We start from the raw sequence: 72,089 nt of genomic DNA on the forward strand, positions 1-72,089 counted from the left end.
CAGCGGCGGTTGGCTTTGATCCACTGACTCACCTCGTCCGTGGTCAGCTTCTTGAAAGTGTCACATTGATACAGCCGATGTTCCCCTTCACAGTACTGGCATTCAATCTTCCACTCCCCCTTGGTCGGGGGGTTGCTGTGATTCTCGTGCTGCGGCACTGACTCGGCCTGGTGCATAACAGTCACTGACCGGCGGTTATCATCAGATCTCCGAGGTCCATCCCTTGGGCTTGGTCCACTCCACACGAACGTGTCCAGTCGTAGGCTGCTGACCTCCCTGGCGAGGAAATCAGCTAGGTCTAGGAGGGATGCTTCTGGGCCGTTGGGGTCGCGGTGGTCTCTCTGCCGCCGAAAACGCTCTTGGCGGGCTGGAGGGAGCTTCTCTAGTATTCGTTCCACATTAGAGTTAGCATATAGTTCATGTATCCCCTTTTCCTTTTGGGACCCCAGCATCCCTACCAGGGATTGTACCTTGATAGAGAGGTCATCCAATGCTCTATTGTCTTTGGCTGGGGGGAGACGATCAATATTCCTTATTTCTTGTATCACGTAGTCCCATATGCGTCCATAACGCTGGTCGAGGGCCACTAGAGCCGCGGAGTATGGGGTGCTTGAGTTGGAATATGCCAGCGCTATATAATGCGCTCTGGGCACCTTGAGGTGCTTGAGGAGGATGGCATATTTGTACGACTCATCGGGGACGTCGGACATCATAGTCTCCAAGCACATCCGTAATTCCGTGTACTGTGCTCTGTCCTCGCGCGTAAAGTCTGGGAACGTCGGTGTGCCAAGGTACGATGCCATGGATGGCTGGCACATTGGTGAGCGTAGGGGAAGGGGCCTCCTGGGCACGTCTCCCCGTACGTGTTGTCGTGGGTTGGTACTTGGTGGGTACCAGGGGCCGGGTACCCAGGTGCTGTTCCTCGGTGCTGACTGTACGTCAAACTCACCCGTGAGTTGGGTCGGGGGTTTGTAGTGCAGTGACTCTGGGCTGACGTCGGGGCTGTACTGGGCCTCCTGGTCCAGAGTACGTTGCTGCTGGTCGGGGCTGTACTGGGCCTCCTGGTCCAGAGTACGTTGCTGCTGGTCGGCTTGACATTCCTCCTCTTCCTCTTCCTCTGCTAGGTCCTGGAGTCTTCTAGTCAGTCTCTTGGCTACGTAGGCCGGTTCTTCCCGGTGGCTGGGTCTCGTGTGGACCGGTCGGGGAGGGGGGTCGGAGACGTAGACAGGATCCTCTTGTTGGCCGGGTCCCGGGTCGCTTCGTCGGGTAGGGGAAGGTGCCCTAGACCCTTGTCGTGATGATCTCCGGGAGCTCCGTGCGGAGCGAGGGGGTGTCGCCATGGCAATCAATTGTTCTATCATCTGTGCCTGCAGCCGGTCGCGCTCTGCTTCGCGCTGGGCATGGGCGGCGTCGCGCTCTGCATTGGCGGCGTCGCGCTGTGCTTCGCGCTGGGTATTGGCGGTGTCGCGCTGTGCATTGGCGGCGTCGCGCTGTGCATTGGCGCTGGCATGGGCGGCGTCGCGCTGTGCATTGGCGGCGGCGCGCTGTGCATCGGCGCGGCCTCTTTCAATGTTCTCTTCCGTCTGAAGGCATCTGGTCTCCAGTCTTATGCGGTCGTCTTCACTCCTTTGTTGCGCCTAGAAGCGCTCTCGCTCGGTTGCAGCGTGTTCGCGTTCACTAAGGGCTTGCGCTTGGAGTTGCGCGTGAAGGCGCTCTCGTTGGTCTGCAGCTTGTTCGCGCTCGCTCGTCTGTTGAGCCTGGAGGCGCTCTCTTTCCATGGTAGAGTGTTCGCGCTCACTTAGTTGTTGCGCCTGGAGGCGCTCTTGTTCCATGGAAGACTGTTCGCGCTCACTAAGCGTCTGTGCTTGAAGTCGATCGCGTTCACCCTGAAGTCGATCGCGTTCGGTGGAGGCTGCCAGGGTGGCGATGAATGCCTGCGCCAGCATCTGGTCCGCCTCGCTGGGGGATGACACTGACGGAGGTGATCGGCTTCTGACAGTGCTCGTTGGAGATCTGTTCTCTGGGCGCGCCTCAAGATCCATCTCCTGGGCGCGCTTCTCTTCTGGTGGTGTGTCGGGTTCTGTCCCTGGAGCGCTTTCTTTATCCTGGAGCTCTCCGGGGACTATTCCGTTGACGTTGTCTGGGGGTATAGTCATGTCATGTCCCCCCTGGTCCCCCCCGTGAGCTTGGTCAGTTTCGTTAGAACCCACTGGGTTCTCTACTGGCAGGGTCGCCTGGTCGGTAGGTTTTGACATGCTTTGACTATCCGCTTTATCCGCATTTAACGTCTGTTTAAAGCTAGGTATTAGACTGACAGCGTATTCCTCTAGATAGGGAGGTGGCTGACGTCTGCGCTGCGGGCGTTCTAGCTTGGGAGAGCCGCTTGGGGAGTGTTCACCGCTGGCCATGGTTAATATCAATATTATATTAGATATTACACTGATACCCTCCGGCTCGAAGGACCAATTGTAACTGAGGGGTACAATTCCCTGACTGTATTGAGAGTATGGTATTATTAAACCACTACTTAGTTATGTACTTTAATTACTGGCCATACAGTACATGAATATATCTGGTGAACACCCACACAAGAATACAGCAATGACACATAAAGTTCTAGTTAGAGGGATTTATTATTATTAGAGCAGCAACGGTAGGTTACAGATTGAGAATTATAATTGCGCTTGTAAGGCGAAGAACACTTAAAGTAGGTCAAGAGCGTAAGTCCATGAGAATAGTAAGATGGGTATAACTGACGCCACCGGTAGCATAGCAATTACATAAGGCACACTAGTAGTCAGCTGGAGACACTGGGGGGTTCCCTCCGGTTGTAAGCCGGCAGGGTAGAGGAATGTTCGGGTGCAAAGTCTGGGTCAACGAGGAATAAAGAAGCTCCAGCTACGGGAGTCGGTACACGTACTCCCCTTGATCGGCAGACAAAGCAACAGCTATAATCCAGTATGCCCGACAGCATGGATGAAAGCTAGCCAGCCTCTGGTCCTAGAGGCGGGCTCGAGGGTGCTCCTCACAGGGGTAGATCCCACACGACAGTGGGGTAGACGGTTCTCTGCTCCAGCAGCCACAGTACCAAAGCAATATAATCCAGCCAGAAAAGGCTCGGCATTCGCCGGTGTAGGTTCTCCGGTGTACTATCCTTCACATTTAACTAGGTCGAACTTGATGTTACTTCACTAAACTCTGACACTTTTACTATCTGATTCGCACATGTTCTAAGTGCTCTATTTAGACGCAAAGTTGCTCACTTCACTTGGTCGTTGACTCGTGGTGAAGGCTTCAACGTTTAGGATACTCTACTGCTGTATCCACCTGCGACGTATTTATACGTAAGGTGAATTATCTAGTGCCAACCTCAGTTCTGTCTCGTATTACTGCGCAAACCTGGACATGTTGAGACATGCCTTGGCGTTGCCTTTGAACTTGCCATTGGGGGTATGGTCGTTGGCGCCTAGGGGTCGCTGTCCAATAGGAGAGCGAATATTATGGTCTGGTTTGTACCCAGGTAAAGGGATATTCCGTGTATATATACAAAGAATATACAAGGGATATCAAACGATATACAAATATTATACATGGGATCTCAAGCAATAAATATATATATTCGGTTTAATCTGACCCTTTGTAACAGGGCTAGATCCACAAAGATCCACAAAGAATGGATTGCACGGAGCAAGTTGCACCCTTACTTACAATTCATTATGAAATGGGGGACTGCATCCCCTTAACTATTTTGTGTATTGAGCCCTACTGTATTGTACCCATTCTGCAATCTGTTAATAACATTTTCATTCAATCAATCACCGTGCAGATTGATTGATTGAATAAATGTTTTTTGTAGTGGGTGGCTACGTGGCGCAGTGGGCAAGGCACTCGCAACCAACGCAGGAGATGCTGGGTTCGAGCCCAGCTCTCTGCGTTGCCTCTGGCTTGGTCTGCAAGAAAAAATACTAATTTAATCAGATTAATCACTTTATTCAAATTGAGGATTTAGTTTGAAAAATAATACCGTGCTGCGTCACGGATCTGGTTGACTCCGAGTTCGATTCCCGGACTCGCCGTCATTTGCCGAATGTCTTCCCCTGCTCTCTCTCCCGTTTCACCCTACATCTGTCGGTCATGCTTGACCAGAAAAAGGGATAAACGGTAAAAAAAAAAAATGAAGTTTAAAAAAAAAAGAAAAGAAATTAGAATAATTTTTTTTATTTAAGTTTTTTTATTAAAAACAAAGGTTCGAACGTCGAAGAACCCTGACGAAGTTTGAATCCCAAAAACAGGCTTCGGGGAAAGCCTTACCAAACATATTTATATTATTCAAATGTCACTCAAACGTGTTCCGTTGTGATGTCACAGTATGATGTCATAATAGAACATTCTAGAACATTTGTGATGTCACAGTATGATGTGCTAATAGACATTCTAGAACATTTGTGATGTCACAGTATGCTGTCATAATAGCACATTCTAGAACATTTGTGATGTCACAGTATGATGTCATAATAGACATTCTAGAACATTTGTGATGTCACAGTATGATGTCATAATAGAACATTTGTGATGTCACAGTATGATGTCATCATAGCCATTCTAGAACATTTGTGATGTCCCAGTATGATGTCATAATAGTACATTCTAGAACATTTGTGATGTCCCTCCCAGTATGATGTCATAATAGATCACTCTTTTAAAGCAGGCCTGAAAACCTACCTGTTCAAAGGGGCCTTTGACTGTTAGTTTTTTTTTTTTTTTTTTTGTGCTGTTGATTTTTAAATTTTCTGTTTATACTATGTTTTTAATTAACTGTTCTATTTTTATCTTATTTTTATTCTGTATTTAATTTTATTTGTTTTACTAATAACTATTTTATTTTTTTTAACTATGCTTTGTAGTGTAGCACTTTGGGATCCCAGCAAACAAAAAGTGCATTACAAATTCAATCTATTATTATTATTATTATTATTATTATTATTATTATTATTATTATTATTATTATTATTATTATTATTATTATTATTATTATTATTATTATTATTATTATTATTATTATTATTATTATTATTATTATTATTATTATTATTATTATTATTATTATTATTATTATTCTAGAACATTTGTGGGCACAGTATGATGTCATAATAGAATATTCTAGAACATTTGTGATGTCACAGTATGATGTCATAATAGACCATTATAGAACATTTGTGTTCTATATATATTCAATAATTCTCTCAGAAGATCTCAGATCTCAGTAGACAAGTGAATATATCACTTGTTGTTTCCGGCTACTTGTCTGTAAGCTTGAATATATACTGTATTTTGCGCATTTTTAAACAGGACTGAAGATATCAACTGTTAAACAACATAGATTGAAACCTGCATTTCTCAAACAAGATGCTTTGCCTACTGTCTAGCCGTGGAAAGATGCCACTGGGTGTATGTCAAGTCAACAACATCTGGGACCTTCTCAAGAATGCCATCCAGGAGATCCAGAGGAAGAGCAACAGCGGGCTGAGCTTCGAGGAGCTGTACAGGAACGCCTACACCATGGTGCTACACAAGCACGGCGAGAAGCTCTACACGGGCCTGCAGGAGGTGGTCACTGAGCACCTCATCAACAAAGTACGAGAAGATGTCCTCAACTCTCTAAACAATAACTTTCTCCAAACACTGAATCAAGCCTGGAACGACCATCAGACTGCCATGGTGATGATCAGAGATATCCTCATGCACATGGACCGTATCTATGTGCAGCAGAACAACGTGGATAACGTCTACAACCTGGGCCTCATCATCTTCCGGGACCAGGTGGTGCGATACGGCTGCATCCGGGACCACCTCCGACAGACCCTGCTGGACATGATCGCCTGCGAGAGGAAGGGAGAGGTGGTGGATAGGGGAGCGATCAGGAACGCCTGCCAGATGCTCATGATCCTGGGCCTGGAGGGCAGGTCGGTCTACGAGGAGGACTTAGAGGGCCCCTTCCTCGAGATGTCGGCCGAATTCTTCCAGATGGAGAGCCAAAAGTTCCTAGCGGAGAACAGCGCCAGCGTCTACATCAAGAAGGTGGAGGCCCGGATCAACGAGGAGATCGAGTGGGTGATGCACTGCCTGGACAAGTCCACGGAGGAGCCCATCGTGAAGGTGGTGGAGAGGGAGCTCATCTCCAAACACATGAAGACCATCGTGGAGATGGAGAACATGCTCAAGAACGGAAAGACTGAAGACCTGGGCTGCATGTACAAGCTGTTCAGCCGCTTGCCCAATGGCCTGAAGACCATGTGTGAGTGCATGAGTTCGTACCTGCGGGAGAAGGGCAAGGCCCTGGTGTCGGAGGAGGGCAAGGGCAAGAACCCTGTCGACTACATCCAGGGCCTGCTGGACCTGAAGACGTGCTTCGACCGTTTCCTCCTGGAGTCCTTCAACAACGACAGGCTCTTCAAGCAGACCATCGCCGGGGACTTTGAGTACTTCCTGAACCTCAACTCCCACTCGCCAGAGTACCTCTCTCTCTTCATCGACGACAAGCTGAAGAAGGGGGTGAAGGGGGTGAAAGGGCTGACGGAGCAGGAGGTGGAGTCGATCGATCCTGGACGCGTCTATGCCTTCTACAACGCTGTTCGGTTTCCGGGTTCCTCTGATTGGCCACTAAGCCCACGTGACCCTACGCTAGCACGCCCCCCTTATCACCGCCAGTTCGCGCGACAAGTTCGCGTGACAAGCCCCTTCAATGACATTCGCAAGGGTGGTGGCAGCGTAACAGCGTTCACCCTGATGTAAAGTAGCGATTTTTTTATTGGTTTGTCATAACAAACCAATTACATAAACCAACATATGTGTAAAGAAACAACATAGCTGCGTATTGCTGGCTCTCATATTTGCGAATGCAACAGCGTTCACCCTGATGTAAACAAAACAAGTCCGATTTTTTATTGGTTTGTCATGACAAACCAATTACATAATCCAACATATGTGTAAAGAAACAACATAGCTGCGTATTGCTGGCTCTCATATTTGCGAATGCAACAGCGTTTACCCTGATGTAAACAAAACAAGTCCGATTTTTTATTGGTTTGTCATGACAAACCAATTACATAATCCAACATATGTGTAAAGAAACAACATAGATGCGTATTACTGGCTCTCATATTTGCTAATGCAACAGCGTTCACCCTGATGTAAACAAAACAAGTCCGCTTTTAAGAAACAACATAGCTGCGTATTGCTGGCTCTCATATTTGCGAATGCAACAGCGTTCACCCTGATGTAAACAAAACAAGTCATTGATAAGCTACGGTCATATTAGACACATAGCCATAATTTAAGATATAGTTTATGCATTCGCAAATATAGGAGCTCTGACCCGGAAACCGAACAGCGTTGTAGAAGGCATAGACGCATCCTGGACAATGCTATGGTGCTGTTCCGCTGCATGCAGGAGAAGGATGTGTTCGAGCGGTACTACAAGCAGCACCTGGCCCGCAGGCTGCTCACCAACAAGAGCGTCTCCGACGAAATCCGAGAAGAACATGCTCTTCAAGCTCAAGACTGAGTGTGGCTGTCAGTTCACTTCCAAACTGGAGGGGATGTTTAGAGACATCAGTATCTCCAACACCACTCATGAAATGAACTCCAACTGTCCTTAAAGGAAAACTCCAACATTTTGGGAAATTAGCTTATTTAACATCTTCCCTGGAGTTAGACAAGAAGATACATACCTTTTTTGTCTCTGTGCATGCATTTAGCTTAGGGAACAGTCGCTCCGTTAGCATAGCTTAGCTTCATCACTGGAAGTGAGGTGGGGCCGGAGCCTTACAGTGTATAGTTTGATTGATTGATTGAAAAGTTTATTAACAGATTGCAGAATACACTCCAAATACAACTCCAAAACGTTCATGTAAACATGTTGTGACCTGTGTATTCACCACGTAGAGAAATAAAAAATAATTGAATTAGACAATTACGTTTTATAAGCAAATATACTCTGAACTATTTTTTTGCCCAACCACTCCTCTCTGAGCGCAGCCAGTGATTTCAACGTGTCGTCGTGATTGTTGACATTCTCATTCATTCAAAGGATCCGAACCGATTGAAGTTTATGGATACCATGACTTGAAATCCTCTTACCTTGACGATTAAAAGCCTCCCCAATTTAGAAAACAGTAATCCAATGGCTGGTATTGTTATACCGGACGCTCTGAGCTAACTGGAGCTAACACAGATCAGGATGGTAAAGCATATATAATGACTTCCTTTCTGGGGTTGTCAAAATAAAAGTGCGACGTTTATAGCAGCGGAAAACATTTATTTTTAACTTTAGGTTAGTTGTAACGTTAGTTTAGGTTCGTGTTAACGTTAGATAATGTACAAAATAAACGTTTTCCGCTGCTATAAACGTCGCACTTTTATTTTCAAGTCATGTTGATCACTTCCGCCATCAACATGGACGGTCGCATTTTACCCAGCTCCCGTAACCAACGCAACAGATCAACAACAAAAAAGTATTTTGCGCATTTTCTACTTTCCCTCCTGTGGATTATGGACTTGTACCTGAATTCACAACTCAAGCAACAGCTCCAGACAGAAGAGGAGGGTAGCAAAAACGCAAATCAGCAGTCCCATTGCGACTTCTACTTGTTAACGGGCATGGAGAGGAAACATCCAGCCTACGGAGCCACGACTATCCACACAGTACTTACTGCGAATCCGGAACGAAAGAAATTACCCCCGACAGGCAAGTGTAATAAGAGATCAATGTTTTTATTATATCTGCTCATGTCGGGTGACATACATCAGAACCCTGGTCCCGTAATGACACGGAACCAGAGACTACAGTTAGATCTGCTGACCCAAGAAGCGGCAGCCAGCGTTGCCAGCACAACAGATCAACTGCTACCCACACAGACGGCGGCTAACGACATGATCAACGGCAACATTCCTCCTCTACCACCTCTGCAAAATAAACCACGAGAGGCCACAGCGAGAGGGAAGGAACCGGGGTTCACAACCGAGGCGCCCAGCACGTCGCAGGGACAAAACAGCAAGGCATCGCTCCTCACACCGGCTTCAGCCAGCAGTTGCACCAGTCGACCAGCAAGCGGCGACATACCCTCACCGAAGCCCCAGCAGACTTGGAGAGCGGCGCGGATCACCAAGGACCCGACGATTAGCTCGGCTGGCCCCGCCATGCCAGCTAGTCTACCCGGGCCGGGGCCAGGACAAAAGGCACCCCCCCTCCCCCACAACGGAGTACTAACAGACACATCTGTAAACAACCAGCCCCCCCCCCACATCGCAGGCTTTCACACAGAGGAATACAGACTCCAGCAAAGGACAAAGAATCACCCCCTCCCCCCCTCCCTACTCACGGCACAAACAGCAACAACGCCCCCCCTCCCCCCACCACAGGACAGGACACAAATGAACAGAGTTACCTCAAGTGTGACGACATCAATCTGATTACCAGCAAAAATGGACTTCACATATTCCATCTTAATACAAATAGCCTGAGACCTAAACTGGCTGAAATCAAACAGTTGTTTTTAAACGGTAAGGCTAACATATTGTGTTTCACAGAAACAAAATTAGACTCATCTGTACAGGATCCAGAGATTGAAATTGAAAACTACTCAATAGTCAGGAGGGATAGGAACCAGTATGGAGGTGGCGTCTGTGTGTATATACACAAGGATACCAAATACATCAACCGTACTGACCTTAACCATGATGAAATTGAAACTGGATTGAAATCTTATTAGACAGGGCGAAACCAGTACTAGTAGGCACAATCTATAGACCACCAGAACAGAGTGGCTTTTATGACACACTTGATGGGTGTTTAGCTGGGGTGGAGGGGGTAGAAAAAATTCTTATTGGGGACTGGAACACGGATATGCTGCGTAAAGCAGCACCCGTCTTCAAGGCCTTCAGTAGATTTTCTGATCTGCACGGTTTCACATACCCACAAGGGTATGTGATTCGACACAAACCACCATTGACCTCATTTTGACCTCTGACAAGTCAATGATCTCCAATAAAGGGGTGATAGCATGCGGGTTAAGTGATCATTATATGTTCAAGTTCAAGTTCTTTAATAGTTGTCATACAGAAGTACAGAATACTTTCATACAAAATGCTTCTTACTGTTACGCTCCAGAGACTGTGCTAGACAAGATAGTATCAAATAACATAATAACATAATATAGCATGAATTTAGAAGAAGAAAATGAGGTCACAGTGTTCGGTATAGACATATGTACAATGTTCTGAGTTACCATATAATATACAATACACAATACTATGCAGTGTACTAATGTACAGTACTATCTAGTGCAAAGCAGAAATGGGATGAGGTACAATTGTAGGTACAATTTACAGTAAGGTGTACGAGTTGTAGTGCAATCCTTCATCCATAAATATAAAGTGTGGGGAGTGGGTGCTACAGTGTGTTTGTTTAAAGTGGGTGTGTGCTATAAGTGTGTGGAGTGGGTGCTACAGTGTGTTTGTTTAAAGTGAGTGTGTGCGTGTGGATGTGTGTGCTATGTGCGTTTGGTGGTTGTTGTTGTGTAGTGTTCATTCATTGTTCGTTTAGCAGCCTGATGGCCTGGGGATAGAAGCTTCTTCTGAGTCTTTCTGTGCTCGCCTTGAGACTCCTGTATCGCTTGCCTGACGGCAGCAGTTCAAAGAGGCAGTTGTTCGGTATGACTGTGTATGAACGAATAATGGACTCTGTGAAGCGCTCTGGGTGCCATGAAGAGCGCTATATAAATCCAAGTCATTATTATTATTATTATTATTTAATGATTCTCTTAGCCTTGCCCTTGCAACGCTTGTAGTAAATGTTCTGGGGGTGGGGAGCCCCCCTCCAATTGTGCGTTCGGCTGAACGTGTCACTCTTTGTAGTCTGCTTTGGTCTTGTGCAGTGCTATTCCCAAACCAGGAGGTGATGTTGCCGGTCAAGATGCTCTCTATTGTACATGAGTAGAAGTTCTTAAGGATCTTCTGGCTGACTTGGAACTTCCTTAGGCGCCTGAGGAAGTAGAGGCGTTGTCGTGCCTTCTTCACAACACTGTTAATGTGTGTGGTCCATGTCAAGTCCTCGGATATGTAGGCTCCGAGGTACTTAAAGCTGTTGACTCTCTCAACCGGTGCCCCGTCGATGCTGAGGGGGCTGTAGTCCTTGACCCCCGACCTCCTGAAGTCCACAATCATCTCCTTTGTTTTGCTGACGTTCAGGGAGAGGCTGTTTTCCTGGCACCATCCCGCCAGGACCTTGACCTCTTCCAGGTAGGCCCTCTCGTCGTTGGCAGAGATCAGGCCCACCACCACTGTGTCGTCAGCAAATTTGACGATTGTATTGCTACTCCGCTGAGCCACACAGTCGTGTGTGTACAGGGAGTAGAGGAGGGGACTCAGAACACAGCCCTGGGGGGCCCCTATGTTGAGGGTGATGGATGAGGAGGTGCAGTTGCCTGCTCTCACCACCTGGGGTCTGCCAGTCAGGAAGTCCAAGACCCACTGGCAGAGGTCATAGCCCAAGCCCAGGTCCCTGAGCTTGGCTATGAGTATGGAGGGGACTATGGTATTGAATGCCGAGCTGTAGTCGATGAATAGCATTCTCACATAGTTCCCCTGCCTCTTGTCCAGGTGTGATGCTGCTGTGTGCAGCACATGGGATATGGCGTCCTCCGTGGACCTGTTGGGGCGGTATGCAAATTGCAGGGGGTCCATGTTGATGGGGAGGGAGGAGCAGATGTAGCCCTTTACTAGCTTCTCGAAGCACTTCATGGCTATGGAGGTGAGAGCTACAGGGCGGTAGTCGTTGAGGCAAGCAGGCTTGGATTTTTTGGGTACAGGGATAATAGTGGACTTCTTCAGGCAGGTGGGGATGACAGCCTGTTCTAAGGACAGGTTAAATATGTCAGTGAATACTGGGGCCAGTTGGTCGGCACAGACTTTTAGGACGCGGCCGGGGATGCCGTCTGGACCTGCTGCCTTCCTGATATTCACTTTTTTAAAGGTCCGCCTCACCTCATGCTCTGTTACCCTGAACACTGCGCCTCCATCAGCAGCCGACCCCCCCCCCCCCCATTGCCGAGGCTTGTGAGCTGGTGTTGTTATTACCATTACCATGATTACCATGATTTTCTGTACCCGCAAAAAGCTAAAACAGAAGGCCGGCTGTCACAAAACAGTCACATCTAGAGACCTCAAAACTTACTCTAGAGAGGCCTTTAACCTAGAACTGGGGAGCTTGGACTGGTCAGATGAACTCAGTGGTACACAGGTTGAAGAAACATGGCTTGGATTCAAAACCAAATTCACAGCAATACTCAACAACATGGCACCCATAAGAACCACCAGGGTTAAAAATCGCGCTGAGCCATGGATGCACACTGAAATACTGGCCGCTATGAAAACCAGAGACAAAAAATGCTCTGAACTTCATAAAAGTCAGACAAAGCTTTCCAAAAGCTCAAACAGTGAACTCCAAGCCCACGTGGTTGAACTAAAAATTCAAAGAAACGGACTAAGAAATGACGTAAACACCATGATCAGAACCGCAAAAAGAAATTTCATCAACGACAAAACTGAGGAAAACAAAAACAAACCCCGCGAACTTTGGAAATTACTCAATAATCAACTAGGCTGCAGTAAAAAACTTAAAACCAGATTCTCAAACATAAACATAAAGACGGACAACACGCTCATCACAGACAAGTTGGATGTAGCCAATTACTTAAACATCTTCTTCACAAACATAGCCACAACACTGGTAAAAAAACTACCCTCCCACTCAGGGCATTATGGGGTAGAACACATAGTAGCATACTACAAAAACCTAGGGGTCCACAAAGACGACTTCAAACTTGAAATGGTAACAACCGATGAGGTACTAAAAAAATGTAGCGCCCTCCAACCTAACAAGGCCACTGGCCATGACAACATCCCCTCCAAATTCCTCAGAGACGCAGCAGCCGCCATCACCCCAGTCATCACACACATAATAAACCTCTCTATAAAACAGGGGCACGTCCCCAAGGACTTCAAAATTGCAAGAGTGACCCCTCTGCACAAAAAGGGCAGCAAATTAGACCCAGGCAACTACCGCCCTGTTTCTATTCTTACCTCCATCTCGAAAGTCATGGAGAAAATAGTCTACGAACAGGTCGAAAAGTACCTGGCGGAAAAAAATCTAATCTACGAATTCCAATCGGGCTTCAGAACGTCCCACTCCACTGACACATGCCTCCTCTATTTGAACGACCACATCAAACAAGAGGTGGACGCGGGCAAATACTGCGGCATGGTCATGCTGGACCTACAAAAGGCCTTCGACACTGTCAATCACTCCATTCTAATGGACAAGCTAAAAGCAATTGGTTTTGATAGCTTATCAGTGAGCTGGATGCAATCCTACCTGGAGGGGAGAGAACAGATGGTAGAGGTAAATGGTACTCTATCCCCCCCCCTCACAGTGAGCTGTGGTGTTCCACAAGGAAGCATACTAGGACCGCTACTCTTCCTAATTTATGCAAATGACATGTCGTCAGCCTGTGACTGCAACTTGTTCCTGTTTGCGGACGACTCAGCCCTGCTGGTCTCTGACAAGAACAAGTTGCAGGTTGAAAAAACCCTCAGCTCGGAACTAGGCAAAATCTGCATATGGCTCGCTGATAACAAACTATCATTACACATGGGCAAAACAGAGTCCATTCTCTTCGGTTCAAATAACAAACTCAACAAGACCGACGGCTTCTCAGTTACAGTGGGTGACAATATTGTCACAAGGAAAGACGAAATTACCTACCTGGGTTCCATCCTAGAGGCAAATCTTTCCTGTGACAAAATGGCATCCAATGTAATAAAAAAAGTCAACCAACGAACTAGATTCCTGTACCGGATCTCCTCTCTGGTAAACAAGAATACCCTGAAGACTCTGGCAGGAGCACTCATTCAAGGGTACTATGACTATGCGTGCACCTCATGGTACCAAAGCACCTCAAAGGCGCTTAAAACAAAATGACAAACATCACAAAACAAACTGGTCAGACTACTACTTGACCTGAACCCCAGAACCCACCTCACCCCTGCCCACTTTGACAACCTAGGATGGCTTAGAGTAGACGACAGAGTACAGCAACTTGCAATGGGCCTGGTCTACAAGATACACTATACGACCGGGGTGCCCATGTACATGTCAAAATACTTCCCAAAGGTCAGTGAATACCACAACCACTACACCAGAGGAAGCTCAACAAATCATGTTAAACCCAGATTCGGCTCAAACAAGGGACTAAACACGTTTCGCAATTATGCCACAACAATGTGGAACGCCCTACCCAAAGCTGTAAAGGAATGTGAATCCCTGCCCACATTCAAAACCGCTCTTAAAGAGCACCTACGGGAGGCTGCAATTCGAAACTGGCCACCGTAAATGCCCAAAACCCCCACCACCTCCTAATAGACAGTCTCCTCCCCACCGCATGTATATATTCCCTCCCCGCCGTATGTATATTTCTCTCCCACCCACCCACCCCCCCCTAATGTACAGTCCCCTCCCCATCATATGTATATACTCTGTCAGGATCTAGGGGTAACAGTACTGTATATTGGAATACCGTTTATGTCACAAATGTATCAGTACTAAATACCTATATGTCCCTATGCCATAAATGTCATGTATGTTTGTGTATGTCATAAATGTCTATATGAATTGAAAATGGGGGACCCTGATGGAAACAAGACAAACGTCTTTCTCAGGTCTGCATCCCCTTAACAATTGTATGTATTGAGCCGTACTGTATTGTACCCATTCTGCAATATTTTTTTTTTTTCTTTTTTTTTTTTTATCTTTCTTCCCCTCCTTTTTTCCCGATTTTTTCTCCCATCCCACCCTTCCTGGTTGTTGCGTACTTTCCCCTACTGTTGGTCCGGGAGACCGGAGACTGTCACATGCTTTCCTCCGACGCATGTGCAGCCTGGGGCAGGCCAACCTGGCCGCGCAGGTTCTCACCGGGGAGAGTGTAGCGTGTGGGAGGCCACACTATCTCTCCTCAGTTCCAACCCTCGCTGAGCAGGTGCCCCGACCGAACTGTAGGGGTCGCTGTCCACAACGCCCAGGACCCACCCTTCAGCTTTCCCACCCCCTGATACAGCCAATTGTATCAGTGTGAGAGGACAGCCAAGCTGATAGCAACGCCGGGAGCTGGATTCGAACAGGCGAATCCTAGTGTCTCCCGGTGTTGGTGACGAACGTAATCTCCGTACGCCACCTGCCCCGCTTCAGCAATCTGATAAATAAAGTTTTCATTCATTCATTCATTCATGGTATCCATAAACGTCAATCGGTTCGGATCCTTTGAATGAATGAGAATGTCAACAATCACAACGACACGTTGAAATCACTGGCTGCGCTCAGAGAGGAGTGGTTGGGTAAAAAAATAGTTCAGAGTATATTTGCTTATAAAACGTAATTGTCTAATTCAATTATTTTTTATTTCTCCACGTGGTGAATACACAGGTCACAACATGTTTACATGAACGTTTTGGAGTTGTATTTGGAGTGTATTCTGCAATCTGTTAATAAACTTTTCAATCAATCAATCAAACTATACACTGTAAGGCTCCGGCCCCGCCTCACTTCCAGTGATGAAGCTAAGCTATGCTAACGGAGCGACTGTTCCCTAAGCTAAATGCACGCACAGAGACAAAAAAGGTATGTATCTTCTTGTCTAACTCCAGGGAAGATGTTAAATAAGCTAATTTCCCAAAATGTTGGAGTTTTCCTTTAAAGCTTGAAATTCTCCCCCCTGTTGCAGAGTTTAAAACCTTGATCTCCAACCTTTGTCAATCAAGTTGTACATGTTTTAATTTATTTGTTATCCTTGCTTTTTGCCTCATCTTGTTGTCTTATTGTTGTGATTTTATATGCTGTGTGATTCTATATGTTTTACATGACTGTAAAAGAGGGAAACCTCATTTGCCTTTCAAGTTTAAATAAAGGTTTGAAATGAAAGAATTAAAAAGTACAAAACAAAAAATAAATTAGCTTACGTGTTTGTTGTTGAACGTTGCTTTCTACGGTGGCTCGATGCTAGAAGAGCTCACCGTGAGGCGAGATGATGAGAGCAAAGAGGAGGGGGATACGGTACGTCATATAGCCCCCACCTGGATACTGGCAGAGAACAAACAACATGGACATGCAACTCAAGGACAAGGAGGAGAACATACATAAACATGGCTCTTTTGTCCTCCTTGAAAATTATTCTGAATCTTTGGAACCTATTCTACACGTTCAAATGACTGGCTGGTTCTTAGGGTTCCTCCAGTTTGCTCTGAACCAGGAAAAACTGCTTTTTCCTTTGATGCTTCCAACCCCTGAAGCTGAAGGTTCTTCCTTCTCTTGCTGCATTTAAAAGTATCTCCGACCACTGTGTGTCGACTTGTAACAACATTTTTATTGTTTATTCTTATTTATTGTGCCTATACTGTATGTATAATAGCTGATAAACTGTTTGTTTTGTAAGCTCGTCGTCGCTGTAAATGAGGGTAACCTCCGCGCCCGAGTTGAAATAAAGGTTTGTAATGAAATAAATAATGAAATATACATGGCTCTTTTGTCCTCCTTATGATGAATTGAAAATGGGGGACCCTGATGTAAACAAGACAAAAGTCTTTCTCTGGTCTGCATCCCCTTAAAGGAAAACTCCAACATTTTGGGAAATTAGCTTATTTAACATCTTCCCTGGAGTTAGACAAGAAGATACATACCTTTTTTGTCTCTGTGTGTGCATTTAGCTTAGGGAACAGTCGCTCCGTTAGCGTAGCTTAGCTTCATCACTGGAAGTGGGGGGGTTTTAGAGCCTGACGTTCCTTATAGTGCCCTAGTCACCAAATACACTCCAAATACAACTCCAAAACGTTCCTGTAAACATGTTGTGACCTGTGTATTTACCACGTGGAGAAATAAAAAATAATTGAATTCGACAATTACGTTTTCTAAGCAGATATACTCTGAACTTTTTTTTGCCGAACGACTCCTCTCTGCGCGCAGTCAGTGATTTCTACGTGGAAGCCGTGTTTGTTTACATTCTCATTCATTCAAAGGATCCAAACCGATTGAAGTTTATGGATACCATGACTTAAAATCCTCTTACCTTGACGATTAAAAGCCTCCCCAACTTAGAAAACAGTAATCCAATGGCTGGTATTGATAATATACTACTAACTACTGTACGCTCAGAGCTAACCGGAGCTAATACTAAAGCTAATATAATGACTTCCTTTCTGGGCGTTTTCAAAATAAAAGAGCGATGTCTATAGCAGCGGAATACGTTTATTTTGTACATTATCTAACGTTAACACGAACCTAAACTAACTTTAGGTTAGTTGTAACGGGAAGATGTTAACAATTGTATGTATTGAGCTGTACTGTACTGTACCCATTCTGCAATCTGTTAATACATTTTTCAATCAATCAATCAATCTCCTTGAAAATGATTGGGTAAACTATAGCAAATCCTCTAATTTGCTAAACTTGACCTCTAAATGGGTCTCACCTCTTGACCCACGGCGGGGTGTGTGAATGGGACGTGGAGGCGGTAGGAGTGGCTTCCGTTGGAGTGAGGAAGCCTGGACACCTCCGGGTCCCCGTGGCGGCTCCGGTTCTGGGTCCCGGTTAGGGCGTCGCCCTCGCCCCCCACTGTGACCTTCCGGAGGGCCACGTCGGGAGGGAAGGGCCCCAAGGTGATGGAGACGACCCCCTGGGATGGGTCTGTGGGAGGAGAGAGAGAGAGAGAGAGAGAGAGAGAGAGAGAGATGGGGAAGTACTGAAACCTGCCCAATTTCCTGCCATTGACTAAAAACACACCTTTTCAATCAATATCTGAAATGGACATTTCTTTTTGTAATGTAAAATTATATATTTATATATATAATTTTAAATTAATAACTAAATAATAATAATAATAAAAAGAACAAGTAACCTTAGTACCGTCTTTTGCTAGTATGCACTCTGATACTAAATAATCTACCGTGCCTATATATTACTACCTACTATGCCAATACTGTATGTCTTTACTACTATGCACTCAAGACTGTAACACTCAAGTTCAACAATGTTTAATGAACAATATCACTGACCCTTAGCTGCCAGTTGTACCCTCCCTGCCGACTTGTTGTACAGAACTTGTAACTAAGTGACTTTGGATAAAAGTGTTCAGCTAAATGACAAAATGTAAAGTATCTTCATCAGACGATGCACTGGCTGTGACCGCTCCTATTGATCAATACCTCGTGTGGGTTTTTAAATACCAATCAATGAAAGGCTTTATTGACAGATTTACCCATAAATAAGGAATGGACAATAGAGCAAGCAGTGCATTAGGCCTAGCAGGTCAGAGTAAGTCTCATTGGAGGCTTTGAAACAGTACTGAACAGGACTGAACACAGACTAAACAACATAGACTGAAGCCTGCATTTCTCAACCAAGGTGCCTTGCCGACCGTTTTGCTGTGGAAAGGTGAGTGTCCACAACGGCTAGCTAGCTGTTCTACTTGAATACTGAATGTTAATATTGAATCAGACAATATTGAATACTGAATGTTAATATTGAATCAGACACTATTGAATACTGAATGTTAATTCAGACCATATTGAATACTGAATGTTAATATTGAATCAGACAATATTGAATACTGAATGTTAATATCAGACAATATTGAATACTGAATGTTAATTCAGGTTGACAGTTCACATCATTTGACAGTTGACAGGGGGCTGGAATGGCCACCCCCCACCAATATACAGTTTCTTCCCCTTCGGATGTATATATTTTTTATGTCATAAATGTCATGATGAATTGAAAATGGGGGACCCCGATGTAAACAAGACGAAATAATTTTTCTGGTCTGCATCCTCTTAGCAGTTTGGTTGGTATTGAGCCGTACTGTATTGTACCCATTCTGCAATCTGTTAATACAGTTTTCAATCAATTCATCAATCAAACCCATTCTGCAATCTGTTAATTAAAGTTTTCAATCAATCAATGTTATCGTGAGGATGTGGTGTGATTGGACAATGATTGATTTAGAAATTGAACAATTAGGTATTAGCCTCTTATGTATCTACGTTTTAAATGTGCATTTGGAATTTAAGCAAATGGTGTTTAAATCACAATTCAAATTTAAATGTGTAATATCCTAAAACAAGATTGTGGAGTGTATTATCACTCTTTAGAGAGCCAAAAACAAGGTTGTGGAGTGACAGCCCTAACATAGACCGAATAGTGCTTAGTTAGTCTTATTATCATTATTAGAGTAGGACACTATGTTTACCTTATAGACAAATACACGGGAGCAGGGCAGAGCTCAAAGGCACTAAAAACCAAATTACAAACATCTCAAAACAAACTAGTCAGACTACTGCTTGACCTGACTCCTAGAACCCACCTCACCCCTGCACACTTTGCCAACCTAGGATGGCTTAGAGTAGACGACAGAGTACAGCAACTTGCAATGGGCCTGGTCTACAAGATACACTACACGACCAAGGTACCCATGTACATGTCAAAATACTTCCCAAAGGTCAGTGAATACCACGATCACAACACCAGAGGGAGCTCCACAAATCATGTAAAACCCAGATTCGGCTCAAACAAGGGACTAAACACGTTTCGCAATTATGCCACAACAATGTGGAACGCCCTACCCAAAGCTGTAAAGGAATGTGAATCACTACCCACCTTCAAAAACACTCTCAAAGAACACCTACGGGAGACTGCAATTCAAAACTGGCCCCTACAAATGTCCTAACCCAGTTGTACAATAAAGACCAAGCATGGCTTTGTCAGTATTCCAACGTACCCAACCCCCCCCCCCCCCCCACCTCCAATGTACAGCCCCACCCAACCCCACCCCACCTACCCAACCTCCTCCAATGTACAGTTTCTATGTCAAATGTATGTCAGTATTCCAATGTACAGTGCCCCCCCCCCTACCCAACCCCTCCCCCCTCCAATGTACAGCCCCACCCCACCTACCCAACCTCCTCCAATGCACAGTTTCTATGTCAACTGTATATACACTATTTTTTTTGATTTTTTTAGTATCACAAACAGTACTGTATTTGAAAATCTGGTATGTCATAAATGTATAGATGTAGCAGTACTGTCTATCTGTATGTCGTGTGTGTCATATGATGAATTGAAAATGGGGGACCCTGATGGAAACAAGACGAACGTCTTTCTCAGGTCTGCATCCTCTTAACAATTGTATGTATTGAGCTGTACTGTACTGTACCCATTCTGCAATCTGTTAATAAACTTTTCAATCAATCAATCAATCAGCTATTTATTACCGTGGTAATAAATAGGCCTGGAGCAGGATATAGAATGTGACTTGCGCCCCTTTGGTCCCTCACAGTCTGCCGTACGCGGTCTTATCATTGGAGGCCGGAAATAGGGAGGTCCTTTCCCCCGCAGACTCCAACATGGTGAGCAGTATTTCCTCACGATTACCATCCGAAATAATCTTCAAACATCACGTTTTACTGCTGTAACATCACCCATTTGGGCCCAATAATGTAACATTTCATATGTTTTGAAATGGATAGTAAATGTATTGCAGACATTGCGAACGATACTGTGTATATAATTATGGTGTTAAAATCTGAACCCCCGCTTGGGCTAGCATTCATGGCTATTACGTTTAGCATCAATGATGTAGCCACGACTGGCTGGTGGGATGGGACCGGCGAAACGCTGCCTGGCTTCAAATGACTTAAAATAGCCTAACTTAAAACGTTTTCTTCTCATGTAAATTCAAAATATAATCACTAGCCGGCCTTCGCCGATTTCACTGCGGTGTGTACTGATGTACCAATTGGTGATGGTGTACGTAAGGCCTGTGTGTTGGTGTCTCCATTATTAGCATGGCATGCTAACGCTAGGTCAGGCCTGGCTGCCTAGTTACTCTCGTCAGGGAGGTGTATATCCAAACCTAACCGGACTTCTTGTGCTGCTGTTATATTATGCTGTTTGTTTGGTCTCTTTTCTTGTTGACCGGCTGTGTGTCGTTTTTCTCCAGGCACGAGGACCGAAGAAGCACCTGAAGCGCGTCGCAGCGCCCAAGCATTGGATGCTTGACAAGCTCACCGGAGTTTTTGTAAGTTAAAGATTCGTTCAGTTTCTTCACCGTAGTCCTCTGTGCACACATGCTAACATTGTTTGTTGCCCATACATATTGCGTCCTTATATTCATAGCAACCCGTGTTGCCACTTGTGCTCTTTTGGAATGCGCCATCTTTTAATGTTTTGCTTTATTAAGTGCTACTACTTGTAATCTCTTGAAATTATCTATTCCGCACACAAAGATTGTTATTTCTGCTTTTATATAACGATCACACCTTAACTATACCGCCTCTGGTTAAGGGTCTGACCCCTGCTCATCTTTGCAGTGTACTCCAGTAGCCTCATGAGCTTCAACATGCAACTGTCCCTTAGCTCGCATCACTTCTCACAGCCCCCCTCGTCCCTCTCTTCCTAGGCTCCCCGGCCCTCCACCGGTCCCCACAAGCTGAGGGAGTGCCTGCCCCTCATCATCTTCCTGAGGAACCGCCTCAAGTACGCCCTGACTGGGGATGAGGTGAAGAAGATCTGCATGCAGAGGTTCATCAAGATTGACGGCAAGGTTCGCACTGACATCACCTACCCCGCCGGGTTCATGGGTGAGTTGGAGCGAAGGGTGGATGGGATATAATGTAATTTTGCCACCCCACCATACGCCACAGGTGAATGGTCTCCTCTGTCCCCCTCTGATATTTCTGGATATGTCGACATGCCAGGAGAACGACAACTGTTGTCGTGTGTGACTTGATTGTTGTAACCTGCCTTTTGCTTTGCATGCGAGTATACAATTAAGCAAAAATCAATACATTTAAACGTAGCTATAAACAAGCACTTATGGACACATAAGAGAGGAGCTTGAGCAGTAATGTGACTGCCTATTATTTTCTCATTTGGATATATAAAAAACTACTTTTATTTTATATTATTAAATTATAATGTCAAATATTGTAAGGAAGGGGCAGGGCTTGATAAGTTGTTTTTCTTCCCCCTGTTCCTTCTCGAACACTTAATTCTATGGAAATAGTCTTTGACTATTTACCTTTGTTTTTTTAAACTTATGTTTCTATGTTTGAGACAAATAAAAATCAAATTCAACTCAAATGAATGCAACGCCAAAGTTGGTTGCAGCTGTAGGAATTTGTGGAGGATATATGTCAACCAAATCACTGCACAGCCTTCCTTTATGCCTCTTGAAGCGTAGGAAAGCCATCATTTGGCTTTTTAAATAAAACCCCTTGCTGGATAATGTGTGGACAAGGCTATCTTTGACAACTGTTGCACAAAACTTTAACAAACTTCCCACCTTAGGCGCTACTCCCCAATCGCCAGTGTCCTCTGTGGTTGCATTCCACCTTGTTATCAGTTGAGTTTTTATTTACCTGAACGTAGTCCCTCTTTTGGGAACCAACAGTTGTGATTGGAGGATCAAGAAAAAGGGTAGTGTGTGCCTGTGCATTTTTATTAAGATAGTATGAAATAGTGATAAAATACTTGTGCTACATCACTCTTTAGCATGCGAGATGTTTCTTTTAGTTTATCCTGTGAGTCCTGTGTTTCCATGGAATATGTAGTCTCTCATGCATTAACTCCAGGCTTGTAGTTTGTCCTGTGGGTCCAGTGTGTTAAGTATGAGCAGCATACTTGTTTATCTTGTCGAATGTAATGTTTTGTGTGTACCCCAGGAAGACTAGTTGTTGTCATGCAACAGCTAATGGGGATCCTAATAAACTCAAACCTCCCATCACTTGGAGGAGCAATGATGACAGTGTTTGGTTTTGATCTCAGCTATGAAATTATACAACCAATTCCTCTAAGAAGTTCTGAGCTCCGGTGATAAGAGTTGTATTTTCTCATGAACTAGTGGTGCCTGTCTGTAGTCTGTTCTGCAAAAACTCATTTCTAAAGAAAAGCTGACATAATTACAGTAGTGCCGACATAATCTGCAAGTGGACAACCCAGGTATATAATAATGTAAATAATGTGTCCATCTGCATTGACCTCCGTGTTGCTTGTTCAACACGTTCTTGGAAGCAACAGTTGTGGTTGGAGGATCAAGAAAATAGGGTGGTGTTTGAGATGGGTCAATTCTGGAATCATGGTACCATTCCCCTTCCCTGACCCCTCCACGAGTTTGCTGATCTCAAGTCTATTTAGGATTCGTTTGTTGGGAGACTTGAGCCTCTAGTCTAGTACAAACTTGAGTCTCATCAGATGTGCTTGCTGGGCCTCATAGTAGGTAGCCAGCAAGGCTGTGACGCGTATTCATAACGGGCAAGATTTGAAATTAAATGAGCCAATGGTGCTTAAAGAAGTAGATGTCCCAACTAGGACATTCAATGCAATTAAGGTCGTATCCAAAGGGAGGCTTTTTAGTATGCGTCGTAAATCATTTGGACTAGGGATGGGATTAATGGGTGTTTTCATTTTGACATTAGTCCATCTTGCAGAACAGCTGCTCAATTTAGCTGGATTAGATTTGTGTTTGGGAACTAGAAATTAGTGTCCGGTCAGTGTTTGGGATCTTTGATGCAGTCTTGTCAACTCTTGACATCATTCAAATACACCTGTGGCACTATTTGTCAGTTATTGATGTTTGAAACATTAAATCTCCCAAGACTATAATTGTATTGGAAATTGATTTTGGTGAATCATCCTCTGGCCCACTCGGATCCACTTGTGCAGTTTTAACACCCAGTGAGTTTCTAAAGTTAATCTTAATGTAATTATTTAAAAAATGTCACACGGCAAGTTAGTTAATGTTTTATTATTTAATACATTAAATTAATTACTTTCAATCAGAATGCTGCTTTAGGCGGAAAGCGTTCCATACACTGACTGCAGATTATAATTTTCAATCTGACTTGTAGGAGTTTGTAATGTAATGAAGTGATCATGTTGAGCAAGTTAGAGAGTAAAGCTATTGGGTGTCACACTTGATGGAACACTCATGGTCAACTCGCACCAACAATGTGGTTGCCAAAATGAGCAGAGGTATTTCAATTATCAGAAGGTGTAGGTATTTTCTAGCCGATCTGATATTGAAGTGATAGTCATTAGTTATTTCTCACCTTGATTACTGTCCAGCTGTCTGGTCTAATGCCTCAAGACAAGAAAGAGCTCAATAAGATCCAGCTCACTCAGAACAGAGCGGCCCGTCTGGCCCTCAACTGCTCAATGAGAAACAGTGTGGAGGGGATGCATACCAAGCTGTCGTGGTTGAAGGTGGAAGACAGGCTGCAGTCTATCTGTTTGTATTCACAGCTAACATGTACACATGATCGACACAAGTATGGTACTAGGCATGCCTGTAGGGAAACGTTCACACTGCTACTACCAAAAACCAATGCAGCAAAGAATTGTTATATAGAGCCATGTCATATTGGAATAAACTGCCAGTACATCTTACTTGGATAACCAGTATGATGCGTTTTAAAAATAATTTGAAAAGAGCATTGAGAGAAAAGAAATTAGTTTACATTAAAGAAAAACACAGATACTGTAGTTTACACTGTAAAGATATGACTGTGAGTTTAATCCCTTTTATTGTATTTTCTGTGATCTGATACGGTTTGTGTACTGTAATGTTATTTGGAATTTTTATATGTAGGATTATTGGAATATATTTTTTAATGTATGCTATAGGCTTGGGCGGTATCCTTTTTTTCACACCGGCAAACCTTTATGTTATAACACCCCGGTGCACGGTATTTGACGGTATGACGTTCATTTTCATCAGCGGGGGGGGGGGGGGGGGTTTACGTGTAACCAAGTAAACAAATCATCGTCAGCTCTCAGAATGGTAGTCCCGCACCGGTAGAAGCCCGCACCGTTTTAGCGTTAGCATCTTAGCCTATAGCCATGGCAGACTATTTGATTCCTTAAGGGCTAGAAATTGCCTGGGTTTTGGTCATATGCTCCCGAAATGCTCCCGTTGTTTGGCTACTTCTATGTGCAGTGAAAACTACTCGAATACCTAGTCATTGATATGATTGATTTAGTTCAGGGTAATCTAAGATTAGCCGCAGAGCTAACGCTACTTAGCGTGAGCTAACGCTAATTAATCAAGCTCACAGAGAGATAAACAGCTGACAGCGGATAGTACAGGACGATACAAATACAATAAAAAGGCGGGTGGGGGCTGTTGTGTAAACCTTGTACTCTTTAGTTCACATATAATAAGGGACAGAGTATTTGCTTGCTCCACCAGCGCACCACTCCACAACAACACACATCAACTCTCGTCACAACGCTTTACGGTATTTTCACAGCACTTTACATTACCGTAAAACGTGAAGACCGTTGTGACCCACTCGCTCCACTAGACTGGTCTCGCCCTCTGCTGGCGCGTGTGTGCACTACACTCAGTGTGTGCACTACACTCAAAACTCAGTTTCACTGTAATAGAAGCTGAAGCACATCTGTGATTTTGACGGTGACAACGGTATTGATTTTCAATACCGTCGGTATTTCGAAATACCCCGGTATATTGTAATACCGTCATACCGCCCAAGCCTAGTATGCTACTATAATGTATAATGTTATGCATGTACTGTTTTTGTTGTGTGTGGAGTGGACCCCAGGAAGACTAGTTGTTGCTGCGGTGATGACTAATGGGGATCCGTAATAAAGATAAAGATGTTACAACTGATTTGCAGACTGCATTGCTGTGTGTTTGCTGTTGTGGCCACACCTCCCCACGACAGCAGACTGCTAATGCTCGGTCTGCATCTGAAAGGGTGCTGTCTAGTTCACATTGCTTGGAAGGACCTTGGCTGCAACCTAAATGTAGGTCAAGTCGCAAAGCCGTAACTCGTCATTTAAAAGTTGTTTAAACTTTATACACCTTTCCCTTGCAATGTCCTTCTGGGTAATTGGATCTAGACAATCCTGTCCTAGAGTAGTCCGTGGCGGTAGGGTCATACATATTTGTTCAAACTTTATTTGGTGTCGTAGTGTAGTCGACACACTTTGACATGGAAGCTTGCACATGCTCAGTCACTCACAACACCTCAGAAATCTCACCTAGTCGGGTCCATCTCCACCCATAGGCCAGCCAGAAGTGTATGAAAAGTGTGGTTTTTAATTAACAGAATCAGGTGAGGCCTCGCTGTGTGATCATCACCCTGGCCTAATTATACACTCACTACATTACTGAACTGACCGTTGTGTTGATCACCATCTCGGGGAACACTCCTTTCGCTCCCCACACAACTCTGATTGACCTTGGACCAAATGTAAATTAAATTAGTGATTTATCCCTTTTGCAGTAGTTGTTCCATATTGGTTATGTGACAAGTGTACTGGGTATGATTTTGCAGGATTTCTACTAAGAATTGGGAAGGTATTTGCCCAGCTAGAGTCGTGATGCAGTTGTGTTGCAGTAGAATGAATGAGACTTGTTTTGTGGGCTGTTAATGGTGAAATCAGGGTAGGAAACCAACTCTAGCCCCTCTCAGCTGGTGGGATTCCTCTTGGCCACTTCTCACTCCTCTCCCAGACATGCATGGAAAAGTGTTGCTAAATTCTTGCCACAACTAACTTTCCAGTCACCACAGCCAACATGTACCAGCAAACTTTCTGCCTGTAGCTTTACCAGCAGGTAATTTCGCCAAGAGGTGCCAACAGCTCCCTGTCGGTATGCGTCATTTTTATTTTATTTATTTTTTTTACTTTGAAATTCTCCTGACCTCTTGGTGAGAACCAGATGTGTGGCCAGTGAGATTAGCCAGCGGGTGACTGTGGTCATTCTTCCCTGTGAGGTCAGGTGTGATACTCATGCGTGTGTTTTATGAAAGAGCCCGCAGGGAAGCAGATGATGGGTTGAGTGGACGGGGCAGTGTTGTGGTTAGAGAAGCAGGCTTGTGACTGGAAGGTTGCCATTTTTATTCCCGGACTGACCGGAAAATGGTTGACTATTTCGGTGCTACCATTGTAAGAGGTTAATTTATTTCGATTATCTAATCATGGATTTGCGGTTGAAGACTGATCACACACAGGCGGCTGGGTGGCGTAGCGGAGATTGCGCTCATCACCAATGCAAGAGACTCGGTCTAGACTCGGAGTCGGCATTGCCTGCGGCTTGGGCCAGTCGTCATACTATCAATTGGCAGAGGTAGTGGGTGGAAAGTCGATGGGTGGGGATTGGATGTTGTGTACAGCGACTCCTACAGATCGGTTGGGTGACTCCTGTTCAGCAGAGACGGGAAGTATCGGGGGCAGCGTGAGCCTCTCACGTGTTACTCCTCGCCACAGAGTCCGCGCTGTCTGGTGAAAAGATGCGGCAGGCTGCCTCCGTGTACCGTAGGGGACACGTCATGCAAGGCTTCTATCCTCACTAAAGCTGACGAGTTGGAGTCTAGCAACGTTCAAGACTGGGGAGGGTAGAATTGGCTATACGAAATTGGGATATAAAAAAAAAAAAAAAAAAAAAAGGAGAGAAAGTGGATTAAAAAAAAAGTAGACTGGTGTGTGATCAATCTGAAGTAAATGTTGGGTTCCATAGGAACCCATACAAGAGTCTGATGTAAAATACCACTTTGTGCCAGGAGAAGATGAAAAATATCGTCACTGGGGTATTTCACACAAGTACATACGGTAATCCGCAAGTGGACGACCCAGGAATATAATGCAAGGGGGACCTCCTGTGTAACAAGTCGCCATCTGAGCCGAGAAGAGGATTTTATAGGTGGGGTCCACATTTGTAGATGGGTACCTTGATGATGATGCGAGCGACGGAACTCCTCTTGCTCGGCACCCTTGAGCAAGGCAGCTGCTCAGCCGACGGCGTAGTAAAACGGGCAGAGCGCTTTGTGTTGAGAATTTGTCTCTTGTGTCTCCTGTCCAGACGTGATCAGCATTGAGAAGACCGGAGAGCACTTCCGTCTGATCTACGATGTGAAGGGACGCTTCACCGTCCACCGCATCACCGCCGAGGAGGGCAAGGTGAGCAAGCCGGTTCCTAGTTAGTTTTATTATAGTTAACTAAACATAGTTGTAGTTATTCAATTCAGTCTAACTGAAATGAAAATGATAACTAGACTTTAAAGGGAACTATTTTACTATTTCTTTCACTATTTGGGCACTTTTACACTTCCTGTGAGTCTATGGAACACCTCTGTAATTTTATTTTGAATTCATTGTTTTGTATTTCTAATAAACTACTCAAACAGCATTTTTCTACCTCAAGATCTTAAGCCGTTTTGAGCCTGGGAGGCCACGGTGGTGCTGCAAGGGGCCAACCGTGCACATTATCATGCAGCTGAGACATCTCTGACATCACAGATCAGCACATTTTCAGATGACTCAGTTCAGTGAGGGTGAATATTGTGAGGAGAATTGGAAAAATGCGCCAATATGAGAATTAGAGACATAGATCATATTAATATAAGTCCACATAGCTATGAAACAATGCTAAACACTGAAAAAGGCCATTTATAAGATGGTTCCCCTTTAAGGTGCTATAGATGACATTCAGCCACTAGATGTCACACTAGAGCACCAGCATGTAATTTATCCAACCAGGTGCATTCCATGTGGGAAAATGGGAAGTAGGGATGCGTGTAGCTTAATCCCAGCGGAAGAGTGCAAGAGCGCTTCCACATTTTGCCCTGATTGGCCGCGGTAACTCCCTCCAAATGCGCATTTTCTTTCCCCCCGCTCAGACGCCGAAATGGAATGCATGTAGTACATTGCAACACAACGCAGCATTTCCGCGTACATTGCAACGTAACACAACGCAGCTGTCGACTGTACTTTACATATTATCCAAAACGAGGACCACATAATGTTATTTCCCTGTACATTGTAACGTTAACACAACGCAGCTGTCAACTGTACTTTACATATTATGGAATACATGTATATTATCGCGACGCGATTCACTCGCAACGCCATAATGTTATTTCCCTGTACATTGTAACGATAACGCAACGCAGCTGTCAACTTTACTTTGCAACATTGTTTTTTCGGTCATTCATAAAATTGATTGAATGAAATTGATTGAATGAAAATTGCAGAATGGGTACAATACAGTACGGCTCAATACACACACTTGTTAAGGGGATGCAGACCAGAGAGACTTTCGTCTTGTTTACATCAGGGTCCCCCATTTTCAATTCATCAGGACATATATGACGTACAGATAAACTGACAGCTCTAATTACAACCTTTATTTAATGGTTAATATTTTGATAAAGGTAATTTACTATTTGTATGGCATTTACACTTAAAGTAGAAAAACAAAAGTAATCTGTAAAATAATAGTGAATTTCCTGTGAAAACATTTATTTTTTACAGTACGTTACACACAAATGCTACATTATGACAAATTTTACAAAAAGTATATTTAGATTCAAAGACTTTTAATAGCTTTCTTTGAATACACTGTTTCTCTCCTGTGACGTACAAATGTTCAACAAAACCGCCAACATTGACTCCGCTAGACCTCTTTGTTATATCTGCAGCGCTAACAGAAATAAAAAGCTGTTAAAGTGCCGCTTTTGGCGAAGAATGCGGAAGCGCTCTTGCACTCTTCCGCTGGGATTAAGCTACACGCAGTAGGGATGGCAAGCAAAGCTGATTATCAACTTCATAAACTAACGAATGGGAATTTTTTTTCAAATGCTTTTATTTAATGTGTCCAAATTACCATGATATTTGCAAAATAATAAACTTTTTGGTGTTAAACAATTTTAAAGCGCTCCATGTCGGGTGGTTTTTTACCTCAATGTCGTGCCTTAAAACCGTTTAACGCTTGTCTCGTATCATTGATTATCCCTTATGTTTTAGTCATTTGGTAGATGCTCTTCCTAACTGATTAATAAAGCTGTCAGCTTTACAACTGCCACAACTGCCACAACTGACTTATCAACAGTGATGCCACAGATTACTTGTAAAAGTTATCTGATTACTGATCACTCCTTTAAAAAGTAATCGAAGTTACTTTACTGATTACTTGATTATCAGAGTAACTTAGTTACTTTGAAAGTAACTAGGTTACGAAGTCGTCGTCGTTCCCCCAACAGTTTTTTTTAAACGCTTTATTGAAAGTGCATAAATTGTTTTTAACTTGTTTCTCTGCACATAACGTAAATTGTTAAACTAGTGCTTCAGCTTCTGTACCAAGTATGGTAAAGCAACAGTCTATGATGCTCACAGCATTAGAGCAGCCAGCCAAAGGTTTTACAAAACCAGTGTATCACATCTAACAAATGTAGGCTGAACTATTCAATTATATCAACTGTAACTATTAAATAGTTTTTATAAATGTCTCTATAAACATACAATCAGTCTCTTAACATGTAAATTAACTGTAAATCAGGCAAATAAGAGCTTTTGCTCTGCCACCATCAAATATACATTAATCAAAATGGAAAGAAACAATCTCTCTTTTGCTGTTTGGCTGGCCTCCGAGTCCTCCTGTACCTAGTCGAAGCGTCGGCTAGTGTTGTGATTCCAGATGCTTTCAATGCAATTGGATGTGCTGTTTTTAGCGGTAGACAGTATTTTGTTTCACCCGGCTTAGCTGACACAAACGTGAAGTAGTGACTGAGGCTACGTTTAGACGAGAGTTTTGGGGTGGAATTCTCTGTGCAGACGAGGCTGTAACGACGGAGCCCTGCTGTCACACGATTGGCGCATATGTCACATGACGTGCTGTGAAGACCCGCCCTACTCTGCCTCTGATTCGCAGACTGTGGATGGGGAATGTGATTGGACCAAAGCAGAGTCACTCTCAGACAGAGGGTCCAGTCACGCCGCGGGACACATTGTGTATTTAACCCTTTCACTGCCACACGACGTCACTCCCAAATAAGAAAAAACGGCTCAAAATGTATTTTTGACTGTCGAAAACGAAATAAAATACTGCATTCCGCCTGCATTATGAATTTATGATGAGATAGTAACGAAATAGTAATGCACAGCCACTTGGACAAGTAACTGCAATCAGATTACTGGCTTTTAAAGATTAACGCATTAGATTACTATTTTCGGGGAAAAGTAATCAGATTACAATAACGTGTTACTTAGTAACGCGTTACTGGCATCACTGCTTATCAACTTGATAAACTAACAACTGGGAAGGGAAACTAACCAATAGGACGTTTTTATTTTATATTGATTGTGACAATTACCATGTTATAAGCATAATAATGACCTTGTAGGTGTGCGTTACAGTTTGAAGGCGCTGTGCGTCAGGTTGTTCTTCGCCTCTTGTTGATCATCCCTTTTCTGTTGTCATTTGGCAGATGCTCTTCCAAACTGATTAATAAAAGACATTAACCTCGTAAGCCAGAGCGCACATCACGCCATAAATCCATCTCTACAGAATATGAATTAATGTTGCGTTTCCCCCCCCCCCCCGGAGTAAAGACCCTAACCCTGTCAAAACGGCAGTCAAAGTGTATAGCACTACTACGTTAACAATCTAAGTGTTATTAGTGAAATATTAGTTATAGAAATCTAGTCAGAAAAGGCAAGGATTGACGCGAGGATTTGGCGCAACCTAACTGAGTAGTCTTTTGAGAGCCCAGCACTTTTGGTGGGCTTTCGAATTACAAAAAACTGCACTTACCAGCTCACTCTAGCCCCTGTCAATCATCTGACTTCTAGATTGACTTAATTTCTTTTTCAGAATCATATCCCACAAACCTGAATGTTATTGCCATAAAACGGAACAGTTAAGGTAGAAAAACTTTCTGTGAACGTCTAGCAAAAAACTGCATTTCAGGCGGCTGGGTGGCGCAGCAAACTAAGCGTTCGTCACCAACGCGAGACACACTGGTATCGAATCCGGCTGTCAGCGTTGCCTCCGGCTTAGCCGGCCGTCATACTTGCCAATTGGCAGAGTCAGCGGGAGGGAAGCTGGTGGGTGGGTCCGGGTCGTTGTAAACAGCGACTCCTACACTTCGGTGGCGGCGCCTGCACAGCGAGGGATCTGGAGGGAGGTAGTGTGACCTTCCACGCGTTACACTCCGCGCTGCCAGGTGAAAAGAAGTAGTGGGCTGGGTACACATGTGTCGGAGGAAGCATGTGATAGTCTCCGCCTTCCGAGACCGACGGTAGGGGGTAGAGTGCGCAACGACCAGGAAGGGGATTGGGAATTGGCATAACAACTAACATTGGGAGGGGAGAAAAACGGAAAAAGGAGGGGGGGGGGGGGGGGGGGGGGGGAATTAAAAAAATAAATAAACGGCATTTCAATCTGATAAATGGCGGAAAAATTTACATTATAAAAAAAGTAACTGTACTTGCAGTAGATTTCATTCACGGTTTGTGAATCTCGCCTGGTGATACTAAATGCAGATTGAACTCTGCCATTGGAAAGGAGAAATTTGGCCCGATCCATAGATGTGCGACTTGGCCATAATAAGGTAATTTATAGGCCTGATATTCTATAATCATTTCAAATAGCATGTGTCCGGATGGCAGAATTCAGTACCGTCTCTACAAAATCAACTGTTTAATCATCATATATTCCCTGAGATACATAGATGTCCCTAGATAACAAGAACATGCAAAGGAATAACGGCTTAAGAGTTTAAAACATGACCGGAGAAGATGGTGGAGCAATGATGATATTTCTGGTTTTGATCAGCAATGAAACAATACAACATCCTCTAAGAAGTTCTGAGCTCCTAGTAGAACCTTCTTGCCACTTTTCCAGGGCCCAGTAATGTTTCTTGCCACAGTCGTATTGTTAAAAATCTTCATGCTATACAAAAATTTACAAGCTTTTAGTAGACTTTTCTGAATAAACTTAAATCTATCTTGGTGTGCTACTGCACTAGTGTCGTTATTAAGGGAGTGAGTTTAAAGTCTTTTTTCCATCACTTGTTCAGCCTATCCTCAACCATGCTAACAGAATCCCATGAGAATCTGAATACTATTATAGCCTGGCTCAATGATTGATTGATTGAAAAGTCTATTAACAGATTGCAGAATGGGTACAGTACAGCTCAATACATACAATTGTTAAGGGGATGCAGACCAGAGATACTTTCGTCTTGTTTACATCAGGGTCCCCCATTTTCAATTCATCATAACATATATGACATACAGAGACTACTGCTACATTTATGACATATCAGATTTGCAAATACAGTACTGTTTGTGATACAAAAAGAGTCCAGAAAAAAGAGTATATACATTTGATGTAGAAACTGTACATTGGAGGGGGGTGGGTGGGGGCTGTACATTGGAGGGGGGGGGGGTACACTGTACATTGGAATACTGACAAAGCCATACTTGGTCATTTACTGTACAACTGGGTTAGGACATTTGTAGGGGCCAGTTTCGAATTGCAGTCTCCCGTAGGTGTTCTTTGAGTGTTTTTGAAAGTGGGTAGTGATTCACATTCCTTTACAGCTTTGGGTAGGGCGTTTCACATTGATGTGGCATAATTGCGAAACGTGTTTAGTCCCTTGTTTGAGCCGAATCTGGGTTTAACATGATTTGTGGAGCTCCCTCTGGTGTTGTGATCGTGGTATTCACTGACCTTTGGGAAGTATTTTGACATGTACATGGGTACCTTGGTCGCGTAGTGTATTTTGTAGACCAGGCCCATTGCAAGTTGCTGTACTCTGTCGTAGAGCTGCCGCGGTATTGATATTTTCCTTACCGCACGAATTTGCGAAATATTTCCTACCGCCGCGGTTATTACCGCACAGTGCGCACAAAAAAAAAAAAAAGTTTGAATGCATTTTTTTTTTTTTTTAGTAGTCTACTCTTATAGCCTGCCTCTAGTCTAATGGCGCTTTTCCACTGCATAGTACCTACTCGACTCGACCCGCTTTAGGCACCTGGTACTTCGTTCCTTTTCCACTGCAGCCAGGTACTACTCCGTTTGTCTCCGTGTGGGGATGCAGGCGGGGCCGCTCGCTTGTGTACACTGAAAGCTCTGTGGGCATAGATGTCCGAGGGCTTGCAGCAAGCCAGAGTTTAACACAGTTTCAATCAATCAATCAATAACATTAACCAGACTCTCGTTGCGTCTATTCTGCCAAAGCTAACGTTACCTCTCATTGTGTATTCTACCAAGCAAACCCGGGTTTAACGTTACCTCTCGTGTATATCGGCTGACGGTAGTATTAGGCTAATAACAACAACAAACTTAACACATCAGCGATCTTGTTGTGACACTAAACTCTCCGCTCGGTGGTAAATTGGGTTGATGTCGGTTTTGTTTCATCAATAAATAAGGCAGAATACACAGTGAATCCATTCTTTTTTGTTTATTGCACTTGGTTCTGTCGCAAACAAATCCTGAACGAAATGCATCCTTAGCGAGGCAGTAAAGATGGCGGCGCCGGCGTTCTGTTTTTGTTCAGAGGCTACAAAGTGTGACGCGTCTCTCTTCTGACCAGTCGGTGGTCTGCAATGTTTCACATGACTTTTCTGGTACCACTTCTACCCAATAGGGTCGCTTGGAACCGAGTAGGGTATATCTGCAGAGCCGCAAGCCAACTTTATTATTATGATAAAAAACATCGGTGACGCGGTATTCAGCCTAACTCTGCGGTGAGCGTGATGCAACAGCGATACCGCGGTAATGCGGTTATCGCGGCAGCTCTACTCTGTCGTCTACTCTAAGCCATCCTAGGTTGTCAAAGTGGGCAGGGGTGAGGTGGGTTCTAGGAGTCGGGTCAAGCAGTAGTCTGACTAGCTTGTTTTGAGATGTTTCTAATTCGTTTTTTGGTGCCTTTGAGGTGCTTTGGTACCATGAGGTGCAAGCATAGTCGTAGTACCCTTGAATGAGTGCTCCTGCCAGAGTCTTCAGGGTATTCTTCTTTACCAGAGAGGAGATCCGGTACAACAATCGAGTTCGTTGGTTGACTTTTTTTATTACATTGGATGCCATTTTGTCACAGGAAAGATTAGCCAGGTAGGTAATTTCATCTTTCCTTGTGACAATATTGTCACCCACTGTAACCGAGAAGCCGTCGGTCTTGCTGAGTTTGTTATTTGAACCGAAGAGAATGGACTCTGTTTTGCCCATGTGTAATGATAGTTTGTTGTCGGCGAGCCATATGCAGATTTTGCCTAGTTCCGAGCTTGAGGGCTTTTTAAACCTGTAACTTGTTCTTGTCAGAGACCAGCAGGGCTGAGTCGTCCGCAAACAGGAACAGGTTGCAGTCACAAGCTGATGACATGTCATTTGCATAAATTAGGAATAGTAGCGGTCCTAGTATTCTTCCTTGTGGAACACCACAGCTCACTGGGTCCCATCGGTACGGGCAGCAAAACGTGTCAAACATTTTACTCTTAGAACATTGTAGTGTTTTGGAGATCTCAGTCTTGTGATTGGCTTAGGAAGCCGTTTTAATTAACCGTTAATCTAGATGTTGTAGAGGTATTTTCTTCCAGCATGTTTCTAAGCTCCTTGTGCTTCAGTAGCGTATTGTGGAATAACTGTGGATTCATCGCATTATTGTGGTCACTAGTTGGATTGAAACCAATTCTGCCCGTTTGGATACAGGAGTGTTTCATTTGAAGGCAGATGAATATTTTTCAATAGCCTGTTTTTCTGCATTTGGATGCTTGTCTGATCTCTAATGGAGAAATGGATTAGGTCTTTCATTTTTGTCCAATGACCCCAAACAATATATTTATTACATTATCCAGTTTTATTACATTTCCCTGTGTTAACACCGTCTTAACGTCCCTCTGCAGTACAAGCTGTGCAAGGTGAAGAGGATCATCATTGGCAACAAGGGAGTCCCCCACCTGATCACCCACGATGCCCGCACCATCCGCTACCCCGACCCCCTCATCAAGGTCAACGACACGGTCCGCATCGACCTGGACACCGGCAAGATCACAGAGTTCATCAAGTTCGACACCGGTAAGAACAACCACTAACAGCGTTTTTAATTTCTAGATGTGAAACGGCATCTCTATATCTCAACGGCCACGCCGCTAACTCGTTCAATAAGTCACTCCCTTGCGGTTAAAGGAAATGACATTGAGTCAATGGACTTTTTCCCTCGTTCCTCATCTGTGGTTGTTTTTCTCTCTCTAGGTACATTTAGCTGATTTATCTACTTCAGAAACGACTGGGAAGAAAAACATTTTTGAATGCGTTTATTTAATGTGACAATTACCATGATGTAAGCCAAATAATCAACTTTTAGGTGTGCGGTTTTAAAGCGCTGTGTCGGGTGACTCTTCACCTCCATGTCGTGCCTTAAAACCGATTTTAACGCGCATCATTATCACTTGTTTTTTTTCTACTTCTCCCATCCCATTTTCTTCTCGTGCCAATTCTCCCTCCCCTGTCCTGATCGTTGCTCGCATGTGTCCCACACTGGCCGGTCGTAGGGATGATAGAGGCCCATCACATGTCCCCTCCGATACATGTGGAGGGCGCAGCCAGTCACTTCTTTTCACCTGCCAGCGCGGACTCATTGGCGAGGTGTAATGTGTGGGAGGCTCACACTGCCCCGCCATCTCCTGTCTTTGCTGTGCAGGCGCCCTGACCGACCTGTAGGAGTCACTGTTTACGACCAGATTACCACCCCATCAACTTCCCTCACGCTGACTCTGCCAATTGAGTCAGTATGACGGCCGGCCCAAGCCGGAGGCAACACTGACAGCCGGATTCGAGACCGGTGTCTCTTGCGTTGGTGACGAGCGCAATGTCCGCTGCGCCACCCAGCCACTCTGATTATCCCTTATGTTTTAGTCATTTGGCAGATGCTTCTCTAAACCTTTTAATAAAATGACATTAAAACATGACTGGAGAAGATGGAGCAATGATGATATTTCTGGTTTTGATCAGCAATGAAACAATATAACCACATCCTCTAAGAAGTTCTGAGCTCCTAGTAGAACATTCTTGCCACTTTTCCAGGGCCCAGACAGTAATGTTTCTTGCCACGTCGTATTACAGTACAATGCATTTGAAACGTATCTGGGACCTGGGTACAATTGTGAGTGTGGAGCGGCTAAGCCTTGCCCTTGGTGAAACAGCAGTGGAGAAAAACTGGCGCTACAGCAAAACGCAGTAGACTCTCACTGAAACTTTTTTGATGGAATAGAATTCTCTCTTACCCCTAATTAATAGAACTACCCACTTACCGATTAGGATGCAGTCGAAGTGAAACGCCCTTTATGTAGAGGTATAAAACTAATGTTTACATGGCCAACTTACTGTTGTGAACATTGCATGTTCAAATCCTTCCTCACTGTAGCTAGTGAGCGTGTTCATCCTCGAGTCAGACGAGACTTGTATGTATAAATGAGAGGTAAACAACATACACCTGTAGTGCATTCACGTTGTAACCAATAGATGCCACTGGTGGGACATGAAGCGGGTTTATATACCGGTGTATATATATTTGTTAAAGCCAGCACACATCCTATTGAAGACTGATGCTACAAAAAATATAACTCAAGTGCTATAAAATGCATTTTGAGTTGTGTCTTCAGTGTCAAAACCGCTAACTCGTTCAATCAGTAACTCGCTTGCGTTTAATGCAAATTGGATTGATTTCCTTATCTGTGGTTGTTTCTCTCCCCCTCCAGCTAACCTGTGCATGGTGATCGGCGGCGCCAACTTGGGGCGTATTGGTATCATCACCAACAGGGAGCGTCATCCCGGCTCTTTCGACGTCGTGCACGTCAAGGACAGCACAGGCAACATCTTCGCCACCAGGCTCTCTAACATCTTCGTCATTGGCAAGGTGAGGATACACATGCATGCTTTTGTTAAACACAAAAAATTCAGTTAACCTTTTCTGTAAATTCATCTAAATGAACGCGATAAAGTCCCACCCCTAATAAAATACATTAACAGTTTGAGTGCCAGCCATTTAACATAGGAAACCCTGTTGAATGCCAAGTCAAGAGTTTTAATTGTCACGGCATACAAGTATACAATGAAATGCGGGTGGTCTTGCCCGCGACGATGTGCAATACAGTGGTACAACATATAATAAGAATCCAATAAAAAAACAACATTGTGCAATAAACAGGTAACATGGTGTGACATCTCGGTATCTGTACATGGTATTCACAGAGCATATAGGACATGCTAGTTAGCTTTAGTAGTGCAATACACTGTTCCTGTTATACTAATTTAAAGTGGCCTTTCCTCTTGGCCATAAGTGTGCGTGCCAGCACCCACTTCAATGATAGCGTTGTGAACGCATAATCTCTCCTAAATTATGGCTGTGTCTAATCTGCCTGTCGTTTATCAATGACTTGTTTGCAGTCAACATTGTCAAAAACGGATTGTTTTTTATGAGTTCATTTTCGTTTTATAGCATTTTGAAAAGCCCTCGTTTTCAAGGAAAATATATAGATTCCGTGATAAACGGCATTTACTGGAATATTCTAGCACAGTGGTTCTCAAACTGTGGTACGCGTACCACTAGTGGTACTGCATTTTGCAGTCAGGCCACTGAACTTAGAAGCAGGCCAGCCAGTGTTTCTAATTGCAGATAGTTAGATAACCTAAGTGGGGAACAACCAGGAGATCACTGACAGAGTAATGCAGTCAACAGTCATAAATCTTTTATTCAACTTACAACTTATAGCCCTGATCATTAACAATTTTTATTTTTAGATTTTTTTGTAATGTCAGAAAAAAATTAAATACTCTCACTTTTCTCAAGAGTTGTTACATCTGACACTACAAAAAATCCATCAAAATCTGTTGTTGCTTATCATTGACACATGCCTACCCTGTAATAATCCCCCCCCAGAAAAATTTACTTTGCATTTGATTTTTCTTTTTTTTTTTACAATAATTTGTGATGCCCATCACAAACACTGGCATTTAAAGGTTACATTTTCAAAAATTCCTGCACAAGAATGCAGGAAATTAAGTCTTTGTAACAAAATAATTCCTGGTGGGGGACCCCCACTTAGAAAGTGGCCTGACTGGGGCTATATTTCACACTATATTTCCCAGCCTGAATTATTTCCCCAGTCCGGCCCTGCTTATGTGAGTTGTCAATGGACAACAACATGGTGTGTGTGAGAATGAAGGAAAATTGCTTGCTGTGTGTGAGAATTAAGTACATTTGCTGAAATACAGTTCTTATGAGTGTTAGTTATTATGTTCTCAATGCCCCTCGCTTTTATGAGTGTTAGTTATTATGTTCTCAATGCCCCTCGCATTGTATGAGTTGTGTGGAAGAGTTTGCTAGTTCTAGTGCTACCCCTTTGTACATTGTGGCTGTGTCTGACAAAAGTTAACAATAAATAATGGTATTAGGAATACATTTGCCTCCTGCGTGAACTGTGCATAGCTGAATAGACTGTATTTTAACGTCGGTCATATGGTGGTACTTGGAGAGCCAGCTACGTTCTCAGGTGGTACTTGGTGTAAAAAGTTTGAGAACTACTGTTCTAGCATACACACAAACGTTGTCATTTTTCGGCCTATTTATGAATCGTTTTCAAATAAACGCTAGATTATCCATAGTATGTGTTGTGTACTTATGCATGCTATTGAGGCGGGCTGAAAATCGATTTCTCATTTCCTAATCAGGAATCGCAGCGCACACACGCCCATAGGGCAAAAGCTTATATCTCCGTGAAAACGGGTCTGCTTATCCTAAGACTGGTAAAATAAATTCCTGAGATCAGATATTATCCAAAAAGATTATTCCAATTCCTGATCGCCATTCCAAATATCGATCACGCTTATTGATTACAGCGTTGGTACTGTAAATACATAATCCACGCTGTTCTGATGGCCGGTGATCACTTGGTCTCAGGGGCAGCGTTTCCGTTAGCCGGTAATTACCGGTATTTGACCGGCAAAATCTGTTGAAGTCCGACATATTTAATCTCTCCGGTCTTAATGTCCGGTGGAGTCTAAGCACAATTTGATTATTTGAATTGTATTAAAATAGGCTAAAATTAAATAGCCTATGCGATGAACGAAACAATCATTACATGATTTGTTTCATCGTTGCTTCTAATAATGACAACGACGTTGTCAGCGAGAGCTTAGTGCTGGGTGTGTGAACTTTTGTGAAGCTGCAGAGCCGGAGCAACAGCAGCACAATGCAGTACTCCAGCAGTACTCCAATTCAGCCATTTTCAATTCAATGTTGGGTGGGGGGCGCTGTTGTGCGGTTCCCAGAAAAGAGCCAATAACAGCTGAATCTGCTGCTCTGCAGCGCCATACTCTCGCAAATAAGTCATTGGGAGGTGGAGAGAGAGTCGTCACGCAGACCCACGATAATGTTGAAGTCTCTCTGCCAAATTTCTCAGTTCTTCGCTTGATATAATTAATACAAATGTCCAATATAACGGAATTCGTTGGCTCATAAAAATGTGATTATAACAAGACTGTTGTTTATTAATGTCGGGCGACTGCCCACAGACGCCTATTTGATTTAAAGTCGACAGCAGCACGAGTCTCGGGACTTATTTTATTTGGAATATAATGACTATACGCAAAAGTAGCCTAGTTTTAAGTAAAAATATTATAAATCTACATGCCTTGATGATGTCATTCTTTTGTTTTGTTGTCCTTTTGCCTATCAATTGTTTTTAAGCTCAATAAACTCTGACCGGAATGTCTCTCATTTGACCGGTAGATTGAAATCTACCGGACACTGAGGCCGGCAACAATTTTTTCTAACGGAAACCCTGCTCAGGGGAGGAAACTCAACTTTTTGGCTTACCAGCCAACTGGAGAGTATCTGATTTTTTTTTTACCAGCCAAAAAAAAAATCACTAATTGTGATAATTACTACTTTGTATGTCTTCGTCTAAATTGATTTTCAATCATAATCACACTGTCTCTACTCTTTAAACATATTTATTAGCATAAAACATTAACAGTCTCTACTCTTCACAACATTAGCATACAACATATTAACATGAAAGAGGGATATATTCTGGACTGGGTTGGGCTGAACTGGGCAGTGAAAGATGCTGGGTTGGGCAGTGAAAGAGAACCTGAAGTATGTTGTGAAGTGTAATGTATAGATGTAGCAGTACTGTCTATCTGTATGTCGTGTATGTTATGATGAATTGAAAATGGGGGACCCTGATGTAAACAAGACTAAAGTCTTTCTCTGGTCTGCATCCCCTTAACAATTGTGTGTATTGAGCCGTACTGTATTCAGGGGTGTAAAGTACCCAGAAATTATACTTAAGTGAAAGTATGGGTACAGTCTCAAAATCTGACTCAAGTCAAAGTATCTGGCTAAAAACACACTTGAGTAAAAGTCAAAGTCCTACTTTTAAATGTACTAAAAAGTAAAAGTTTTTCTTTTTTAAAGGGATAGACCAGAGGTCTAACTCATTCCATCGTGGGCCAAGTTTACATTTTAACTATACATTGCACCAGGTGAGTTAGTTGAAGAGGTGAGCCAATTAGTGAAATCATCAGCTGGTGTTTAGGCAAGGCTGGAATGAAACCAAGCATACACTGCCCACAATGGAATGTGTTCTGCGATAGACAATGCTGAAATGAAAGGACACTTTTTTTTGCAGACAAATTATTTAATGCACTTCTCCATTGAAGGTAAACTAACATGGGCGGCATTCACATCATGAATAATATCACAATATTAAAAACGTAATGGAGTACCCTGAATAATATCACAATATTAAAGACGGAATACTGGAGTACCCTGAATAATATCACAATATTAACCACAGCATAATGCGGATCTGACTGTCTATTCTTCTGATAGCAGGTGTTTAATCAAAGATCCCCGCTTTCTAGTGTTGCACAAGGACCAATCAGCATGGGTATGGGCGGGTTCATTTTCCATTGATGGGGATTTGATTGGCTGTTTACCTGCTGTCGTTAACGTTAGTTCGGCCAGATAAACAATTAAAATATACTAATTAAAATGGTTGGACCTGTGAGATTTGTACTTTGTAGGTCTGCATTTTAAATGTAAGGAGTAAAAAGTATGCTTTTTTTTCTCTCTCTGAAATGTAATAAGAGTAAAAGTACAAAGTATACAAACCTAATAATACTCGAGTAAAGTACAAATCCCCCAAAACGGTACTTTAGTAATTGTACTTCACTTTACACCCCTGTGTCTGTATTGTACCCATTCTGTAATCTGTTAATAAAGTTTTCAATCAAGTTAACTTTGAACCTCGGTTGTCAAGCCGCGTCAATGTTGTGTATCCATCTGGGTGGGTGTTCACTGCATAGATATATATCGTTCACTGTGCCTTTAAGACAGCGCGGTGGTCTTACGACGTGCTGTGAAGTACCGTCAAGTGTTGTGGTAATGTCAGTTGGGTTGGTGTGCTGTTGTGCACTGGTTGACCTAGCCCCTTTCGTGACTGCGATGTGCAAGCCAGGGGCTTTTGAGCATGAAATAAAATGTCTAACCTTACGTCGTAGTCCGGTGCTTTTTTGGAAACATTAAAGTCATAACGGCTACACCTAGCTAACATGGGGCTGGCTGCTTTGAGCACACACGCACACGGGGCTAACGTTAGCTAGCAAGCAGCTATAGCTAAAACGCTAACTAGAAGCTAACCACTGTTCCAATAGAGTGACATTACACCTCTGTGATTTAATGTGTCCTTAGTAACTTATACTCGAGGGTTGTACTAGGGTTGAATGCAGTTCCCCGTTGGTCTGTCTGTTTTCCATCTTCTGCTGTGTTTAACGTTATCTGTTTGCGAGTGCTCCCTTGACTGATGGCCAGTACCGCAGGACTTTTATTAAACATTCTATATGTCCGCGGGTTGGCCAGTACTGCGCAAACTTTTATTAAACATATGTCCGCGGGTCTTTTGCAGTGCTCTCGTGGCACTGTCAACTAAAGCGAGCACTCCGAAGACGAGCACCGTTTGCCAGTGCAGTGATTACAGAATGTTTTTTTTGTCTTGAATACTCGCCAGACTGGCGAGTGGTCTTCATGAATCACTCGCCAAACGTAAAAAATACTCATTTGGCGAGTAAAGTGGCCTAATTTCCTCCCCTGCTTGGTCTCTTCAGATGCCTTGACGGAAAAGTAAAATGAGCAAACTGACCACTCCCCCTGCATCAGTCTAAAGTAATGGGGTGCAGTTACACAGGGAGAGATGATGGGGGGGCGGTATCTTTCCAATTGAGCTCAGAGAGACTCTGCAGCACTAACCCGAGGCTCGGTTGATGAAATATGAATTCAAATAGCCAATAATAAAATAAAATAAAACTGCAAACGGACGCTATATAGCGTTGTGGGCAGGGGAGGAAATTAGGCCACTTTACTCGCCAAATGCGAGTATTTTTTAGGTTTGGCGAGTGATTCATGAAGACCACTCGCCAGTCTGGCGACTAGTAAACAAAACAAAAAAAAACATTCTGCAATCACGGTCACTGGCAAACGGTGCACGTCTTCTGAGTGCTCGCTCTAGTTGACAGTGTCACGAGAGCACTGCACAAGACCCGCGGACATATAGAATGTTTAATAAAAGTTCCCGCAGTACTGGCCAACCCGCGGCGGACATATATAATGTTGAATAAAAGTCCCGCGGTACTAGCCATCAGTCAAGGGAGCACTCGCAAACGGATAACGTTAAACACAGCAGAAGATGGAAAACAGACAGACTGACCAACGGGGAACTACATCCAACCCTAGTACAACCCTCGAGTATAAGGCAAGGACACATTTAAATCACAGAGGTGTATGTTAGTCTATTTGAACAGTATACAGTAGTTAGCTTCTAGTTAGCGTTTTAGCTATATAGCTGCTTGCTAGCTAACGTTAGCCCTGTGTGTGTGTGTGCTCAAAGCAGCCAGCCCCATGTTAGCTAGGTGTATTTGTTATGACTATAATGTTTCCAAAAACGCACCGGACTACGACGTAAGGTTACATGTTTTATTGCATGCTCAACCAGTGCACAACAACACACCAACCGAACTGACGATACCACAACACTGACTGTATTTCACAGCCCTGCCCCTGTCGTCCAGCCCACCGTGCCGCCTTAAAGGCACAGTGAACACCGTTGTGATGCCTACCCAGATGCATACACAACATTGACGCGGCTTGACAACCGAGGTTCAAAGTTAACTTGATTGATTGATTGATTGAAAACTTTATTAACAGATTGCAGAATGGGTACAATACAGTACGGCTCAATTCTCAATACACACAATTGTTAAGGGGATGCAGACCAGAGAAAGACTTTAGTCTGGTTTACATCAGGGTCCCCCATTTTCAATTCATCATAACATATGACATACACGACATACAGATAGACAGTACTGCTACATCTATACATTTCACATCTATCTATACACTTCACAACATACTTCAGGTTTTTTCTTTCACTGCCCAACCCAGCATCTTTCACTGCCCAGTTCAGCCCAACCCAGCATCTTTCACTGCCCAGTTCAGCCCAACCCAGTCCAGAATAGATCCCTCTTTCATGTTAATATGTTTTATGCTAATATTGTGAAGAGTAGAGACACTGTTATTAATGTTTTATGTTAATAAATATTTTAAATAGTAGAGACACGGTGTGATTATTACTAAAGATTGAAAATCAATTTAGACGAAGACATACAAAGAAGTAATTATCACAATTAGCAATTTTTTTTGGCTGGTAAAAAATCAGTTTGGCTGGTAAAAAAAATCAGCTACTCGCCAGTTGGCTGGTAAGCCAAAAAGTTAGTTTCCTCCCCTGGTTGTGGGCACTCAAAGGTTGGCATGAACTAACGACAAAAAGCGTCCATGGCAACATGACCGGAGAAGATGGTGGAGCAATGATGATATTTCTGGTTTTGATCAGCAGTGAAACAATACAACCACATCCTCTAAGAAGTTCTGAGCTCCTAGTAGAACCTTTTTTATTTCTTGCCACATTTCCAGGGCCCAGTAATGTTTCTTGCTTTGAAACGTATCCGGTGATGCACATTTAAACCTTTAGCTGCGGAAAGATATTTGTAGAGAATTTTGGCATGGAGACGAATGATGGAGCTGACTGACTTTATTCAATAAAGTCAAGAGAAAATGCAGTGCTACAATGAATTGTAGTGATGGAAAAACGCATAACGTTCTCATGACTGCCATGACTTGTAAGTCATGGAAGCAGCCTAGTTCTCTTGGTTTCATCATTGAGGAAACCTTGCTTCCGTTTTTCCTTTGGTTGAGTTGTACTGTTAACACATACTGTGAGCGGAGCTCATGCATGCCTTTATAAACGTCAACCTCCAAGTAAAACACCGGGTTTGTACTCTGATAACTGCTGTAAAATCCTAACCGTAATGACTACACTATGTACATTTTGTGCAGCTAAAAAGGTAAATGTGTCGATACTAGGCCTACCGCTAAATTATATTCCCATTTGTGCCGTCAAGGAAATGTCCTGAGAAATGCTTTCTCAAAGAGTGAACACTGATCAAGAACATCCACTGGATGCTCCATAGTAAAATAACTTTTGGTAAAATGTGTAATTTCTCCCGTGTCCATGGCTTGGCTGAACTTTGACCTTTTCCACCGTCTTCATATCTCATGCCTTTTCCCCCCTCCTGTCTCCAGGGCAACAAGCCGTGGGTGTCCCTGCCCAGAGGAAAGGGAATCCGTCTGACCATCGCCGAGGAGAGGGACAAGAGGCTGGCCGCCAAGCAGGGTGGCAGCTAAACTGGCCACACAAAAACAGCCCTGGTTTTCAAATAAACTATTTAGAAAATACACCGCAATTGTAGAGTCTGCTTTCTTTTTCGTGCCGTAACTGTGTAGGATTGCTTTGGTGCATGAAGGTTAAGGGTGTTCTGTTCCAGACAGGGGGACGTCTGGGATATCAGGAATTTCCCCAAATGAATCTCTTCACAGGAATTCAAAAGGATGTTGCTCTGTCTTTTTGAGTTTGTTTCTAGTTTTCATGTACTTATTTTCGCAGTGGATAAAGGGATATTTCACTTTAGTAAAAATGTGTCAGGTTTCAGCAGTCTTGCCTCCTCTCCTGTAAGTTAGTGACCACTGTTGTCCACTGTCGACGCCACCATCCCTCCCCGGTGTCTACCCCTTTCACGCCTTCCATACATTTTTGGGGCCTAGTCAAAATATATTTCTGAATTTGTTTGTAGGTTGGAGTCTGCCATGTATGGCCTGCATGGAATGTTCAGAGTGGTTACCTGCTGCCTTGCTGTAGGGAAGATACTAAATTCTGAAAAGTTGAATGTTTGGTCAAACTGCATGTGATAAATGGTTCCTTTATTGATTATTTGGAAATGGCAACTTTAGCTCTAAAGATACTACAGAATAATATTGCTGTATAGTTTGTTTATACTTCAGAAGTACTGGTATTGTATTTAGACATGGTCCTCAAAATGAATGGAAGTGAAATGAGGGAGGAATGTGGACGCTAGTTTGTTGATTACTGCAAATTGAGGTCAAATGTATCCTTCCCCTAAAATTAAATATCTCTTAAGCCGAGCACAGACACTGGCCATCTTTGATCAGTTATTTTTATTGTGCCGACACCCACCTGCCCTTAGGTCCTACGCCTGGTTGCATTAACACGTTTCTACCTTGAATATCTCTTAAGTGATGGGTGTTCACTCAGCTGCAAGATGTGAAGTTTCATACAATTTGTTTTACTCCAGGTGACGCTGAACTGCAGTAATAATAAGTGACACTTTATTGTAAATCCACTGAATTGAAGTTGACACTAATTAAAGTAGTAGGTAATGGAGTCTCATTTAGGAATTTTCAGACCTTCTATAACCTCCCTTCAAATTATAATGGTAACTGGAATGAGCTGATTCCTTTCACTTACCTTAAGGGGGGGTGGGGGAGTCACATGCTGCTTCGAGCAACACACATTTTATGTCTGCACTTTCTACATTGCACTATTGTCTTTTATACCTATTCTTATGTATGCACTTTATGCATTGCTTTTATTCTGTCAACTGTATGCTTTTATGCTATTTGCTGTGAAGCTCTTTGAGCTGTAATCCATGTATGAAAGGTGCTATATAAATAGTTATTATTATTACTGTTGGTTTTGCCACCCACACCCTTGTCTTCTGCAAGGAAGCTGAGGCACCAACATTTACCTAAATGAGGACTTATCAGGCTGTACAGAAGAGGAGAGAACGTTTGTCCAAGCTGAAACATCTTAAAAGTATGACATGCTGGTCACTAAGCCCAGGAGATGCTCGAACACTACGTTGAAAAGCATGTAAAGTTTAACCATTTTATATTTCTTAATTTTTTTCATTTGATTTATTTGAAAAGCAGTAAAAACATTTACAGCAAATCGAGAATGTCAAGAAAGTCGTGGGACTTATTTCCATTGAGGTCCTCGTACAATTAACAGTTAATATACAGATACATTACAAAATGTGAAATATGACATACCGTACATACACAACATGTGCTCCCTCTTTTCTATGCTAATGACCCTCTATAGGGGAACCTTTTCTAAAAGACCAGCTTTTATCTGCTGCTTAAAAGACCTCAGATTTGTTGTCAGTTTGACACTGATGTCGAGATCGTTCCACTGTGTGGCACCTATGTAAGTAAATTAACCCTTTCCCACTTTACTGTTAAAAGCAGGATGGCTGGGTCACATCTGCTACACTGGCTCTGGTGGAAAAATGGTGCATTTTGCTTACCTGAGTAAAACATCTCTTTAAAGATATGGGGACCTCGCCATATCTGATTTTATGTACCATGGTCAATCTGGCCATGGTAACCCTGGATTCCACTGGTTGCCAGTTGATTTCTCTAAGTTGGTTCCTACCTATAGTCTCTGGGCCACAACCCTAATATGACTCTGATCAGTCTGTACTGTGACTGTAGTTTGTTTTTTGGGACTTGATTAGGCCCTCTATTTTATTTTGTTTCATTCTCTTGGTTTGACTTCATGCATATAAGTCATTCAAGTTTCTTTATTAGTTGTCATACAGAAGTACAGAATACTTTTATACAAAATGCTTCTTTCTGTTACGCTCCAGAGACTGCTAGACAAAAATAGATAAGTACAAAATAAGTATAGCAAGTATAAAATAGAAGTCAAGTACGTAGACAAAAGTGTTCAGTATATACATATACAATGTACAATGCAGAGTAGAAGTACCTGAGTTACAATATACTATACAGTACAAAGCAGAAATGGGATGAGGTACAATTTACAGTAAGGTGTAATGAGGTATGGGTTGTAGTGCAAATTCTTTACCAATAAATATAAAGTGTGTTTAGGTGTTCTAAAGTGGGTGCTGCAGTGAGTTGTTTGTTTAAAGTGAGTGTGCTGTGAGTGCATTTGATGGTTGTTACATAGTGTTATTGTCATTTAGCATTCTGATGGCCTGAGGATAGAAGCTTCTTCTGAGTCTCTGTGCTTGCCATGAGACTCCAGTATCGCTTGCCTGACCGCAGCAGTTCAAAGAGGCAGTTGTTTGGGTGGCTGGAGTCTTTGATAATTCTCTTAGCCTTACCCATGCACCGCTTGTTGTAAATGTCCTGGAGAGTGGGAAGCCCCCCTCCAATTGTGCGCTCGGCTGAACGGGCCACTCTCTGTAGTCTGCTACGGTCTTGTGCGGTGCTATTCCCAAACCAGGAGGTGATATTGCCAGTCAGGATGCTCTCTATTGTGCATGAGTAGAAGTTCTTAAGGATCTTCTGACTGGCTTGGAACTTCCTTAGGCGCCTGAGGAAGTAGAGGCGTTGCCGTGCCTTCTTCACAACACTGTCAATGTGTGTGGTCCATGTCAAGTCCTCGGATATGTGAACTCCGAGGTACTTGAAACTGGTCACTCTCTCAACCGGTGCCCCGTCGATGCTGAGGGGGCTGTAGTCCCTGACCCCCGACCTCCTGAAGTCCACAATAATTTCTTTTGTTTTGCTGACGTTCAGGGAGAGGCAGTTCTCCTGACACCACTGCGACAGATTCTCTACCTCTTCCAGGTAGGCCCTCTCGTCGTTGGCAGAGATCAGGCCCACCACTACTGTGTCATCAGCAAATTTGATGATTGTGTTGTTCCGCTGTGCCACACAGTCATGTGTGTACAGGGAGTAGAGGAGGGGACTCAGAACACAGCCCTGGGGGGCCCCTATGTTGAGCGTGATGGATGAGGACATGCAGTTGCCTGCTCTCACCACCTGGGGTCTACCCGTCAGGAAGTCCAAGACCCACTGGCAGAGGTCATAGTTCAAGCCCAGGTCCCTGAGCTTGGCTATGAGTTTGGAGGGGACTATGGTATTGAATGCTGAGCTGTAGTCGATGAACAGCATTCTCACATAGTTCCCCTGCCTCTTGTCCAGGTGTGATGCTGCTGTGTGCAGCACATGGGCTATGGCATCCTCCGTGGACCTGTTGGGGCGATATGCAAATTGCAGGGGGTCCAGGTTGATGGGGAGGGAGGAACAGAAGCTTCACTAGCTTCTCAAAGCACTTCATGGCTATAGAGGTGAGAGCTACAGGGCGGTAGTCGTTGGGTTTTGGGTACAGGGATAGACATTCTGGATGAGATGAAAAAGAGAGCAGACATGAAGAATGCAGACAGAAAAACTGAATACAACAGAGCAAAACGAAAAGTACAGAAGATGTGTAGAGATGCAAAAGAGAAGTATTACAAAGAAAAATGCAAGGAAATTGAAGATCTAGACAAGAAGCACAACCCTCTCATGTACAACAAGATCCAACAACTAACAAGGAAGAGGAAAAAAACAACCCAAGGTGTCAGAGACAAAGAAGGAAAACTGCTCCTTGACGAGAAGGAAATAATCAATAGATGGGCAGAGTATGTGGAAACACTATACAAAGACCAGAACAGAACATCAGACACAGGAATTAGTCTAGAAGAGATAGAAAAAGTCCAGATCACGAAAAAAGAAGTTGAAGAGGCTGTGAAGTCACTGGCCACGGACAGATCGCCCGGCGAGGATGAGATCCCTGCTGAACTGATTAAGAACTCTGGTGACCGATGCATCGAGCTCCTTGTGAAACTGGTAAACAACATCTATAACTCAGGAAATATTCCAAATGATTTCCTAAAATCAATGTTCATTCCGATCCCAAAGACCGGAAGAGCCACAGAATGCAACAATTACAGGACTATCAGTTTGATATCTCATGCATCAAAAGTACTCCTGAAAATCATCAAGAACAGAATAGAACCCATAATTGAACATCAGCTCTCGGATAGCCAAATGGGTTTTCGCAAAGGAAAAGGAACAAGAGATGCAATCTGCCAACTCAGAATCATTGGTGAAAAATCGATAGACCAACAGAAGAAGCTGTATATTTGCTTCATCGATTTCACGAAGGCCTTCGACAGAGTTGAACATACAACATTGATGAGAACAATGGAAGAATTCAAAATACCAGTTTCTGACCGAAGAATAATTGCCAACTTATACTGGAGGCAGAAGGCTAATGTTAGAATAGGAAAGGAGAAATCAAGAGACTTCCCGGTGGAGAAGGGTGTAAGACAAGGATGCATCTTGTCCCCTGTACTCTTTAATATGTACAGTGAATCACTGATGAAAAAAGGTCTGAGAGGAGGGAAAGGAGTAAAACTTGGCGAAGAGAACATCACCAATATAAGATACGCGGATGACACTGCTATAGTCTGTAACTGTCAAGAAGATCTACAGGACATGATGAATAAGCTGAATGTCGAATGCAAAAACTATGGAATGTCACTAAACACAAAGAAAACTAAAGTAATGATCATTGAAAAAACACCAGGAACTGTTTGTAAAATACAGGTGGATGGAGAAAAACTTGAACAAGTGAAGGAGTACATGTACCTTGGAAGCTGGATCAGTGAAGGTGGAAGAGCTAACATGGACATTAAGAGAAGAACCGGAATTGCAAAGGGCGCATTCTGGAACCATAAAGAATTATTGAGAAGAAACATAAGTTGGAAAACGAAGACCAGGATTTTGGAAACGTATGTTATGTCAGTCTTTTCATACGGAGCAGAAGCATGGACGCTGAATGAAGAGGCAAAGAGGATGATAGACTCTTTTGAAATGTGGACACTGAGGAAGATGCTGAAGATAACATGGAAGGATAAGATCAAGAATGAGGAGGTACTGAGAAGAGCGGATATGCAAGGAGGACAGCTGCTGGAGAGGTTGAAAAAGAGAAAGATGGAGTTGTGCGGGCATGTTCTGAGAGGATCCAGCGGGGAGATGTTCAAGAAGGTGGTGATGGGGAAGGTGGATGGAAAGAGAGGAAGTGGAAGACCAAGAAGAGGCTGGGTAGACGATGTCTGTGATTGGAGTGGAGTGAGAGGCGGAGTCACGGAGTTGGAGAGAAGAAGTGGGGACAGAATGGGTTGGAGAGTGATAGGCAACCTTCGGAACGAAGAAGCCACCTAATGATGATGATGATAATGGTAGACTTCTTCAGACAGGTGGGGATGACAGCCTGTTCTAAGGACAGGTTAAATATGTCAGTGAATACCGGGGCCAGTTGGTCGGCACAGACTTTTAGGACGCGGCCGGGGATGCCGTCCGGTCCTGCTGCCTTCCTGATATTCACTTTATTTTTTTTATTTTTTTATCCTCTTTTTCTCCCATTTTCTATATTTTCTCCCATCCCAATTTCGTATCATCCAATTCAACCCTCCCCTGTCACGGACGCTGTTTCTTGCCTCCCACAAGCCGGCTGCAATGTGGACTAAGTCATACATAGCACAAGTCCCCTCCGGTACTTGAGGTAACAGCAGTCGCATCTTTTCACCTGCGCAGCTCGATCTCTCAGTGGCGAGGAGTAACGCGTGGGAGGCTCACGCTGCCCCCGACACTTCCTGATTCTACTGCGCAGGCGCACCAACCGACCTGTAGGAGTCGCTGTCCACAACGCCCGATCCCCACCCATCAGTTTCCCACCCCCTAATACGGCCAATGTGTATTAGTACGGACGACCAGCTAAACTGAAAGCAAATGTGGAGCGCTGGGCTCGAACTGATGAGTCCAGCGTCTCCAGCATTTCGTGGCGAGCGCATTGCCCACTACGCCACGTAGCCGCAACTGATATTCACTTTCTTAAAGGTCCTCCTCACCTCATGTTCTGTTATCCTGAACACTGAATCTCCATCAGCAGCGCCCCCCCTCCATTGCAGTGGTTTGTAGGCTGGTGTTGAGATCACTTGCTAAGGAGATGTCACTGTTCAGCTTGAGGCAGACCAGGCTGCAGAAACAAATTAGTGGGGGGGGCATAAAATGTTCTCGGGGGGGCACAATGGTTTTTCAACACAGGTTCCCTTTTATACGTTTCAGCTGGGACAACGACGCTGTGGCTTGCTTGGCGCTGCCCACGGTGCTGAACTAAACAGCAGAGAGGCAATTGAAAAATCGAATTTCTCTCTATCTTAAGAACATTCACTGAGACTGAGAGCAGGGGACACAAACAGGCTGGATAAGATGGTCAGGAAGGCCAGTAGCGTGGTTGGGGTGGAGCTGGACTCTAGCCAGGGTGGCGTAGAGGAGGAACCTTGCTAAGCTCCAGGCCATCAGGGAAAACCCCTCCCACCCACTATACACAGACTTGGCTGACAGGAGGAGCATGTTATAGGCTCACACTACCTAAATGCAGCACTGAACGGCACAGGAAGTCCTTCATTCCGACAGCCATCAGACTATACAATGCATCACTGTGCCTCACTGCATCACTGAGCACAGAGTGACAGTTACCATCTTCCTGGACTCTTACTTTTTAAACAGCACTGTGCAATATTACACATACTGTAGACTTCAGTATATTTTTACTTCATTTATTTACTGTATCTTTTATTCTATTTTTATTCTATTTAATTTTATTCTATTCTTAGGCCATTTGTTTTGTTATTCTTATTCGTGACTTGTTCTGTCTAAATGTTTAATGTTGAGTGATTTGCAGTGTCAAATTTCCCTCAGGATAATACATTTCTATTCTATTCTATCTATTCTATTCTATATCTTTGAAAAGTCTCCATTTATTCAACACTTCTGAATTCACTGAAAACTGAACTGAACTGACAAAAATAAGGTGCATAAAAAAGCAAACAAAATTCCTCCACAGGCTACTCACCATCATTAGTAAAGCGGCAAGCGGCGTTTGGGGACAGAGTGAAATCTTCTTAAAACACTGCCCCTCCACTCATTCCTGAACCTTTTTGTTAAGTCCTTCTCAAATGCCAACTGAATTAAATTGGCCTTGCGTCGATGAAGCATACTGTTAGATTCTGATCAATCGGCCAGTATCACGTCTTCATCTGTTTGGCTTGTGTAATCATCTCCCCATCTGCGTTGTGTACTTTTAATGGTCCTGACGTCTCATACACTGGCTGATACAATCCTTATCTCTCCCCGTTAGTGCGATCCGCAAACCATAATAATCCTCCACCTTCGTAAGAATTCGACACTTTGACAGCGTAATACCTTTCTTGGGAAGAGCATTGTTTATTCGATAAACAGAACCTCATAATCAGATGTTATCAAATTGTATCGTCCTTGCTATCGTCCTTCTGCTATTCAGTCCAATGGTGGTCAGGCCTGGTCGTTAGCCATCCTCGTGGTAGCCGAAGCTAATAATGATGTGGCATCCTTCCTCCCCCCCCCCCCCTCTCCGTCATGAGAGGAGAGAGTCTCTAGTCAGATTGTAGTCTGCCCTTAGCCGCTCTTGGTCTGGCTTACACCCGGAAACACTGTTAGATTTATAGGACCTTCGCCATAGCAACGACAGCCTGCCCCTTTTCTGGTTGTCATGTGTGATGCCCACTAGAAGTGGTATCACGTTAATATCTTTGGATTATGTGTCAAAACAGTGTGAACATATTGGTACAGGATTACCTCCATCAGAAACAAGGTAGAACAATCATTTATATGTAATGGGAGACATTAACATAATTTGGTCAATAGGTGGCAGTATAGGACTGGTGTTTAGTGGCTTCGCCTTCCAGGGAACCGTACCTTGTGTTTAGGGACGCACGAGGCGAACTCAGTCTCACAACCGGGAGGATCCAGAACCAATAACACCATGTCTGCACCTTCCTTTGTCAAATGACTAACTACAACCTGTTTCATAGGTGGGTAATATACTACAGAGCACACATAAAGGTTAACAAGGATACATGCAATGTCGAGGGTCCAAATGAAGTAACTATTGTCGATGTTTGAGTCAAGTTTAAGAAGTTTAAGACGACAAGTAACGTGGTTTATAAGCTGACCGTCTATTGATGGCGCCATATCTCGTGGTACATTTAAATAGAGTGTTGAAATACAATTGTCCATTTAATCACTAACGTGTCGGAGTTAAGTATCTCCAAGGGGATTATAAAGGTTTATGTTTTGAAGTACATACTGTTTGGGTTGAATTGCTGTTTAGTAAATGTGTATATTGTGTACAAGACGGTTAGAGGGAAATTACTTTAGCTTACACTACCTATGAGGTAGCTAAACACCGGAGCTGTACCACATGCTCTCTCTCTCTCTCTCTCTCTCTCTCTCTCTCTCTCTCTCTCTCTCTCTCTCTCTCTCTCTCTCTCTCTCTCTCTCTCTCTCTCTCTCGCGCTCTCCGTTAAATGTAAATATAAATCTATTCCCTTGAGTTACACCATGGTCACGGTTTAGCAAATTCCTAGTAAGGTTGAGAACGGCCAGATACATATATATATAAATGCACTTTCATTGCACATTTGAGTTTCAATAGAACTTGAGCTGGAACACAAATATGAGTAACACTGAGGTGTTGAGGTATTTCTGTACATTAGAGAATAATGGATATGACTGATGATAAACGAATGATGATAAAGGTAACAGTTATTGGTGATTTAAGGAATTGTTTGACAGACAATGAGAATGACAGTGTTGTTAAAAGAAGACATACGATGGTCTCTTCCAACATGCCTAGACAGAGGTTAACAGGAGAATGTTTCCCTTCTCATGTGCTTATACTTAAGACGCCAAATATGTATAAAGACATAAGTAATTACAATGTACAGTATATAATACTGGATAACTACATTTAAAAGGAAAATGCTATTGAAGTGAACCAGGGTATCCTAAAAGGGTAGAATGTGTGTTGCAATGATGAATATGCTTTTGAATTAATAACAAGAATGGGATTATAATTGAATGTATTAAAGTAATGTAACTAATTGAACTGAATGATGATACAATGATGATACAATGATGATAATTGATTGATTGATTATTCTGTGGAATAAATAAATGTTGTTGAAATCACAACCGGGAGGACCCAGAACCAATAACACCATGTCTGCACCTTCCTTTGTCAAATGACTAACTACAACCTGTTTCATAGGTTAAATATATCTCTGCTATCAGGTGCCATATCCTGGTGACAACTGCTAATAACCTTTCACACATTTTAAACGTTTCATTACTGTCAAAACCTCCATCGCGCTCTGCCTCTGTGCCCTGCCACGGTATCAGCTTGATGTGTCTTAGATCGGAATTCAAAACATTCTGCTGGCTGCTAAACATTCTGCTGGCTATGCCTCTGAACCGCTTCTTCTATCACCGTCTGCATGCACTTCGACCTCTCTGACACCGTTACATGCTACCATCTCCCCCCAATCTATACATCACATACATTGAAAAACACCCCAGAACCCTGTTTTCTCTCATTCCCCCCTTTGATTCTTAATCAACCTTCAGAATCAACAGACTACTTGGTTTTTCAATTAATTATACCCAAAAAATAGACTCATAACAATTAGGGCCCTCCGTCTGCTGTTTTGCCTTATTGTTTTCCATCACACGCATCACACCTAAACCAGAAGAGATAAACAACGGTCAGGGAGGAGAGAGAGAGAGAGAAAGACACAGATTCGCAACTTTTCAGACAACACACCTAAACCCTTTGGCCCCCCTACTTAGGTACACCCCACGTCAAATCCGAGCGCTCCCTTCCCTCTTACAGTACACCCCCCATCTTGGGCCGGTCCCGTCTTCTAGGGCAAGGGCCCCTTTCAGCAACGGCTCCTTTCCTGAGCTGGTCCCTGTTCCAGGGCGCGGTCCCCTAGGCAAAAATGTCTCCCCTGGTCTGCTACTGCTTAGTGCTCTGGCTGTCCTCTCCACATCTGCTCTCCCACCGCCGCCGTCTCCTCCCTCTTGTTTTTTTTTGGATCAAATTTTTTTATTATTATTTAAGACAACACATTAATCACAATCACAATACACAGAACTTCACAGGAAAATAACAAAAACAATAATAATACAGAAATAACAATTTATAAATTATAAAGACAAAAAGAAAAGAAAACAGAGTTCAACCTTTTAAAATTTAAAATTCAAAATTCAAGGGGTACTATCTAATAAATGACCAAATAGTGAAGAAATAGCTAATAGCTGCCCCCCAATAAAATCCCCAGTTAAATTCAAGACATCACAAAAGACAAGACAGACAGGACATTTCCTCCTCCCCCTCCCACGAGACCGCCGGACTCCCCCGAACAAGCACCCCAACCCCGCTCAGCCACACACGGCGGTCCTGACCTTCTCAGCTGCTGCGAACCACAGGTCAATCCCAGCCTGCCCCACCCCAATCACCCGCGCCGTGGATATCTCAAGATAAATCACATCCAACAGTGTTAGGGACCAGTTAATCACTGTGAGCTTCTCAGGCTCCTTCCACCTCAATGCTATTAGCTTCTTCGCTGCTGTGACGCCCGCTAGGACAACCCTTTTCAGTTGTACGGACGCGGGTAGTGTTGTTATATCATTCAGGAGTAGCGTAACAGCTGTGAATGGGATAGTTAAGCCACACAGATCTGAAAGTTTGTCCGTTATTGACCTTGTGGGATATTTGTGGATATCCTGAAGAAGAATGTTCTCAGTCAACCGAGGTCAAGATAATAAGGTTTATTATCCAGACAGATAGAAATATACATGAGTACATAGAGAGAATGGCTGAGGGCTTCGCCCCAGGTGATCAGCTGAAATGACCCAGGCCAAAATACCTGGTTTGTTCTCGGGAGGAGCATTATATAGTTAACAAGGGGGGGAGGTGGTCCCATTTGATAGGTCAAGTGGGGGGGGGGGGGGGGGATACAGGATTGGGGAGAGGGGAGGGGAATGTCTTTATATGAGGACATTATATTATACCACAATACTCACTTTTCTCTATTATAATATCTCTATAAATAATATATAGTGGGTGAGATTAATGTATAATATACCAGGATTGTTTGGAACAGGTAAAAGTGAATAGGTATGGTAAAAGAATGGGACCGATGTAATCCATCGGTTATCAGATAATGAAAAAATAGAAAACAATTAAACTAAATGAAAATTTTGGCCTGTTGGTTGGCATAACAGTTTAAAAATAGAATTATTTACATAAATGATTCATGACATGATCGACTGGACTGCGGTCTGTGTTATTTTGATATCAGAGATGTGGGAATAGATATAACCATTTTCTTTTATTAATAATGGTCTGATTTAACCGCTCAAATACCTATATCGATGATTGTTCCTCAACTCTGATATCAAACAACAAATAACATAATCATTAGAAGCTCTGGTTGTGCACATATCTGGCATACCTCCAGTCGTTCATGTCGTGACTCAGACATTTAAGTGGTAATTATGTGTCTTCATGATAATATCTATGGGAGCTAAGATCATGGTTGTACACATACAAACATAGTAATATTTACAATAGACATTACCGTTAACCTAGTGGTTAATAAAACTGATATAAAAGGTGATTATGATAATCGTTCTGCATTGTTCTGTGGTGCATACTATCAATGGTCAAAACAAACTTGGTGTCTTGGAACAACTCAACTGGTTCTGCCCTGTTTAACAATACCATTTTGCAATGTGACTCTGTGATCATTTCTCATTGCCATTATAAAATTGGTTAATGCAATCTTACTGATTGTATTTCATCATATTCCTAGTCAATAATTTTCCAGATACATATGAACTCTGTGAAACAGTTCTTGTTTGTGAATCTGACAGTTGCTGTGTCGTGTTGATCATCTGTTCTCGGTCTGTCGTGTGGCAGGGCCAAACAGTAACACAGTAAAAATTAAATACATACATAACAATGTGGACAATGTGTGTTTAGACGTCTCTTGGTCCACAGGTCTCTGATGATGTGTCTCTTCTTGACGATGCAGTCGGGAACATTCACTGGTCGCCGTCCATTCCCTGTCAAGGGTCACCTGTAGCAGTGGGGCGGTCAACTATAGTGGCCTTGCAGACTCTTTCCCTGGAGTCTATGTTGTTCTTCACCACCATCACATGTCTGCCACTGTGCTCACGCTTGACCTTTATCAGGCCTAGAGACATGGCTGTAGGGTGGTCTTGAACGTGCTGTGTGGTGGTTGGTCCCCCCGTTCCTCGTCATCGCGGTGCTAGAGGGGCGAGGGTTTGCTGGTGTAGCGGCCTGTCTGTAGGATGCTCTCTCTCACACGGATGGCAATCTGGTCATGGAAGTCCACTTTGATGGTCGGGGCTCCATCTCCTTTCCGTAGGTGATGGGTTTGGTCTGCCATGTTCTGCAGTGCCGGGGTGGAGCAGCAGGCGCAATCTCGTTGATGGTGATGACTCTGAACTCGTAGGTGTCTTCTCTCAGGCCGTCAAGGGTTGATCTCCTCTTCGTCAGTGTCTCCTTGGTCAGTCTCCTTCGTGGTCCTCTGCTCCACTTCCTTGGGGATGGCGTCCCTGGGTGGGCTGGGTGGGCTGGGTTGGATGGCGGCTCTCTCAGGTTGTGTCGTCGCCCTGGTTGTGCTCCCCTTCGTTTGGTCTGCCATGGGCCGCATGTCGTTCGTGGTTCAGGTCATGCGTCGTCTCACTCATCCTGTCCTCTCACCAATTTGTGATCTGAGGATGATAAAATTGCCTTAGAAAATTCTTCACATAAATGATTCACCGCCTTTCTGCTAAAGAAGAAAATCATTTAGGGTTAATTCAATTCATTGTGTAATACCATCATGCATTTGATATAGTTTGGATCCGATCTTTGCATGGAATCAGAAACATTTCTTTTTATCTTTATAATCTGTGATCAAATCAAACTTCAAAATTGAAGTTGACCTTACCTCAGGCCGCGTACAATGGTGTGCTTCTTCAAGATACTTACCTCGCCATGACTTCTCGGTTGTTCTTCACGTCTCAGTGTGGCTCGTCATAATTTAGCATGGGGAAAAACATAAAATCTAGGCAGCCGGTTAATTTTTCATGAAAAACAGTCATTCATTTTGTCATCTAACCCTAACTAATCTTACTGTCATGCACTCGTCCTAATAAAATTAACCTACACTGTGGCACTCAACACTTTGATGAACATTGTTACTCAGCTGATAGAGTTGTGCCCTTCCTGATGTTCTGTCGTACAGAACCTGTGAGTCGCTTTGGATAAAAATGTCAGCTAAATGACCAATGTAGTTGATAATCATTGTGTACCTCTTGGCGGTTTGATATTTGCAGTCATGGAAATGTATTAGTTTGTTAAAAAGAAGAGTCATGTTATTGGTTATAAGCAGAGAATAGAAGGAGGGGATAGCATGCAAGTTATGTTATTTTGTTAGTATGGGAAATATGGTGCCTTTCATGACTGCAAATTCATCACTTGTGTTCGTTTAATCGCCCAGCACCCTGCTGCGATAAGGCATTTATACCCTTGATATATACTACACACCGTTATTGTTGTGAAGGGCCAGATTAAAGCTGAGAATCTACATTTATTGTTTTATATACATTGTATATTATTTATATATACACGGTATATCCCTTTAAGCCTGCGTTCGAATCATAGTAATATTCGCTCTCCTTATTGGATAACGCCCGTAGGCGCCAGACCGCAAGCCCCCAAAGTCAGGTTCAAAGACGAGCCCAGGCATGTCGCAACATGCCTGGAGACAGCGTATTGATTCGAGACGAGAACTGAGGTTTGGGACTAGATAATCACTTAAGTATATATGCTGCGGCAGGTGCGAACAGTAGTTGTTCATCAAGTTCATCCCGAGTCAACGTGTAGTGAAGTGAGCAGCAGTGCGTCTAACAGAGCGTTGAGAACCACGTGCGAATGGAATAGTAAAGTGTCAGATTAATGCAGTAACGTCAAGTTCGACTTAGTTTAATGTGAAGTAAATAGTCGTTAATTTATTGTATATCGTGCCAACCACAGTTCGTTCGTGTGTAGCATTACCCAGCAGTTTGTTCGTGTTAGCTAGTGGACTTTAGCCAGTGCGCGTGGACTAAATACCTTAGTACCAGCATACGAGGAGGCCTAGTCGGAGAACCTGCTGGACATGTGCACAGGAGAACCGGCGGCGGCGATTGCAGAACCATTACTGGTTGGATTATATTGATTGTGGAACGTGTTACCCGGAGAAGAGCATCGTTAATCTCCACTGTCGTTTGGGATTTAACCTCGTGAGGATTTACATTCGGGCTGGCCTCATGGACCGAGGCTAGCTGGCTATCATCGTTTGCTATCGAGCATTGGATTACAGTTATTGCTTTTGTTGCTGATCGTTGGATTTACAAGGACTGGCTTCTGTACGTGAATCCCCTTATTCTTCATTGAATCAGACTGAGTATCCGAACATTCCTCTATCCTCCAGACCTTACAACTCTGGGAGGAACCCAGTGTCTCCAGGCGGTACCAGCGTTGCCTTCTATAATTGCTATTATACGCCAGGTGGCGTCAGCCTAGTACCCATCGTAGGAATCATTCTATTCCCAGTGACTTATGCTACTGACTGACTTTATGCATATTCTTCGCCATACAAGCGCGACCCTAATTCTCATTCTGTAACCTAATGTTGCATAATAATAAATACCCTCAAATACTATTTCTTTGTCAATGCCGTGTTATTATGAGTGTCCACCATATCTATTCGATGTACTGTCTGGCCAGTAATTAAAGTACATACCTAGCAGTGGTTTAATCTATCACAATCTTTAATACAGTCAGGGTTTTGTAACCCCTCAGTTACAATTGGTCCTTCGAGCCGGAGGGTATCAGTAATCTTTAATATCATATTAATATTGATATGGCCAGCGGTGGACACTCTCCAGACGGCTCCCCCAAATTAGAGCGCCCACGGCGCAAACGTCAGCCACCTCCATACCTTTAGTTTTACCCCCTAGCTTATCTAAAAAGATGTTAAATACGGATAAAACTGATAGTTTAAGCATGCCCAATGCTATCGACTTGGCGGCCCTTCCAGTAGAGACCCCAACGGGTTCAAACGAAACTGACTTAGCTCACGGGGGGGACCAAGCGGGACATGACGTGACTATACCTCAAGACAGCGCCACCGGGATAGACCCCGGAGCGCCCCAGGATAAAGAAAGCGCCACCGGGATAGACCCCGGAGCACAACCAACCCAAGAGCGCGCATCCGAGACAGACCTCGGCGCGCAACCAAGAGAAGAGTACCGCGCTCAAGAGATAGACCTCGGAGCGCGCCAAGAGAACAGGTCTCCACCAAGCCCTGTCAGCGCCCGATCACCTCCATCAGTGTCATCCCCCAGCGAGGCTGACAGAGACTGGCGCAAGCCTTGATCGCCACGCTGACAGCTTCAACCGAAAGAGACCGTATCCAGGGTGAACGCGACCGACTCCAAGCACAAGCCCTTAGTGAGCGCGAACACTCTGCAGCGGAACGAGAGCGCCTCCAGGCGCAACAACGGAGTGAGCACGACCGCATCAGACTGGAGGAGAGGCGCCTCCAGAGGGAAGAGAACATCCAGCGAGAACACGCCAATGCACAGCACGAAGCGGAGCGCGACCGGCTGCAGGCGCAGATGATAGAACAATTGATCGCCAGGGCGACCCCCCCCCCCTCCACACGGAGCTCCCGGAGATCATCACGACACGGGTCTAGGGCACCTTCCCCTACCCGACAAATCTACACGGGACCCGGCCAACAGGAAGAACCTGCCTACGTCTCCGAGCCCCCTCCCCGACCGGTCTATACGGGACCCAGCCAACGGGAAGAACCGGCCTACGTTGCCGAGAGACTAACTAGAAGACCCCAAGACCTAGCGGAGGAAGAGGAGGGATATCAAGCCCACCAGCACGAACCTACTTTGGACCAGGAGGCCCAGTACAGCCCCGACCTCAGCCCCGAGTCACTGCGCTACAAACCCCCGACCCAACTCAAGGGTGAGTGTGATGTACAGTCAGGACCGAGGAGCAGCACCTGGGGGCCCGGCCTCTGGTACCCACCCAGTACTAACCCACGACTACCCGTACGGGGAGACTCGCCCAGGAGGCCTCTCCCCCTACGCTCATCGGTGTCCCAGCCATCCATGGCGTCTTACCTTGGCACACCGACGTTCCCAGACTTTACGCGCGAGGACAGCACAGTACACAGAATTACGCATGTGTTTAGAGACTATAATGTCCGATGTCCACGACGAGTCTTATAAATATGCCATCCTCCTCAAGCATCTCAAGGTGCCCAGAGCGCATAACATAGCGCTGGCATATTCAAACTCAAGCACCCCATACTCAGCTGCTCTGGTGGCCCTCGACGCGCGCTATGGACGCATATGGGATTACGTGATCCAAGAAATACGAGATATCGACCGCCTCCCCCCAGCCAAAGACAATAGAGCACTGGATGACCTCTCTATCAAGGTACAATCCCTTGTGGGGATGCTGGGGTCCCAAAAGGAGAAGGGGAGATATGAACTGTATGCAAATTCTAACGTGGAGCGGATACTGGAGAAGCTCCCTCCAGCCCGTCAAGAGCGTTTTCGGCGGCAGAAAGACCACCGTGACCCCAACGGCCCAGAACCATCCCTCCTAGACCTGGCTGATTTCCTCGCCAGGGAGGTCAGCAGTCTACGACTGGACACATTCGTGTGGAGTGGCTCTAGCCCTAGAGATGGACCGCGGAGGTTCAATGACAACCGCCGGTCAGTGACAGTTATGCACCAGGCCGAGTCAGTGCCGCAGCACAAGCACCACAACACCCCCCACGTGAAGGGAAAGTGGAAGATTGCCTGCCAGTACTGTCAAAATGAACATTGGCTGTCTCAATGTGACACCTTCAAGAAGCTGACCGCTGACGAGGTGAGTCAGTGGATCAAAGCGAACCGCCGCTGCTTCCGCTGCGCGCGCAGCCATATGGCAGCTGAGTGCCGCCTAAAGAAAAGATGCAGCAAGTGCGACAGCGCCCACCTGGAGGTCCTGCACGACAGCAACAAGAGGAGACCCGTACCACAAAGCAGCTCGAGAGTAAATGTCATGTATATAGACCCTGCGAAGAGCGGGAGCTCCCGAGTGCTCTTGAAGGTGGTCCGAGTGCTCCTAAGCTACGAGGACAAGGTCATGGACACTTACGCCGTCCTAGATGATGGGTCGGAATAGACTCTCCTCCTCGCTTCCGCCGCAGCCCAGTTGGGTCTGCGGGGTACCGAAGAAACAATGACAATCCGTACCATTAGAAGAGACCTAAAGACCATAAATGGTGAAAACGTCTCCTTCACGATAGCAGCGGTCGAGCAGCCCGAGAAGCGGTATAGCATCACTAACGCCTTCACAAGCCACGACATAGGTCTGTCACGGTATACCTACCCCATCACACAGCTGACGGAGAAATACGTGCACCTACGTCAACTACCTATACCGCCCATCGACGGCGCCACCCCAACCCTGCTCATAGGATCCGACCACGCACACCTCATCGTCCCAACGGACCAGGTCCACATCGGGCCCAGAGGCTGTCCAGCAGCGGTCAAGACCCGCCTGGGTTGGACACTACAAGGCCCCCTCTCCGGGTCTTCCAACCGACCGACAGCCACTCGCTGCCTCTACACGAGGATAAACGAAGACGACACCACCCTCTTGCAGCACGTCGAGAGACTATGGACATTAGACTCGATGCCCTTTAAGAACGAAAAGAAACTAGTTCGTTCAAAGGAAGACACGTATGCCATAGCTCTCCTCGAGCAGAAGACAAAGAGGGTCGAGGTCGACGGAGTGATGAGATACGCAACTCCACTCTTGAGGCGAGAGGGGATGCCCACCCTCCACGCCTCAAAAGAAGCGACAGAACGCTATCTACTGAACACCGAGCGGCGTCTAGCCAAGGACCCCACTCAAGCCACTGTGTACCGCGCTGAGATCGACAAACTGATCACAGCGGGACATATCAAGAAAATTGACAATCAAGAGGCAGACCAGACGACTGAATCCTGGTACGTGCCCCACCACAAGGTCCACCACAACGGCAAGAACCGCATTGTATTCAACTGCAGCTACCAGATCGGACTACAGAACCTGAATAAATTGCTCTTGCCCGGCCCGACACTCGGCCCCTCCCTACTCGGCGTACTACTACGTTTCCGCCAAGACAAGGTGGCCATCAGCGGCGACATCAAAGGGATGTTCCTGCAGGTGCGACTGGTGGAGGAGGACAAGCCCCTGCTGCGGTTCCTATGGAGAGAGAGGATCAACGATGAGCAACCCTCCATCTATCAATGGGAGGTCCTCCCCTTCGGCACCACATGCAGCCCATGCTGTGCTACGTTCGCACTGCAAAAACACGTGACAGAAGATCCTGAAGCTGACGAGGAGGTCAGACAAAGCGTAGAGAGGAGTTTCTGCGTGGACAACTGTCTACAAAGCGTCTCGACGCCAGAAGAAGCCGAAGCCCTCCTGCTTCAGCTCCGCGCCTCCCTGATCAAAGGTGGCTTCGATCTTAGGCAGTGGGCCAGCAGTGACCCTCAAGTACTTCGCAGCCTCTCCCCAGAGACAAAGGCAGCAAGCAGCGAGACCTGGATGGCGACCACCCCAGGTGAAGCACAGGAAATGACATTGGGCCTCGTCTGGCGCTTCAAAACAGACTCGCTCCATTACAAGCACCCAGGAGCAGGGAAGGTCGACCCCTCTACCGACCACTAGACGGAGCGTATACAGAACACTCGCAAGCCAATACGACCCGCTGGGGTGTATCCTACCTTACACCACTCGGGTGAAGATGCTTGTGCGAGAACTGTGGGACAAGGAACAGGGCTGGGACGACCCCATACCCGACCACCTAGCTTCCACCTGGAGAGAGTGGGAGAGAGAACTCAGCTCGCTCCAAAATGTGAACATTCGCCGGAGCTACTTCCCACCCACAGTGCGGCTGGAGACGTGCCAGATGGACCTGCACGTCTTCAGTGACGCCTCGGAAGTAGCCTACGGTTCGGTGGCTTACTTGCGAGCCCGAGAGGAGGGAGGAGAAGTACACACAGCTTTCGTCCTGGCTCGCTCAAGAATAGCCCCCCGCAAGCAACAATCGATCCCGCGTCTAGAGCTCTGCGCAGCTCTGGTAGGCGCGCAACTCGCCACGCTGATACAACGTGAACTCACCATAACGGTGCAACGGACAATCTTGTGGTCAGACTCCATGACTGTACTCACATGGATCCAATCCGATTCTTGTAGATACAAGGTCTTCGTGGGAGTCAGAGTCACCGAGATTCAAGACCTGGTAGGATCAGCGTGCTGGGGGTACGTTGACACCAAACAGAACCCAGCCGATGTCATCACACGGGGGATGTCCCTAGATGACCTCACACGTCCCAATATCTACAGTGACGGTCCTGAGTTCCTCAAGCTCCCGGAGGAGGAGTGGCCCACCACGGGAGGCTAGTCAAGAGGAGGCAGAGATCAAGAAATCTATGTTCTGTGGGCTGACGCACATCCCAGCCCCCACTGACCCTAACATAGACGACTGCCTAACCTTTGAGAGTGCGCAGATAAAAACATTCTTGTGGCACCACCCTGAGGTTCCCCCCACTACAGACATTGACGCATCGAACTACGCAGAGGCAGAACTCCTTCTGTTACAGCGAGCCCAAAGAGACTCATTTCCCGATGAGCTAGACTGCCTGCAGGGAACAAAGCCAATCCCTTCAGACAGCCGACTGCTCCACTTGGCCCCCGAGCTCGACACCCATGGCCTCATCAGGGTGGGTGGTCGTCTGAGACGGGCCCCGGACTTAACGGATGACGTCAAGTATCCTATTGTCCTCAACAGTCGACACAAGGTCACCGAGCTTATCATAAAGAAATACGACGAGGATGTGCACCACGCTGGGGCAGAGAGAGTATTCGCTGAGATCCGACGTCGTTACTGGATACTGCAAGGAAGAGAAGCAGTACGTCGCTTCCAGCGGACCTGTCTAGACTGTCGCAAGTGGCGAGCACAGCCCAGTATACCTATGATGGCCGACCTGCCTCCCGGCCGCCTCCGACTCGGCGAGAAGCCTTTTCACTCCACGGGCGTGGACTGCTTCGGCCCGCTCTACGTTAAGAAAGGAAGAGGGACAGAGAAGAGGTGGGGCATTGTATACAAGTGCATGACCACCCGAGCAGTACATATAGAACTCCTTCAGACCATGAGTACGGATTCATTCCTCATGTCCTTCCGGAGATTTATATCAAGAAAAGGAAAACCGTCTGCGTTGTTGTCTGATCAAGGGACAAACTTCAAAGGCGGAGAAAGAGAACTGAGAGAGAGTTTCCAGGCCATGGGTCCACAACTTAAGACCCACCTCGCTCCCTATCAGGTCGAATTCCAGTTTAACCCCCCGAACGCCCCTCACTTCGGGGGAACCTGGGAAAGAGAAGTCCGTTCCATAAAGACAGCTCTGTACGCCGTGCTTGGGGCCCAGACCGTGGCGGAAGAAGTCCTCCTCCCGGAGATCGAGGGCGTATTGAACTCAAAGCCCCTCGGGTACGTCTCAAGTGATGTAGCAGACGTCGACCCAGTCACCCCAAACACTCTCTTGATGGGGCGGCTGGACCCTGCCCTTCCACAGGCGGTGTACAGACCTGAAGAAGCGAACGGCCGAAGAATGTGGAGATACAGTCAAGTATTGGCTGACCAGTTTTGGAACAGTTTCCTCCTCCACTACCTACCGTCCCTCCAAACCCGTCAGAAGTGGGTAAAGGACAGGGACAACTTAAAAGTGGACACAGTCGTTATGATCATAGTCGCAACATGCCTGGAGACAGCGTATTGATTCGAGACGAGAACTGAGGTTTGGGACTAGATAATCACTTAAGTATATATGCTGCGGCAGGTGCGAACAGTAGTTGTTCATCAAGTTCATCCCGAGTCAACGTGTAGTGAAGTGAGCAGCAGTGCGTCTAACAGAGCGTTGAGAACCACGTGCGAATGGAATAGTAAAGTGTCAGATTAATGCAGTAACGTCAAGTTCGACTTAGTTTAATGTGAAGTAAATAGTCGTTAATTTATTGTATATCGTGCCAACCACAGTTCGTTCGTGTGTAGCATTACCCAGCAGTTCGTTCGTGTTAGCTAGTGGACCTTAGCCAGTGCGCGTGGACTAAATACCTTAGTACCAGCACACGAGGAGGCCTAGTCGGAGAACCTGCTGGACATGTGCACAGGAGAACCGGCGGCGGCGATTGCAGAACCATTACTGGTTGGATTATATTGATTGTGGGAACGTGTTACCCGGAGAAGAGCATCGTTAATCTCCACTGTCGTTTGGGATTTAACCTCGTGAGGATTTACATTCGGGCTGGCCTCATGGACCGAGGCTAGCTGGCTATCATCGTTTGCTATCGAGCATTGGATTACAGTTATTGCTTTTGTTGCTGATCGTTGGATTTACAAGGACTGGCTTCTGTACGTGAATCCCCTTATTCTTCATTGAATCAGACTGAGTATCCGAACATTCCTCTATCCTCCAGACCTTACAACTCTGGGAGGAACCCAGTGTCTCCAGGCGGTACCAGCGTTGCCTTCTATAATTGCTATTATACGCCAGGTGGCGTCAGCCTAGTACCCATCGTAGGAATCATTCTATTCCCAGTGACTTATGCTACTGACTGACTTTATGCATATTCTTCACCATACAAGCGCGACCCTAATTCTCATTCTGTAACCTAATGTTGCATAATAATAAATACCCTCAAATACTATTTATTTGTCAATGCCGTGTTATTATGAGTGTCCACCATATCTATTCGATGTACTGTCTGGCCAGTAATTAAAGTACATACCTAGCAGTGGTTTAATCTATCACAATCTTTAATACAGTCAGGGTTTTGTAACCCCTCAGTTACAGTTATTAAAGCATAACGACCGAACCTGACTTCGAAATTTAACAGCGATATATTAGATTTGAATATACCGTTTAATCACACTCTCGGTCTCTTCAACCCGCGACTAATGTCCTGTTTAATGTACTTTCCGCGACTAATGTCCCGTTTAATGTACATTCACGTACTCCCGGGACATCGCATAATCATGTACTACTAGGACATCGTGTAATCACCTTCCCGCTATCTGTATGATCAATTGGTTAATTTAATCCGAATACATCGTTTTCAGGAATGGAAGAGGTTGTGGGCTTAGTTTGAGGTTGAAACAATGAATATTATGACGTTACTCTGGTAAATCTAATTATGATTCCATCAGTTTCTCGGTCCTAACTTCCCGCCTCTTTGCAGAGGAATCACAGAACGTTTTTAACAGAGTAGCGTTTTCCAAGGATATCACGTCTAATAAGCCCACGTTTCTTGCCTTGTTGCCTATATTTTAGTCTGCATCAGCTAGACTTGGGTTAGCAATCCAACAACCTTTACTGTGTGCCTTAGCTTTTGGTCGGCTCCAACTCGACCAGGAATAGCACTTCAACCTAGCAAATCCTATCAGAACCTCCTGATAGGACCCGGGTACACGAACTACCCACCCCAGTTAGGACAGCCGAAACACGTCCAATCTTTCGCCGTCGACTAAAGACTCACTTCTTCAACCATTATCTGAATAAAAAAAAATAATATCTAACCCTAACTAACCATACTGTCATGCACTTGTCCTAATAAACTAACCTACACTGTAGCACTCAACACTTTGATGAACATTGTTACTCAGCTGATAGAGTTGTGCTCTTCCTGATGGCTTGTCGTACAGAACTTGTAAGTCGCTTTGGATAAAAGCGTCAGCTAAATGACTAAATGTAAATGTAAATGTACACGCGTTCCCCGGTAACGAATCTCAATACAGATCAGATATATTAATACACGCTATTCTTACTCAGCCATGATCTCAATATTTGACAACATTCTGTAACATTCACCTGGCACAGAGAAGAGCGGGACGGTTTTAATTCCTTTAATTCCCCTCTCCCCAATACAGGATTGGGGAGAGGGGAGGGGAATGTCTTTATATGAGGACATTATATTATACCACAACCTTTAGAAGCGGGCCACTGGTGGGCAATCCCAATACATATGCATATAAGTGCCAGTGGCCTTTTGAGAGCACAAAGTGCACCGAGAGTCGGTTATCAGTCCCATAGCAAATAGCTTCCTAGGTGTAAGATAGGTCCTATGAATATAATTAAAATTAATTTGCTGGTGATTGGGGTCGCGGGAAGACAATGCCACATTTGCCCAAACATCATCCCAGTCAAACTCGGGGTCCAACTCCGGGATATCCACACGCCAGATTGTATACAATGAAAATCTTTTATACGTGGATTGAATTAAGAGCGTATAAAAGTCTGAGACAAACCCTCTGGAGGTCGTCCTGTCCACTATGAGCCTGAGGAAGGGGTGTGGGTGCAAAGCTTGAGCCCACGGCACGCCATGCGCCCTCAGCGCTGACCTTAGTTGAAGGTAAAGAAAGAAGGACTCGCCGGGAAGATCATAAAATTCTCTTAAGTCCTGAAACGCACGGAGGCCGTTCTTATCATATATCTCCTCCAGAGTATGAACCCCCCTCCTTTGCCATTGAGGAATATTAACCGGCTTGTGCCCAACAAGTAATTGCTGGTTATTAAAAATTGGAGAGTCCAGGTGCCATGGGCATTTAACCCCACACGACTTCTGTACATTACGCCACGTTTGGATCACATGAGTTATGATCGGTCCATACCTCAGTCGGCATTTCGAAATAGGGACAGTGGAGTACACCACATCCTGCAATCTTAGCGGTGAGACCGCCGCCGCTTCTAAGGAGCGCCAAGATACAGCATCTACAGGGTCTAGCCAGCACATCAGAGGTCTCAGTGAAAAGGACCAGAAATAAAGCTTAAAATCAGGGATTGCGAGGCCCCCATCTTGTTTCCTACGTTGAGTAGTAGCTCTTTTGATTCTCAGGCGTTTGTTATTCCAGATAAACTTAGATACCATCGATTGTACCTTGCGCCAGTGGTCTATTGGAGGGGGCAGGGGGAGCATTGAGCTAACAAAAGGCAGGACGTTCATTTTGATTATGGAAGCCCGGGCTTGTAAGGAGTTAGGAAGGGACGACCATCTGTCTAGATCCTGGCGTATTTTATCATAAGTACCCGTGAAGTTGTACTTAGTAGTTTGACTCAGCGTGGGGAATATCTCTATGCCTAAGTATTTAAAATGTTCCACTATGGGGATATCAGCTGGTAGTCGCACCGCCTTGGCCAGCTCATTAAGAGGTAGGCAGGCTGATTTGTTCCAGTTAATCTTAAAGCCTGACAATTTACCAAAGTCGTCGATTATTTCCAATAATTTTGTGGCCGACCGGGAAGGGTCATCCATAAAAATCAGTAGGTCATCCGCATAGAGAGCAATTTTGAGTGGTGTATTATTGATCATTATGGGGACGATGTCCTCTGATTGCCTAATAAATTGGGCCAATGGTTCGAGGGAAAGTGCGAATAGTCCTGGGCTCAGAGGACAACCCTGTCTAGAAGATCTGGAGACTGGGAAAAGTGTGGAACAGTTTTTGCCTGTCAGTATCATTGCCGACGGCGAGGCATACAGGACTTTAATCATATGAATAAAATTAAATCAAATCAAATCAAATTTATTTATAAGGCCCGACAACACACGTTAATGTCCCCATGGGCCGTACAGGTCTTCTTTAAACAAGTCAAGAAGAAAACATAACAATAAGTCAAGAACAGAACAAGAACACCATAAGGTCCAAACATTTTTAGATGAATGCAAATAAATGAAAGAATGCAAGCACTCCCAGACATACCCCACGCGAAGGTAAGGAAAAACTCACTAAAACCTAACAATAGGGAAAAAAGCTCCACAGGCAGTGTGGAGGAGAGAAACCTTTCCAAGACCCATAACCTCAAGTACCTTCCACAGGTATGACCATTCTAGTCTGTCAAACGCCTTCATGGCATCCAAAGACAGAACTGTGGACGGAGCTGTATTGTCTTTACTGTTATCGACTACATGCAACAGCCTCCTAAGATTATCTGCAGCCATGGGCGGCTACGTGGCGTAGTGGGCAAGGCGCTTGCCACGGAATCTGGAGAGCCCAGCGCTCCACATTTGCTTTCAGTTTAGCTGGTCGTCCATACTAATACACATTGGCCGTATTAGGGGGTGGGAAACTGATGGGTGGGGATCGGGCGTTGTGGACAGCGACTCCTACAGGTCGGTTGGTGCGCCTGCGCAGTAGAATCAGGAAGTGTCGGGGGCAGCGTGAGCCTCCCACGCGTTACTCCTCGCCACTGAGAGATCGAGCTGCGCAGGTGAAAAGATGCGACTGCTGTTACCTCAAGTACCGGACAGGACTTGTGCTATGTATGACTTAGTCAACATTGCAGCCGGCTTGTGGGAGGCAAGAAACCGTTCGTGACAGGGGAGGGTTGAATTGGATGATACGAAATTGGGATGGGAGAAAATATAGAAAATGGGAGAAAAAGTGGATAAAAAAAAAAAAAGATTATCTGCAGCCAGGCGCCCCGGGATAAAACCAGTTTGATCGCAGTGTACCAATACCGTCATAAATCTCTGCAGGCGGCGGGCCAGCACCTTGGCAAACACTTTTAGATCGGCCCCGAGAAGACTCAAGGGCCTATAGCTACCACAATCATTGGGATCTTTGTCCTTCTTGAGAAGTAAAGAAATCAACGCCATGTTGACATCTCTTGAGAACTCCCCTTGTTCGATAGCATAATTTAACATATCGAGCATCAATGGACCCAGTTGGTCCCAGAAAGCTAAATATACCTCAGGTGGAATACCGTCCCAGCCTGGTGCCTTACCCCTCTGCATTTCAGCAATCGTCTCCCTTAGTTCCATAAGAGTGATCGGTTTCCCCAGTTCCTTAGCCTCT

General features: G+C 44.6%; 1 protein-coding gene and 1 pseudogene across 2 annotated transcripts; both read left to right on the forward strand.

The window, feature by feature from the left end:
• The first annotated feature begins 5,436 nt into the window (after positions 1-5,436).
• LOC311239390 (cullin-3-like) lies at positions 5,437-7,658 on the forward strand (annotated as a pseudogene). Its single transcript has 2 exons — positions 5,437-6,590; positions 7,408-7,658. The product of its transcript is annotated as a cullin-3-like (transcript).
• Positions 7,659-20,451: 12,793 nt separating this feature from the next.
• rps4x (ribosomal protein S4 X-linked) lies at positions 20,452-45,759 on the forward strand. The gene is made up of 7 exons (XM_084327929.1): positions 20,452-20,505; positions 21,099-21,176; positions 21,558-21,738; positions 27,984-28,081; positions 35,810-35,981; positions 37,664-37,821; positions 45,607-45,759. The coding sequence occupies exons 1-7, from the start codon at positions 20,503-20,505 to the stop codon at positions 45,706-45,708; spliced, it is 792 nt and encodes a 263-aa protein (XP_084184055.1). The 5' UTR covers positions 20,452-20,502; the 3' UTR covers positions 45,709-45,759.
• Positions 45,760-72,089: the final 26,330 nt, after the last annotated feature.

Source organism: Notolepis coatsorum (genome assembly GCF_963971535.1).
Source record: "Notolepis coatsorum genome assembly, chromosome: 13".
NCBI classification, from domain to species: Eukaryota; Metazoa; Chordata; class Actinopteri; order Aulopiformes; family Paralepididae; genus Notolepis; species Notolepis coatsorum.

Excerpts from the sequence above, each read along its gene's own strand:
- rps4x (XM_084327929.1), top strand. Across the intron at positions 21,177-21,557 it reads ACAAGCTCACCGGAGTTTTT|GCTCCCCGGCCCTCCACCGG; the intron begins GTAAGTTAAAGA and ends CTCTCTTCCTAG. Across the intron at positions 28,082-35,809 it reads TCACCGCCGAGGAGGGCAAG|TACAAGCTGTGCAAGGTGAA; the intron begins GTGAGCAAGCCG and ends GTCCCTCTGCAG.